The sequence below is a fragment of the Chenopodium album genome, chromosome 14 (assembly GCF_948465745.1).
Source record: "Chenopodium album chromosome 14, dcCheAlbu1.1, whole genome shotgun sequence".
In the NCBI taxonomy this organism is placed as follows: Eukaryota; Viridiplantae; Streptophyta; class Magnoliopsida; order Caryophyllales; family Amaranthaceae; genus Chenopodium; species Chenopodium album.
In genome coordinates this window covers 34,031,760-34,103,848 of record NC_137847.1, presented here as the reverse complement: position 1 = coordinate 34,103,848, position 72,089 = coordinate 34,031,760, and the positions used below count along the sequence as shown (strand labels likewise).

Sequence of the window (72,089 nt, the reverse complement as noted above, 5' to 3'; positions counted from 1 at the left end):
TTGGCTAGACAAAAGAAGATGACCACATTGACCAGTACCCGTATGACTCCTTCAAGTGTCTGAACTGTACTTGCACCACTTAGCTTTTATCCCAAATCAGATCAAATCAACAAATGATAAACCCAGTTTTAATGTGTTCGTGTAACATAAGTAATATAGAATCCTCCTGAAAGTAAACAAAACAAGCCCCTCAACTAACCAAGAAAAAAAAGGCAAGAGTACTGCAAAGATGCCCAAAACACTGCAGTAAAATGGTTTCACTCAGTTTTATTAATTATTATTTATGGGAATACATTTAGTCACATTGAGCCATGTACCACTTTTGCACATTCATATTACCCAAAAAAGTTAAATTGTTTTTACATAACTATAAAAGGCAAACAAGGTATTTGATGAATTTTATCTCAAGTAAACCCAAATACAAGGTCTGATGATGGCCGACTTTCAACATGTGTGGTCTACACAACCGCATAATGCCCTGACAATTGGGTGCCCGTGATATTAGACAATGGTTTTCATGAAAAAATAATATTTAAAAAATATTCATACATGATCATATACAAGCTTGCATACAGAATTATTTTGAACTCAGATATCTCTAAATCTATGGTACATTGGTACTGTTCTTAAACATCATAATGAGCAATTCAGTCCACTATCTTACAGAACCTAAATTATGCACCACAAACTTTTTATTTTTCTTTTAAAGACCCCATAATGTCTATGAAATTAGTAGATTATATAATTTGCAAAGTCAAATGGACTTCACAAAACTAGATGTTAATGTAGAGTCAAACGGACCTATAAACTAAAACCAAATGATCAAACAGACCAAACATTGAACCAAATAATCACTAGGTTGTGTATGAATCTCACAAACTCTCAAGAGTTATATCAAAAAACTTTAAAACTATAAATCTCAATCACTCACAAACAAAATAACATATAAGTCTCTTTTTATAAGCAATATAATTCTAGATAATCTAACAAAAAATTCTAAATCATGTAGAAAATAAATAGTCAAAAACTTAATTAGATTAGGAACCTAACAATAATTAAATACATCTTATTTTTTTCTTCAAGTAAACTCCAATTCTATTGCAACATTTAAGGGGTTAATAGTCAGATTCCTAATACAACATCTAAATACATGACTTATCTTAATGAAGTTGAATTCAAGCCCAATAGCTATTTTACACACCAAACATCTTTAGCTATCTTACCACTCTCACATCTACATATATCACAATTATCTCAAAAATGATGTTGACTTTAATTCTTGACCAATGCTACTTAAATAAAATAAAACAATAGACTTTTTACAATATAAAAAGTCAAGGATCAAGTTATTAAATTCAATTCCATAAATATTACTCCGTCCGTTCAAAAATTGGTTGAACAATTTCAGCTATAATTTGCCCCACAATATTTTGAACGCGCCCTTTTGGTATGATCATAGCAATTATCTATTATTTCTCACGTTTCTTTAAAGTTCACTAACTCCTTTTCAGGCCCACTTTTTCCGTTAGATTAACCATAGAAATACCCCACTAAATTTCATCAAATAGATTTTTCAGTTTAAATAATACTTGATAACCTAACAGCAACTATGATCAACTATGTGTAGTGATAAAAGTTTGAAATAATGTGAGACAGAGGAAATAAAAATTGAAAGATTTATAATAAAATATCTCTTCTTTTTTCTGGCATTTAAATATTATAAGTACAAAACCTCTAGAATTTTTAAACAACCCTGGTGTGATTAAGGTTTAAAAGATCAAGCCATTTGAGAAAACAACCTGTGCAGGCATGTCCTTAGTAGACATTGCACCACTAATAGCAGCTTCAGATGAGAGAACAAAAGCATCGATAGGATCATCCCCAGCATTTAGTCTCTGCATGTAATGACAGAACATTAGTTCAGCAGGGAAGGATCTAACTTTAATGGTTCAAAGAGAACACATTCAATAGAAACCCAACCTCTTGAAGTAATTCTGAAGCTGGAATAAGAGCATCTAATAGTGTGCGGTAGCCAGCACTCGCCCCTCCATACTTACTCACAGCAGCGATAGCAGCCTGAAGTGCCGACGCCCCTAATAAATAGCAGTTGTTAATGAACTCATATCTATGATTGACATATTTAAACAGATTTCAATCTTACATTCTTTAGATGTAACTCTGCCCTGGTTGGTAGACTTCAATTCAGCATATGCTGCCTTGAAGAGGATGTCATATCTGTTTCAAAAATAAAGCTCAAGTCTCAGTGCTTAGAGAGACCAAGAAAACAAAAAACAAACACGAACTTGTCGCATGTTATAAAGGGAAGCTAAGTAGAAGGGAAAACTACCATACATTATACCACTTGTCCCTCCCATGACCCTTCTGATAGAAGATCCAATCTCCTTTACAGTCTCTGTTACATCATTCAAAGGATAACTAGATAAAAATAAAAAATATATAAAAAGTCAGAATTTGCGAAAAATTCTTATAAACTATTCATGGTAAGAGTTTTTATTAATAACATGTTACATTCAAAAGAGAAAGGACCAAAGGCCCACTGAATTTTTGGAGGAAGTACGTAAATGATATGCATTGGCTTAAAGAACTACTAGGAATAAAGAGTTGATACAGTTACAAAAACAAAAAAAAAAAAAAAAAAAAAAAAAAAAGGAAAAGAGAAAAGAAAAACAAAACAAAAATAAGTCAATAAAAAATCACAACGCACTATCTTATACTGTTGCTACTCTGCTAGCACATAGAACTCCTATCAGCTATGAAACTCAGGCTAAGAAAAGTGTAAGAATCAATAATATAGCAAGAATCTGTGATTAAATATACTGGGGATAAGGCAGCATGAACCAAATTAGGATCTAGAATTATGCAGGGACATCATAGGACATCATCAAAGATTTATTTATTTATTTTAATCACTAGTTAAAATTGATCTATTAGTCAAGATTCAGAGAATCTGAAAATTTCTTCCAGGAATTTATGTCCTTTATTATAATATGTTTCTTTGCTTATTTTATATATGTACATTTTTATCAAATACTCAATCAAAATAAAATATAGATGAATAATTAAATTGACCAAATCAATATAACCATCTATTAATGCATTTAGAGAGAAAATTTGAACTAAAACGGCCACTTTACCAAATAAGAAAATAGACCTGTTCTATTGTTCTCAAAACCTATGATTACATTAAATGTAACTGAGCATTGACTGATGGATTTCACTTCCAATCTGAGGCCAACTTTCCCCTCATAAATTCTTTTAAACATATATCCTACCCTAGCCTACTGGTATATGAAAAGAAAAGAGAGAAACAAAAGATTGGTTAGAAAAAAACAGATAATAAACAAAAATAATACAACACTCTCCAAGGCTTCTTGTAATCCATTGCTTGCCTGAGCTTTCTGCTATCTAACACAAGTTTGTCGTATCACTTTTCCCACAAATAATACAACACAAGTTTGTCGTATCACTTTTCCCACAATCAGCTTAAGACTAACAACTAAATTGACAGCTATAATAACCCTCATAAGTAAATGACTTTTCTCACCGATACTTCTAAGCTAAGTACCAAAACATTGACAATCAAATGCTAAGCTCATTCTTGTTGTTTCAAAATCTTACATTCTTTTGAAATCAAGATGGGAATATATGGACTTCCTTTATCTTTTATTCTTATAAGGATCACTGCAATACTAAGCAAGCTTCACTTGAAAAATTCCCCTCCCCACACCCCCCCCCCCAACAACCCACCCACCCCCTCTTCCTATCCCCATGCATAGTTGGCTTTCCTCAACAATAAATCGTAGGGTAACAACACCAAGCATAGAAGTACAAATACCAACTATCATACTGCAGCTGATTAAATCTTCCATGATAAAGGGCATCAATGAATGCATAAAACAGCAAAAAGAAATGCGAAAAATAGCAGCAGGAAAATCAAATATGAATCACTTATAGCTTCGTAACACAAAAAAGATATTTCAAGCAAGTCAAAAGTAACTTACTATTTTTTCACGTCTTCTAAAATTGCAGAAGCTCCACGAAACATCTAGAACACTCAAGTTATTAGAACTGTGTGGTGTACATCTCATAGTTGCAAGCATGTAAGATACATAGAAATTAAGAAGGAAATACATACAGTAGATCCACAATCACCATCACCAACTTTACTATCCCATTCATTAAGAGCATCCCTCATGTTGATCAATTCACTGGCTGCAGCTTCAATAGCCACCTCAAGAGTATGACCATGTTCACTTAATTCTTGTGGCCGAGTAGAGAGCTGGTGAATCAATACCACAGTCAGCTTCATTAATAGATAAATTAAAATGAGTATTTGGAAATCATGGTACATAGCTTGCTAAAATACTTTCAGTTGATAGCACTGTATGAGCTAGTGCACACTAGTGATGAACTGACGACTGCAGTTAGTTTATAACATAAGTCCATGGTGGTCAAGAATGGAACTGCCAGAGGCTCAAAGAGATTGGTTTTGCTAGGTTAAGCAGCAGTATAAGAGCCAGTGTACAGCTTGTATAGAGAAAAAAGAACACGATCTACTTTTAAAGCTGTAAAAATTTCTACCAGGTGACGTATCAACTTTGGATTACAATAGAATTATAAAACTTCCAGGTCTATAAATGCAACTTATGATCAACGGTATAGCCATCAGAGCCTCCTAGAAATCTAAAAAACATGGATAAAGCTGCATATAAATGAGCATCAGGCCACCAAAACCTGGAGGTTAGTTTAAGAAATTGGAAAAATAATACTAAAATAAAATGGATCCCAGACAGGAAAATGTGAAGACACTGACCATAATATAATTATAGACTAGAAAAAGACCATTCAAATATGACAATGTTTAAACATCTCCCTTGCTACAAATCAAATAAAATATGGAAGAACTTAAGATACAGTTCCAAAAACTCGTATATTTTAAACAGCTTCTATGAATTCCTTCCTAGAACATGACAATTGTAATTTGCCAGAAAATGGAATATATTCAAACCAACACTGACAGGAGCGTCAAGGAGGGGCCTATATCCTCAGGCACTACTCAATTTCTTAAAGAAGCATGACATACCTCACTGCACTTTAATAATGGAGATTGTGGAACTGGGACAGGAATCTTTGCAGGTGGACGGTTACCTGAAAAATAACCACATGTAATCAACTACATGGAAAGGACCTGATTTATTGATTGCCAAATCAGCTAGTGGGTTTTGACAATGATTTCTAATCAAGTAGAAGAAAATTAACAAAAGATATATCTCTGTCTTTATCTTAAAGTTCGAACCACTTACCATCCACACCAACAGGCCAAGCTGGAGCCTTTGTTGGAGCATCTAGTCGTTGCAGAATTCCTTCATCAACCTTCATGACAGTAATTGACAATCCTGACAGCATTGAAAAAATCAACCACAAAAGAATTACCCAAATAAAATACTCCTTTGCTTCAATAGGACCCTACCTGCCATGTCAAGGGAAGTCATAAAAGAACCAGTATACACTCGATCAACAGCAAGTCCATGTTCCAACTGCAACCTAGGAACAGCTTTTCCTGCAGCGACCATCAGTTCCATCACAGGAGTGGCACCCAACCTGTGACATAAAGAACAGTTTCACAAAATGTAATGCAACAGCAACAAAAATAATATGATAACATCATCAATGCTTTCAAAACATTAAACGAGTGTTCCTGTCTCCGTGAAGTAGACCAAATCTAGAAAGCAATATGCAAGGGACTAGCTATCATAAATGTGACAAGCACAATGAGGTTCCACGTTAAACAAACCTCTCAGCAGATATCTCTATAATAGAGTTAATTAGGATAGTACTCATTTATTCACAGATTAATAAAAGAAGAATAAGTCACGCTAAAATTGTCTTAACAAGAAATGTATCAAATCATTATAACTTTTTAACAAATAAAATAAAATCCACACCACATGCCCCTAGTAGATCAGTAACATTGTCTGAAAGGTGGACATTCCCACGCTCCTCTTAACTAGTATTTTCGTGAAAATTCGTTCATTAAGATAGAAAGAACAAAGACTTATACATGGCATATCAAAATCTATCAATACCCAAATTTTTATTGAGATTGTAGATGACATATACAGCACAAACTGTTAAAACACTTCAAACCACCAAAGGCCCATGAACCTACCCGTTAATCATGAGGACTACATTATTTCCGCGTTCAATAGGCACGTAATTAGTTTCCTGCAATGAAAAGTCTATGATGAGGCAAGATACAATATGCAGGAAAAGTTACAATAAACAGACCCACCACAAGTTTGAAGCCAAATACCATATGAAGGTAATCATTTCATTGAGCTTCTACAGGGCTTCCCCAAAGTGATAGGTAAAGTGAAATAAAATGATAATAACTGAATTCCAAGACCAATGAACATGTTCTACACAAATTTATCAAACAATATCTTAAAACTACTAACAAAAGACTAATGCATCACCTTAGAAAGAAATCAGAAGCAAAGTGTCACTAGGATAAGTGGTTAAAAAAAGGGGAAAAATATACGTGTTCCCCGTTTTTTGAAGCTCCGTAAGGAAGAATCACTTAAAAATCCCACTTACAGGCATAAGAATTTTAGATAACCAGGCAGAGACAATTAAAAGAGAATGATAACATTTTTCTCAAAATCAAATGGACCACCCACATAGGCAAAAACACATCACACCCTACAAGATACTAGTCACTAGTCAGCTCTCCCACAACCCATTTGATGAAAGTTGCACATACTCAGGTTTTTTCTTTTCTTTTTTTAAGCTTTTTTTATATGTGATGAATGAAAATTGTGATTATATAATTCTCAGAAGAATGTGCTGTCCTCAGTAAACAGCAAAAAGTTACAAAGACCCAGTTTCTCTAAATCTCTGAAATTAAGTAACTCTCAATCTCTCATAGCCCAATAAGGTACTTCGTACATGATTGAGAGGACCAGAAAAGATATGCAAATCTTATTCCAATGTCCAACGAGAAATAACAAACTTAGATTTCTAATTTTGATCCATCTAATTAAGAAAAAAAAAAATTGATAATAAACAATTTAAGGTGAATTTTTCCAGTCAAGTAATTTTTAAAATTCCCCATCAGCCTTAGCAAACAGACACACAATAAGTAATTTTACCCTACACTTCCCAAATGCATCTGTGTATCCCAGCCAGATATTACAAATTCACCACTAAGACTGGTAGGACTTGATCTGAACTTTTTTGCTCATTCTTAAGTTATTCCCCAGACCTTATCCCCCGTCTATTACCTCAGCCTTCTAAGCAACCAAGGCAAGCTTTTCAAAACCAAACTCGTTGTACCACCAAATGCCAAAGGTTACAAAACAAATATGCAGCAGCTCCAAAACAGTGAAAGTGAAAACCCAGCACTCCCCATACACATCAACAAGCCTTCACCAGACATTACATTCCACCTAAGCATATCTAGCTAATGCCAAAGTCAAACAAAGCTCTCACCATAAGAGTAACTTTAGCCTTCCAAGTAAAAATGCAAATTGTGAAAGGGGGGAAATCCAGGGCATATTTTAGCAATGCAAGAATAATCTTAAAACAAAGCTTCTTCATGAATCACCCACTCACCTTCCAACAAAAAGATGGGACAGAACCTTGAAACAAGCTATGCACTCCAAAACTTAGAAAAATTCACCATGTACCCTAATTTATTTCTTCCGTTCTTTATTAGTTGACCCATTTCATTTTGGCGAGTATATTAAGGAAGGAAGTAAGATATATTTAAAAACTAAATTGCCCTCCACTTTACTCCCTCACATTATCATTACCCCACTGCTTTTTTTACTCCTGGACCAAATGTGGTCATCATCTTCATTGATTACTGGAGTTTCTTAATCTCTCTTCTTCTTTAACAAGAACACTCACTGCACTAAATTCCAGAAGTCGTATAGATTAAATATTCAAAATAAATAAAAAAATCTCAATCAACTAAATTAAACTATAAAGTTCACAGTTATAACATCAATAAAACATTGATTATAATTGTTAATATGAAAATCCATTTACGGAGGAGAGAGTCAAAAAAATATAAAGAAGCTCAAGACTTAACAATGGCTACCACTATTATTCAAGCAAATCCTTTGATTTTTTTTCTCAAATATTTCCATAATGCTTCAATTATTAATAACTGTATAAAATCGGAAACCTTTTTTCATGAATGATTTTTGGCTTCTTTATAATGAGTGGCGAAGGTGCAGATGAGATGGATATGTAAAAAAAAAAAAAATGAGAAATTCTTTCCATTAATTTGCATATAATTGAGGGCGATGATGTTTTATAATTTATACGGAGTAAATTTCAATCATAGTTGTTTGATAATTTTGGAGAGAGAAAAACCATAGGGAGTAATGAACTATGTAACTTGGACTTGAGTACCCATGTCCGACACGGATACGTGTCCAAGTGACCGACCCGGCTATTTATTGAAAAATTTCAATGATTTTGAACTAAAATGAAGTGTCCAAGTGTCCCACCCATGTCCGAGTGTCAAGAGTCCGACACAGGTACGTGAGGTGAAATGAAGAGTTCGAGTAACATAGGTAATGAATTGATGAAAGAAGCATAGAAGAGAAAGAGTGAGTATGGAGGAGAGGGGGAGGACTGTTTATTTCATTTGGGACAAAGGAGAGAGATGGGCACGAACCGTGTACGGAGGAGAGAGGATAGAGAAGTGTATATTATCAGGGATGAGAAAGAAGGGTATAATACCATCTCCAATGGTGAGACTTGCAGGAAGTTTTTTTAGGAGAGAGTATTTTTTGCAAAGGATACCAATAAGTTGGTATCTAAACATAGCAACTCCAAATGAAAGTTGCTAAGTTCAGATCTTCCACTTTGAGTCTCATTTGACAAAAAGTGTGGGCCCTTTATCAATATTATAATATATTTATAATTTATTTAAGTTTTATTTTTTTTTTGAAAAACTTATAATATGGACTTGGTGGGTCATAAATTGAAAGTGACATTAGTATACTTTACATAGTCACACCATTGGAAAATTAGACTTCACATGAGTTGTTAATTTGAGAAGTGGGTTGGGTATCACAATTGAAGGCAAAAAACAACTCATTTTGTATTTCAATACTCAAAGTTGAGTCTCACCAATGGAAATGTTCTAATTGTCATCTTACAATACAAAACTTACCCAAAAAGAAAACGTGTCAACTAAACAAAAATTTCCAAAAAAGAATACATGTCAACTAAAAAAACAGAGGTAGTATGTAATTCCCAAATTACACTCACACAATGACTCCATTTAACTCCCATTGAATTATTGTGAAATTTGTTTATAATCTATTGGATACCCCAATATTAACCATGTTTATGAATTTTATGCTCCTATACTACATCTCAATACCATTTATAAGTACTCTCTTTTTTTATTTTTTAATTTGTCCTATTTGCTTTTTACATAGTTTTCAAAGCAATATTATACTTTAATATAATAAAACATCATTCTAAAAAATCATAAAAAATACAAGATTAAAAGCCAAAAATAAAAATTAATCTAACAAGATCACACATATTTATATTTTGAAGTACTAAAAACTCAATTGAATATTACATTCCACTTGCATTGGAATCTCGAAGATAAAAATGAACTAAATTACTAAAAGAAAGAAAAAAAAAAAAAAAAAAAAAAAAAAAAAAAGAAAACAGAGGTCTTATTATGTTACTTTGACACAGCCATTTTTGGCTCATACTCGAGTCAACCCGATGCGACAAGGATCCAGGATTCCGTACCGGATCCGCAGAGAGAGGGAAAACTAAAGACGCCAATTGGCTTACCGATGCTTACTTATTCATATTGGATCAATTATATCAAGGAGGAGCAATAATTTAGGATTTCAAAATTGGTACGTTTGTTAAATGTAAAATACCGAACATAAATATACATTTTTGGCGCCAATCAAGGAAGCCACGCTGGTCTTATAATCTTCTCTGTTATGTTTTTTCCCCTCTTTTGAAACAATCTTCTCTCATTTTAAGATTGATGTACGTCTGCAAATGTTAGTTGACTTCTATTTCCTATTTTCCCATCCCCCATTCCCATCCCGTGTTAGGATAGGGTCCCCGTGTATTTAAATTTCAGTTTGTCGGGTCCGACACTCAGATCCACTCTGACACATGTACCCAAGTCCGAGTAACCCTGGTGGTGCCCATTTAAAAACAGAGGGTTATAGCCAAATAAGCTCTCACGTTATGATGCAAAATTTCACCCATAAAATTACAAAAAGCCAAGTTTAGCTAATCCTATAAAGATTCAACAAAAAGAAGAGAAACAAAAGGTTATCGAAATTCCATATTTTTTTTCTCCCTGTAGTTCCGTACTTAATCTGGCATTGACAAAGTAGTCAGAAATTAGAGGTCAGGAGCAATAATTGCATCATGTGTCACGACAATTCAACAAAAAAAATAAAATAAAATTAATAAAAAAAAGGAGGTTGATCACCCATGGGGCCATGGCCATAAGAAAGAGAGAATTGAAGCTTAAACATTTCCATTTGCAGAGACGTACCACTGATAATATTTGCATAAGAACATGAGCAACAACCACATCGACAGGTTGCAAATCAGCCACAGCAGCACCAGGTTCTCCATGCTGTAAAAACCATAAAACTAGCTTAGTGAGTATTCAAAATAGATAAGATTTCGTATTGCCTTACTTTTTACTAAATATTAAATTTGTATGAGACAAAAAGAATGATAAGCCAGCATATTGATAATATCAGCAATTCAGTACAAAATATTTTCAGCCAAAGGAGCCCGCCAAGACATAAGCACATAACAGTAACAACTAATAAACCTAAGCTTTCTGCTGTATATTTTTTTAATATTGTAGTCCACCAAGGAATAGGAAACATCATTAATAGCCAAGTAAGTATTTCCCATAGAGATGTCAATAACTTACCCAACCCAAGAACAACCCAATAAAAACTGAAGTGGACAAAGCATGTTTGGGCTATAGCTCAACAGCAAGAGAATTTATGGGGGAAATGGGTTAATTCTACCTGAGGACTCAAAATTGGTTGGATTATCAGCCTAGTAAAGATACAAGCTGGTACTGGAAGCAAATCTGTGCAATCAATCAAGGAGAAAAATGAAGAATGTAATGGACTGTCATAACAAGATCAGCAATATGTATGAAGTTTTCAGGCCTCATCTCCCAAGGTGCAGCTGTATAAAAAGGCTCTAGGCACACCAAAGCGTTTCGAAGTACCTTGGCTTGTTTGGGAGAAAGAGGTAGCTCATAAGCATAAGTTTATAGCTTGGCTTGCTGTTCAGAGCAGACTCAAAACAAGGGATAGAGTACTTAAAATTTGGGGCTGATAATGATGGGCATTGCCTATTATGTGAGGATAGTGAGGAAAACCATGAGCACTATTTTAAAAAAGGAAAAATGGAAAACAATAATCCCACCTTTGCCTTGTCTTCTGAAAACAATCCCACCTTCATTTAATTTAGAAATAATCCCACCTTTGACCCCCATCTTCTTTTAACGGTCCTTTTAACCTACAACCTGTTTTACAGGTTATTTTTATTTTTTTAAAATTTTTGTTTGCTCTTTTTTCTTTAATCTCTCTCCTCTCTAACCACACTGACACCACCACCTCCACTATTGACACCTTAGAACACCTCCCCACCCTCTTCTTCCTACCAGTGCCCACCATTCCCACCCCCAAAAAAACCCACGCCTAGTCAACCACAACAACCCCACGCATCCAATCCGCATCACACACCAACTCATCTCCTCACTAATATTCGTCACCCCTTTGCTACGACCACCACCAACAATGCTCCCTTGTGCAACCCACTACTCCTTCCTGGATGCATAAATACCAAGCAGCCCTAAGTTGCTGCTGCACTCTACTCATCCACTATCAAATCACTCAAAATTAAATTTATCATACAATTCATCCAAAATAAACTTTTTAGTTGTTGAGATAATTTAGAATAATTGAAGGAAAAAGCTCCAAAAATATATACGAAGTATAATTTTTTTTTTGATAATTAGGGTTAACTTGCTCGTGTTATGGGGGATGTTTTGGGATTTTAGTGCTGTTGGTTTGTTGTTGGCGTGAGACGAGGTGGTTTGATGGTGGTTGTCAATTTGTGGGGCAGCGTTGGTACGGTGTTTCTTTGGAAGAGGATGGTAGCTGGGAAGCCATAGAAGGAGGCGGGGAAAGGGAGAGGGCAAAAGGAGTTTTTTTTTTTTTAAAATAATTTTACCAATAAAAAAATCGACACGTGACATGTTACCCTCTCTAACAGGTTACCAACCCATCAAAACCGATCATGTTCTGTTAATAGAAGATTGATGTCAAAGGTGGGATTATTTTCGGAATATTCAAAGCTGGGATTGTTTTGAGAAGACCGGACAAAGGTGGGATTATTAGTTTCAATTTCCCGAAAGTATGAAAGTAGATGATGTGGTTTCAGAGCCAACTGAAGAGTTTGACAAGAGCTATCAGAGCTGCTAGAAGAATGAAATCAGGATTTCAGATGTCTTTTCAAAGCTTGAGGAATGTAGCATCCTTGGATTTAAGAATTTTGTCCTTGTATATCAAACCTAAATTTCTTTGTATGATTTCGAAGAAATGAAGTAGGGAAAAAAGGAGGTGGTTGGAATAGCTAAATGTTAAGCTTTTTGCTGTTTTAGGCTTTTGCCAGGGAAAGAAACACGAAATGACTCAAATAAGCTAGATCTCGCCTTCAATCTGCATGGACACACTATACCTTGCATAACTATTTCATAGTAGACCCAACCCGAGATCGGCCCACAGACCCGATTTGAAAGCTCTTCTTTTCAAATAAGAATATCAAAGAAGTAAGGTGCACACCATAATTAAGCCAAAACAAAGCACACATAGCCACGTAACAGCAGCACTACACAATTTCAAGTATTGGCTTACTATTCCTAGACCAAGCTCCATTTTTCCAGGGCCCAAACGGTCTGATGTGACTTGACCAGGAAGGGTGCACACAGATAATGCAACACCCATAGTTCCAACCATTTCAGATGCTCTTCTAGCTTCAGCTGTAACTTCAGTAAGGGAGCAACCATCAGCAGCTGCCGCTCCAGCAACCTACACCAGGTAGGTATCAAAACAAATAAAATAAAATAAAAGTTAATTTGGGTTTTCTAATCAGCGAAACCTGGCTATATAACGCCACGACAAAAATCACATCTTTCTCTCCGTGTTATCCATTATGTAATGGTGACTCGCCGTGCATTAGAACGTTTTTTTAATCCGTTACATCCATTCTTTTGTTTAAATTGACAAAAAAATATTTTAGTAATTATTTATATAGTCTATACATAATATTTTGTAATTTTTTGTTCGCAAATATGTTACACTTTTATATTGATAAATTAGGTTATAATATGTTCAAAGAAAACTTTGTCAATTTATATATGTAAACATAACTTAACCCAATGCTGTGAATTTTTTCACGCGTTTGCCGCGGTCCGTTTTATTATTTCTTCACAAGCCGTTTAAGCAAAAATGCATCCATTCTCCAAACACCTAATCACGTAAGGATATTAAAGAAGACATCCAATCTCAAGTATCTTATCATTCCTTTCTAAACAGAGCACCTATAAAATAGCAAAACATGCACATTGCCACATAGTTTGTGTACCTCACACCTTTTCCAAGTCCTCAATACTTCTCTTGAAAAAGATAAAAAGAAAGAGGGAAAAGCCAACTAATTCTACCTTAATAAAAAGCATCATCCAAAGTAAAAATAAATAATTTCATAATCTTTCATTGATGCAATAAATGGCCAACAATCCTGCAAATTCTCACACATAGAATTCTCCAAACTAGCAACCTAAGCAGAAACTTTGACTAGCTTCTAAATCTTAGCCTTCAATAAAGTCGGAGACAGGACAAGGCTGCAAATCAGGACAATATGTGCGTGGCTACAGAAAGAACGACAGTACTGGAATCAGAAGCCTGCCAAATTTTCTAAATTTAACATAGAATTTGCTAATTACAAGGCTGAAAAACAAACAATCTCTCCCTGGTAGAGGGGGTCCTTCTACCGGGGTTAGTTGGGCCCAGCCCCCTGCAAATGATTTTGATCTACTAGTTAATAAACTTAAATAACCATATTTTACTTATAAAATGTTGCTGCATAATTATTAATTTTGACCAAGTGTTAAGAGATTCAACTCTTAGCCCCTCTCATTTTAGGCCAAGACCCAACAATGCTCCCTGGTCTAGTTACTCCTAAGTCTTGCTATTTTCAGGTGTGCCACTATGGCAATATTTTGACTATTGGATCATACATTTCCTATCCCTGTTACATCCAGTCCATGCGACATAATTACTCTATGTTCAAAAATCCCTACACATCATAGCATATAAGTTCCATTCTTGTCATTTTCAATGTTGCATTCATGTTTAATGTCAATTTGACGGTTATACAGCATTATGAGCCTTATAAAAGTGGTAAAGAAGGTACTACTAGAGAATACAACAGAACCCTTATGGGTGTAAAAGTGACTCCCAACAAGTGCACAATCAGGAGAAACTCAGAAACAACCTTATGGACGAAAATAGTTCCCGCCAAACCTCGACGTCCAGCTATCCCTCTAGGAGGTAAAGCACAATCATCTCCTACAATGACCATCTACAAAGAAATAGTATAATCTATCAGATAATTCTTGTTAAAATATTACATATACAAGAAAAATTAGTCATATACCTCGACTTTGTAACCTTCAGATTTTGCTTGTTCAGCTGCCAAACCAAAATTAAGGCGATCCCCTGTGTAATTCTGTTATAAGAATATAATGTTAGATACTCACAATCAGACCTTTTAGGTGAAGATGTGTCCATCTAAGAGACAACCATACAACGGAGTGAATGAGGAAACATTAAATGTGGTGCTCATACTATTCGGCAACTAAATCAATGCAGGTTAGCAATATGTTATTTATCCACTCAAACTCAAGATCCTCCACCATTCTCAGTACTTCTTTCTTCTTCTTCTCCATAATAAACTATTTTACAGCCAAAACAAAAACATTGAGCCCTCTCGCTACCGTCAGATCAGCAGTCAGTTTCTGTCAGACCTAGCAAGCGTCATTACTACAACAAGGTAGGGAATAATCAAAGTTAGAAATCTTGCTTAACTTATTGTGATACAGTGCTCAAGATGCAAGCAACTCTTCCAATGATTTTTTTTTTCCAGAATGAGAAAATTTTTACCAATTAGACGTCGCAGAGATAGAGGTCTAGTACTCTACCATAATAGATAACAATCAATTACAGGCATACAGCATTGACCTTTTCTACATACATTAGCATTAGAGGTGGAAATCGTGCCAGGCTATGCCTGCTCGGGCTAGGATCGGACAGCCTAGCAGGTCGGGCTGGGCCGGGCCATCAAATTGCACACCTCAGCCCATGGCATGGCGGGCCAGCCCTTCAATTTTTTAAAAAAAATCGATATGTTGTTTAAATAACTTTATTATTTATATTATTTATATATTTAGTATTTAAAGTTCATTATATTATTATGGTTATTTTTATTATTTATGTTCTTTTTATTATCAATCCCTCCATGTTTTAATAAGTGTTACACTTTGACCGCCACATAGTTTTTAGATAATTTAATTGGCTAAAATAAAATAAGAAGTACATGGAATATTTGGAGTATTAAAAAATTGAAAAAGAAATATAGTAGGGTTTAAAATTTATTGAAAAGTAATGAATGTGAGGAAAAAAAAATAGTAATGAGTTTGGGTGGAGACCATGAGATGAGAGAGATGAAACATTAATATGTAGTTTTTTGTGAAAAAATAAATAAAAAATAAATAAAAAATAAAAAAAAAAAAGTGTAATACTTATTAAAAACACGACCGCATTTGGTTTATTTGCACAAGCTACTAACATAATGTTTAAGTTTTCGGGTAGTGAATCATCGTCTAGGAAAACACAAAGCGATGTTTTGGAGTTGCAACTGTACTTAAGTTACGACTTCATGAAAGGCATGGACGAAGAAGAAACACGGCCTCGACATCCTCGATTGGTGAAAAGCACAAAGCACAAAACATCCAATTTTGGCGGTAATGGCACATGATAATTTCGCTATACAAGTCTCCTCTTTTACCTCCGAAGAGCTTTTACTGTGTCAAAGGGTTTTAGACGATAGAAGAACAAGTCTAAATCCCGAAACACTTGAAATGTGTGCGTTCAAGGATTAGTTGGATGACGAAAATCGCTTGCAAGATCGTACTTATGCACAATACGACGACGCTGATGATAGAACGTCAAGAAGAAGAAGAAGAACGTACCCAATATAATAAAATAAGTTATTTATTAATTATTGTACGATTTTTATCATTATTCTTCCATTAGATTGGAATGTTGTTGATATTTTTAAGCGTTACTCTAGGGTTTGGACTTCAGTTTAATTAAACAATCTTTTAAGTAATAATAATATGAAATATGTATTCCGTAATTTTAATTAGTATACTATACTTAGATCCTTGTAAGTAGTACTCGTAAATTTTTTAAATCTATGCACGGCCCGCCACTACCCAGCCAGGCACAGCCCGCCCACCCTCTGCGGCGGCACAGCCCGGCACGATTTCCAGCTCTAGGTTGAGCCCTATAAATCTGTCTTATGTTTTGCCTTATACACTCGCACATAAAGAACTTACAGTTTATAATTTCTATCATTCCGGCCCAATCAAACCTGCTACATGCAGGATAGAGGGCTGATACCAGTCAATCAGTCATACTACAATACTCTTCTCCCTTTAAAACACCAAAGGTCACATTCTAAAATTGTAAGAGAGAATGGGCAAATAACATAAAAGCCCACTCCAAATACAGTGCTATGCATTACTACAAGAGAGCAATGTATAAAAAAGCTCAAGGCGCGCTGAAGCGATAAGGGTTATGCAGCGCCTCCATGCGCCTCTTTGAAGTGAGGCGCACTATAAAAACAGTTAAAAAATTTGGCATAAAATTGCTTCAGGTGGGCCTCATGTGCAGCTCAGGTGCGCCTCAGGCGCGTTTGGTGCGCCTTATTACAAACGCCAAGCCCAGGCCAAAAAAAAGTGCTTACCCCCTATTGCCTTGCGCCTCAACGCCTTATGCTCTCTTTTTCAAACACTGCAAGAGAGACAGTATCATACTCCTGATCATGCATGAACCAAGTTCATGGGAAACGAAAGAGATTCAGTCAGCCAACCCCACCCCAACACACATGCACACAAAAGTGGGGTAGAAGAAAGTCAAGAGTCTCAAGACAGAGAAATAGCATAATGGACCTGATTTTAGAAACAGTTTCAAATGACAATATAATTAATGGTAATTCAAATAATTGTTCAAATTACGATCATCAGTGATACCAAATGAACAATTGAATTCCCTGCAGCCTGCTTATGATGTCAGGTGACACCTTAGTAAGTGCCCCCTTGAACGGGCCTAATCTTCAGTAACGCCCCTACCTACCAGCTTTCTATTCAAGGGAAGTGGATGAATGGGATATTATTCTCAATCTCACATTTAAAATCAAAATCTTAGGCTACCTATACATCCCACGATAATAATTCAGCAAGCTGGAATGATGACAAGAAGTTTAAATACCTTGACAATTAGAAGGCATCCCTTGGGCCCAGTTACAGCTCGGATGCCCTGCAGAAAATTAAGGTATTCAACATGGTGGATATTGAGAAATAAGTAACAAACTTCTATAAATCTATATTTCTCTATGATTGCAGAAGAGAGAAAATATTTAGCTGGTGAACTACAAAACAGAAGTGAGCAAAGGTTATACTGCCAGAATTGAATCCACTGGAGGAGAGGCAAAAATATCCCCACATATAGCAGCAGTAAGCATTCCTTGACCCACAAATCCAGCATGAGCAGGCTCATGACCACTGCCACCTCCTAAAGGAAACATACATTTTAAAATAAATAGGAAAAAAACACCCCCCACAAGACTATAAGATAATAAGTTGTGCAACAAGACCAAAGTTTTTTGTTTATAAAAAAAAAAAAAAAAAAAAAAAAAAAGAATTGCATCTATATCAATATAATAAATAAATAAATAAACTTCATATCAGCCAAACCAATTCCCTGAAACTTTGGCCAGTAAGATGCCAGATGAGATAAGAAATACTCAGGCAGTTTGAAGAGGTATTCAATAGACTTTGAAGCCTTGTTCCTCAACGTGGTAAGAAGCACGCAATTGAAGGAAGTGTCCTTAATCAAGTATAATAGGATTAATTAAGAAATAATAATTTGTTTATTTTAGGGGTCGTAGTGTTTTGCTAGAAACCAACTACAGTATGTAAGTTTATTGTAAATGAGCTTAGTCCTAATTATAGCCGGATCCTAAAAGGTCACACATATAAACATGGGTTGGATCAAAAGCACGCTAAGCCTAATAGGGCTAAGTGGGAGGCAAAAGATTAGGGATTGACTTCCTATAACCTAATTTACGTTATATATTAGGGCTGGTTTTATGTATATGATAATGTTACATAACATTTGAGTAAGCAAGACAACCCTAATACTACTACTATACACGAACACGGCCACCCATACAAAGAAAGAAAATGACAATTTTCTTCCTCCTTCCGTACTAGCATATGTGGGGATCTATCTCGTGTTTGTGGACCAAGTAGAGGAATCACAATTGAGGTTCTTGATTTCCGAAGGAGGGTTATGCTAGGAATTAGAATCAAATCAGACAATCAAAGGCAAATAATAGAGAAATCGGTTAACCAAGATAGATTGTATTGATGATCAGTGAAATCCTCAATACTACTCCCTTCTTTTGAGAGGAGGAGATTCTCTCCCAAAGCTACTGCTCTCAACTTTTCTTAATGATCCTACTCCCTTTCCATCTCCTCTATTTAATACATTATTCCCCTGTAACAAACTATCAGTTTAGAATACCAAACTCCTCTCAGACTACTTAATTGCCTTTTTCCTAACAAACTTCAGTAACAGAATTATTCCACATCAGCTAGCAAGTTGCATCAAGTTGCTGCTACAGGTTTGGCCTTCCTTAGAGCATAAGTGATGTGAATATCAGGCTTGTTGCAGGTTATCAAAGGCTAGAAGTGATTACACGCAGCAAAGGTATATCTAACTCTATTATGTAATTTGTATTAATAATATCCATGAGATCCTTTTTAGATGTTTAGAAAGCGATCCTTAAATTCTGCTATCGCAGCTATTAAGCTCCTACAAAAATCACTCTTAACTCTTAAGACAGTGACAATCCAGTGACCTTACCGCTACGTCACTACCATTATTCCAGAAGGATGAAATTGAAAGTCTTACCAAATTGATGATGATTGTTGGGATAATACAACCTTTTACTACCCCCTTCTACTGTTACGTGAAAAAAAAAAATGGGCAGTTTTGTGTGGACTACAGTGCTTTGTACAAAGAGAAAGATAAGATAAGGTTGAAAAATGCTAGGGCAACTTTTTAGTTATTGCAATGTGTTCAAGCCTTATCTTAGGATTTTTGTGCTCGTATATAAGTATATTTTGACGACATCTTAAAGCCATGAAAGCTAGACCGCAGTCAGGCCAGTCACTATCTAAGAAAGAATGGCAGGGATTTATAGGCATAACAGGTTACTATCAGAAGGTTGTGCCCAATTGTACACGAATTGCTCTTTCATTGATTGAGCAATTGAAAAGGGCCTGATTTGGTTGGAGCACTGCAGCCACAAAGTCATTCGAATCTCTCAAACACGCCATGGTGGAGGCAACTGCTCTTGCCAAGCCTAATTACACAAAACTTTTTGTGTTGGAAATGAATGCTTCAAATTAAAGAGAATAAATTCAAGGAATAAAGAACATGAGTCAGAAAACATAAGTAGAGAATCTTTTATTCCTTCATTCATTTCATTCTTCCAAGAGATTGTACACCACAATTTGATTTGCTTGCATCTTCTAAAAATTTCTACCAGTTAACTACTTTTTTAGAGAAACTTCTAGCATTTAACTACCTTGTTTTCAACCACTTTATCACCATGCAACTAATTACCAAAGTACTCCATAATTTAGGCAAGAAAAAGCACCCTCTTGGGGAAGCCTACATGGCTCATCCCTGGCCATTTAGCAAAAAAGGCCTCTTAGGAGTAGGTGAAGGGTAAGGAATTCCCTACCTATTAAGTGCCCTTATTGGGGTTTGATCCCATAACCAAGTACCCACTAGATTAGGTTCTACTTCTTTTGCGACTTTTGTCTAAAAGTTCTTTTTATCTCCTTTTTGGCACATTTTTCAATGAACATTTATAAGTGTTAAAATATCCAAATACATGTTAGTAAAAATTATAAAAGTTTGATATGCTAACAGGTCACACTTTGGAAAGAATTAAAAAAATTCTTTTTAAGTGTCAATAATGTCTACATCCCAAATGATAACAACAAAAAGACATGGAGGGAGTACTTGGTAAATTAAATTATATATTTGTCATTACCTAAACAAAACTTGAAAACATTTTGATTTTTTATTTTTCCATGAGATGAATCAAATGCACAAGGACCGGATCAAACTGATAGGTTTGGGTGAGAAAACTCAACTTCAACATAAATAAAAGCAAAGACCGACTCTAATTTATTTGCTCTCATCTTCTCCATATCAAAATAAGCATGGCAGAGAGTATGACCAAGAATTTCCAGGTGTGATATTGCTCCCCTCCACCCCCACTTCCCCCATATTATTAATAAAATGAAGCTTAAAGATTGACTAATTATTTGAGAAATTGGGATCACTACATAAAATTTTAGCAAACAAACATCATTCGCACCTGATATAACAGACACATAATCGTAAGTTGAGCTTGACACATCAGCGCGCAAAACAACCTTTACCTATACAAACATAATAACAAAATGATATTATGATAAAAAGCCGAAAACCAGGGAAAAGTAATTGAATAAAGGATTAATTTGAATAAAGACCTCTGGAAAACCATCCAAATACTGCAATCCAGGGTAAGTTTCCACCAGTCCCTCGATGAATTCTGTCACCACGGCTGTGAGAAAAAAAAAATGTCAGCACTGTTTCAGTAAGAACCTACTCAACTCTTTCATAGAAGATGAATAGTAAAACCATGCCGAATCCTTAGTTAAGAGGGGTGTAATTAAGACAATGTGACAGCTAATAACGGATAGAGGAGATTAGTATTAATTCTTCAATGTACCATGGGACTCCTTAGTAGCCACTAAATTTTAAACCAACGTAATTGACTTAAGCCATCCCAAACAAATTGCATGAAACACAATCCCCACATTAGAGGACTAACGGATTTGGAAGCACTAACATTGCCAATCACCATAATATCCTAATAACGATACGACAACACGACAAAACACAGCCCCAACAAGGCACGGGTTATTTAAACTACAAAGTATGACATTCATTAATAGGTAAAAAGCATAACCATGTATCCAATAGGAATCAAAATTATATCCTAATAACGATAAGACAAAACACAGCCCCAACAAGGCACGGGTTATTTTAACTACAAAGTATGACATTCATTCATAATAGGTATAAAACATAACCATGTTTCGAATAGGAGTCGAAATACGCCCATTTGACAGTGCCAGCACTTTCAAAAGAGGAAGCTCCATATTCGATTATTTGACTATTATAGCCATTTAAAAATTATTTAAACAAAAAAAATTGATGTCAAAATAACAACTATCATCAAAAATAAGGTTTCAGTAACTGTTAACATATTAGCAGCTAATTGAACACAAAGTAACATGCAAACACTAATATATCTGGTTTGTTCATAATTTATCAACATTGTTGAAGTTTAACGATTCGCAAATTAATTGTAAGAATATAAGAAAATAGAACGAATTAAAATGTATATGAATAATTCGAGAAAATTGAATGGTTGCGAAAAACTGACCATTGGGATCATTGATGAGTTTCTTGCCTTGAAACGACATGTTAATGGCAAGTGAAGTTGATAAATTTCTAGCAATTAGAGAAGGAAGAAATCAATACGAGAAAATTTGGGAGAAATTGTTGAAAGAAATAAAAGAAATTTTGGCGAAACCTAGTTTCTGACTTTTGGTGGGAGAAACTGGAGAGAGAGAGATTTAATTCAAGTATTCAGCTTCAATAATTTATTTTTTTTTAAAACATATCGATCAATCAATAACTAATACTAAAGTAGCAATAGCTGGTATCATCTTTTTTTTAAAGTTGTACACGTGGCGTTATCTCATGAAAATATTTCCCACTTAAATGTTTTTTTTTTGAAACGAAATGCTAATTAATTTTAAATGGAATATAGCTATTATTTTGGTAATTAATTTAAAATAGGTACTTATTATTTTGGTAATTTATATCGATATTAGGCTGTTGGAGTCTTTATAGGAATTGTTAGCATAGTTAAGATGAATTAAAGTAAACTTATGAACATTTTGAACTCAAAAAAAATATGAAAACAAAATTTACAAAAATCCAAAGATAAATTACTGTGAAATCCGTGCATCGGCACGGGTGCTAACCTAGTTCATTAATAAAAAGTCATCCGTGATCTACAATGAAATTTACATACGTAGTACATAAAATTGAATCAAATTTGGGTTTCCTTCGTCAAAACTACGATTGTTGAAAAAATCTTGCAATGTAGTACATCTCTCGCACACATCGTTGGAATATACAGCTTTTTCGGAGAGATGGTGTAACAATTTATTATAGCCGTAAGGTTGATTTTCATCTGATTTGCTTGAACGCATTTGAAAACTTGACAACCGTTGCGATCCCGAACAAATCTTTAGCAATGAACTAACAATAGGGCAAAAGATGATTACCTTTTTGATAAACCCTAACACACAAACAAACCCTAGACATGAACAAACAACAACAACTTTAACAATTTCGGCCAACTTTTCCTAAGGAAAACTATAATTAAATTACAGCAACTTTTCTGGCCACGTCGTGTGGATGGGGTTAATTATTCAGGGTTTACGTGAAACAGAGGTAACTTGTAAGGGTTACTTATTCAGGGGTTACTTGTAGATAGTGATGGCAATGGATCCGTATTCGACTCAGATCCGTGGATTCATATCCGTTTTTCACAGATATGGATCTTGTAAAATTGCACCCGACAAATCCGGGTTGGATATGGATCTTGTATTAAAAAACAAAATTGGATACTAGTTTGACCCAAGTACTCATATCTGTTTAACTAACACTAGTTTGCAGGTATCGGCGTTACAAGAATGATTTAGGATCGTAGAACGTTCTGAATCATTCTCCGTCCCTATCGCTACTTTGACTTTTGTTTTCGAAACTTGCGTTTCTCCAACCTCAGTCAAAGTGGGGGCTTCTGTAGACACCCAAATGTGTCTCCCCAAAACCAAACCCAGTGATGAATACCTTTCACGTCTCTTGATTATTGAACGAAGTGAAAGTGTGAAAAGTCTAGTAATGTGGTTGTTTTTAATAAAAGTGCTTCTTTCTGTTTTCGAAAATATTCCTTTTCGTACCCTATTTATAAAAAACGTACAGTCCAGTTTAGTTTAGTCAATGATAATGGGTCCAATAATGGTGTAGTTGGATGGGGCTTGAAAAGCCCTTTCCAACGATATATTATAAGCCCAATTCCGGTGAATAATGAGGAAGTTATGGCTAAAATACTAAATTGGGCCCAAACCGGATTTTACCTACGGCCTAATGATCATGTGGAGGGTCCAAAGGTTTAATCATATTCCTAAACTAATTAGGATTAATTAGAAGCTTCTATGAGTTTCTACAAGATCTTAATTATCCATTTTGAAAAGATAAAATCAAAAATTTGAAATTGAATAAAACTTTCCTTTTTTAAGTCCTAATTCTATTCGAATTTAAAGATGTTCAAAGACAGTCAGCTATTATTTTCGTGCCTCAAAATCTTTATCCAAATCTTATATGGTTGGATAGATCTTGAAATTATCTTTCCAATGATAAATTATAATATTAATTCCGAGCTATAACGAAAAAGATATGAAAGGAATACGAAACTCTATCCAAATCTGATACCCTTCTACTATTTCGGCCATATCTTTTTATCTACAAAGGATTTTAATCTTATTTCAATTGGGTTGGAAAGTAGACTTCAAGAGCTTTCCAAGGACATATTATATGACTTATTTGAACTTCTGCATCAAAAGATATGATAAAAACAAAATTCGTAAAAAAAAATGTCCCAGTGCCAAACGACAGGTCTGTCGCCTGGCGCTAATACCTGTCGCCTGGTGACGAGCTTGTCGTCTGGCGCTGACTCACAACAGGAGGTATTTTATTCTGAATATGAATTGCTTTGATCCCGTGCTATTTTTCCTATAAATAGGGGTCATGTCTCCCCGTTTTTCATCATTCACCAATCATCTCTTTTTCTCTCTCTAAAGCTAGAAGCTTTCTCTATCCTTTTTCTAAACCTTCCTTCTCACAAAATTCCACATACACAAGTACTAGACACACCTAGCCAAGTTCGAAGTTGCCTTCGCCCTAGACGTGAAAACGTTTATAATTTCTGAGGGTTTGGTCCCAAATCTCTATTTCAATTATTTAATTTAATTATTTGATTTATTATTTTCCTTTAAGTTACTAACGTGTGTATTTTTTTATTAGAAAGAGGTACGAGGTATCCAAGTAAGTAGTTGCTTCTTTTGATATAGAGATCATGCTTAGATTATTTTGTTAATTTCTAGTATCATGTTAGGATGTTATATTGCTTCCTAGTATCATGTTTAGGATTAACTAATATTTCTTATATTATCATGAAGCTTCCTATTTCTTTCCTAATATCATGTTAGTATCATGTTAGGGATGAAGCTTTGATTTTTATTGTTTAGTGACATGCTATGGTTTGTTATTAATCTTATTAGTATCATGCTTAGGATCTTGCTATTATTATTAAGCTTTATTGAGATTGAGATTACTATGATGATTGTGATTATTATGTTGCTTGATATATATATATATATATATATATATATATATATATATATATATATATTATTGTTATTGTTTGATCACGCCTTCTCTTGTAGGTTTAAAGGGAATTTGTACTTGTAATCACGCTTAATAAGATAATTAATAATCTTGTTTAGGCTAATATGATTATAATTCAAGTGATCACCGATTGCATTAATATTCAACCAACGTAGACTAAACAGGTTTAGGATAAATCTATTGGTTGCATGTTAGTCAGAAAGCGCACATGAATACGAGAAGAATAAAGTAGAGGCCTATTATTAGGGCAGGTTCAATCTCTTTTAGGTTGGATTTGTACCTTCATCACCGAACTTCCAGTCATGGTTCCAGACCTATTGGAGTTAACGATCTCCTGGATTGTTAAGGGGTGTAACCTTCACCCTGTGAACGGTTTACAAGTTCCTAAAACTTGTTGGCGACTCTTTTACTCTAGTTTCCTTCCCTTTGGACGCCACCATGCTTAAGTGTATGATCATAGTGGGGCTCAAGTGTGGGATGCTTGAAATATTCCCTACAGTTTTTTCGCGACTTTGCCGGGGACGAATTTCTATTTTAATTCCTAAAATTTATTTTGGCAATTTAGAATGAGTGGATGAGACTCGAAAAGTTCTAAGTATTTCATGTGCGTAATTTTGATTAACATTGTGGCATATGCATAAAAAGGTCCGCATTGGAAAGACCATCTGAAATGCGTCAAAAAACATAGGATTTTTACACGTAGGAAATTAGGGAAATATCTTTCACAACTAAAGTCGAAATAATGTTACGAAAAAAACTGGAAAATTCATGAACAAAAAGCTGCCGAGGCATGTAGGAATTAGCGCTGAGAAAACAGCGTCAGCGCCAAACGATGGCGCTGTCTCCTGGTGACAAGCTTGTCGTCTGGCGATAGTGCCAGCATCCGGCGACAGACGCTATTGTCTCGCGCCGAATTCTTCCACTACCGCGCCAGAAATCTACCTTTTTGTTTCGACTAGTTTTCTAGTACTGTTTGCTCGGTTTTACTTCCTGATTGAGTTTTTCCCTTTTTTCTGAAACCCATATGTGTTTTACATATGGCCATAACCCTCTAGGAATTCATGCTCCATCTACCCAATCGAACGCTCCCGGCAACGAAGGGATCCGAGATTGTTGAATTCATCAAACCATGGAAGCGAGTTTAACTCTCGGGGTCCCATCCACACGCGCCAACCTTTCCAAAGGTAAGGCTTCCGCGCGGTGCATCCAGACTCATAATCATGGACCCTCTTTGACTAACCCATATCCCGAACTTTAGAGAACTAGAGCCATAGTTAGGTTGCAAACTCATTGCATCATATCGTGACTATATGACTACTTGTGCATTATTTGTTGTGCATATCTTATATGTGTTTTCCCCTAACCGTTTATTTGACTTGTGAATGAGTTAAATAAATTAATTAATGACTAAAGGACTTTGCTTAATTAATTGATTAATTAATTTGAGCTAATAAATATGTCTAAAATCGAGTCATAGTTCCTTTGAGTCAACCCGGATTTTTATTCCCGTCTACTGCACAAACGTCAACTTGTTTTGGTCATATCCAGAGTTATAGGAAGAGTTAATAGTTGTACAGCCCATGAATCTGTAGCCCCGAGTTTTATCTTTCATTTGCAATTGGTTTCGGCCAATTCAGAGTCACAGATCAAAAGTTATGACTAAAATACTACAGCCTGTCTAGTTTAGTGCACATACGTGAAGTCTTAGCTTAGTCCTTAATTAAGTCTAGTCACATAGTCTAGTCCCATGGTCATGACACGAGTCAAACATGTCACCTACACTCACTAGCCTTAGCACACACTTTGTGTAAATGTCACCATGACCATGTCTTAGGTTCATGCATGAGTCGTTCTTTCCGTCATTTGAGTTGGGGTACATTCTATTCCTAATTCTTTCATATCTTTCCATTCTCTACATGCTTTCTCCATATCACAACCTTCATTCTTCATACCTCCTTCCATCTACTGTATGTTGAATAGAGTTTGAGTCAAATAATTAACAAAAAGTATCCATAACTTCCCTCTTCACAGCACTTGGTCAAGAAGAGAAGGGAAATTAATCAAGGACAACACCTTTGTTCAAATACTACTTTTTAACAAACCAGTTAGTCGGAAAAGAAAAGCTAAGAAGATAATGGCGTCTCAAGAAGAAGTTAACGAACTTAGGAAAGACGTGGCCAACTTGACTGAATTGATGAAGAGTATAACTCTTCAAGTCAATGACCCTGTGAAGCAACAACAAATGGAGCTCATGCAAGAAAGCTTGGGCAAACTCTCCCATGATTATAGGTTCCAGGGCATTAGCTCACAAGGGGTCTCGGTCGACAGGGAGCTTCTTCCGCAGAAGTTCAACGCTAACGACATCCCTAAGTTCAAGCCAACAAACAATCCTTATTTTCACTTAAGGGCTTTTGAAACCATAATGAACATTAAGGGGACTGATAGGAAAGCCTTTCATTCTTTGTTTTCTTTATCTCTTGAAACCGTTTGTCAACAATGGTTCTTTTCCCTTGACAAAGAAAAAACCTCTACTTGGGACGGAATAGTAAACGCTTTCATTGATAGATATAAGTGCAACATCCAAGTCGACACAGACCATAGACAACTTGAGATGTTAAAGCAAAAAGAAAACGAAGGGTTCACCTCTTTCTTTAACAAGTGGAGGGAAATTTCCGCTAATATGGTTGAAGTTTCTACTGAAAAGGAGTCCGTAAGAATGGTTCATCAAGAACCTTCAAGACAAGTATTCAAAGCATTTGAAATATCAACATAATTTGAATACTTTCAAGGCCGTCTACGATATAGGTATTGAAATCGAAGATGACCTTGCAAAGCAAAGCTACTAACAATAATAACAACAGTGGCTGGAAAGGAAAGAAGAACAACAATCCTTCTTCTTTTGAAAACACCCACTCTAGTAACAATGTTAGTACCTTTGACCTCAGCGGTGTCTTAGCCATGGATAATCAAGGATCTAAAAGGAAACCCAAAAGAGAGTTCGCATCCATTGGAATGACTTATGATGCTGCTTTCGATCGTCTACATGATCGAGGATTAATCAAACCTATTGGCCCTACTGGAGATCCAACACCAGAAAGGCGATCTTCAAGATGGAATCCCAACTCTTATTGCAAGTACCATCAAGGAAAGGGTCATACCACGGATGAATGTTACAGATTTCAAAATCTCATTCAAGATCTCATAGAAGCAAACAAGATCCCATTGCCTCTAGATAGCAAGAAGACCGGGTGATAATCAAGCAAAAGACACGAGGCGAGCTTCAACGACAAGATTTCGTGACCTCTTTTTTCTTTTTTCTTTTATTCTTTCTTCCCCAAATAAGTCTAGCATAGGCACCTTTTATTATCCTTAGATCTTATTTTATATATTTTTCCTTTTTAATAAAATGAGCATTTCTTTTCTTGCATATGATCATTGCATTGCATTGCATTAAAAAAAAATCCATGTCGAACTAAGTACAAGGTATACTTATGATTCGAGGCACCCTTGTAGCCTATCATATCACTTTCACCCTTAAAAAATATAAATCCTTTCTTGACAAGCCACTTTGAGCCTCGTGTACTAATAGACCTTTCTTTTTTCAACCTACATCTACCTAGCCTAGGGATGGGATGGTGTGCAATTTATGCAATTTTCAAAGAATAAAAGCTTGAGTAATTTCAAAAAAAATTAAAATAAGCAAAAATGATAAAAGTGTACAAAAGGGCAAGTGTTCCAATGTCTTTGATATGAATATATCTTTGATAAGAACACGTCTCAGATTGCGTCTCTTATCGAGTGCTAGGTACCGTGTCTGAGAAACATGAATGCCAAGTGAGTGATAGACCGCATGATCGGGATTGCCCACAGTTATCCAAATAAAAAAATGATACAGCAAAAAAAAAAAAAAAAAGAGAGCAAAAAATAAAAAAGAAAAGAGTTCAAAAGTGAGGAAACCTCAAGCATACAAATACAAAGATTCAAAAGCAAGGTTGCACACCTTGGGGGCTAATCTAGGGTCTTGAGCCTTTATCCCTTCCTTCTTCCACCTTTAGCCTAACCACGTTACAACTCTTAAAGACTTCTTTGAGTATACACATACTTGTGCGAGGTTCGGCTAGAGCTAACGGATACGTAGACAACCTCACATCAAGGTGCGGCCGTATTAAAAATGCATTCATATTCACATTCATGCATGATCATATCAAGGGATTTCCTATGCTCATCCCTATCCATTTAGAAGCTAGACTTGGAGGCTTGATCCCTATATCATCAGCTTACCTCGTCTAAGAGTCACCATCATTTGACTCTTCTTGAAATAATATCTTTCCATACATTTAGCCTTTGCGGTCTAACTTTAGTGTCACTTTCACACACATCATAGATACATAGACAAATAATCCTACCTATAGGAACCCTTTGTCATGAAATCTTAACATGACGTTGAAGCACGTCTTGTCATATCAAGATCACTCATTATCATAATTGTTATTGCATCACAAAGTATGAAGTGCTTAGCCTCCGCGCCTAAGTTACCCAAATACTTTCATCATCGAGTCAACAATTGAGATAGCCTAGGATGTTATCCTTGCACTGTGAGATACAACATCGACGCATGCGTTTGACTAAACTTATTCACCATGAATCATCAAACACTTCACTTCTTCCCTTTTGTGTCTTTCGGTGAGTGAGTATTATTACAAAGATTATGAGCGTTTTCTTGACCTTAGGGGTAAAGATCTAAAAAACATAGTGCATGGTAATAATGTTGATTTAAAAGAATTTGCACGTTTTTATTTTGATAGACCACGCTCCGAATCTTTTCATGTCTATAGGAGAAGAGCTTTCCTCTTTTGCATGCTTAGCCAATATTTTCTTACTAATGGTAAAAGTAATGATGGGCAAGCAATTATAATATCTGTGCTAGAACAAATCGAATCTGGGAGAAATCCAATGCCATTAATCGTTGGAGAGACTATGCTTAGTCTTGATGAGTTGAAAAAGAATCCAGAAGCACCTCTTCGAGGCTCTCCAATTTTATTATAGGTAGAAAAATAATATTCTTAATTACAGAAATTAAAAATATATTTTTGTATAGCAATACTGATTATGTGCATTGGTTTTTACAGATGTGGCTCATGGAGAGACTAGAATTGATTAGTCCTCCTGATAATATTGACAAATATACCCCCAATTGCTTTGTTCGACGAAAGAAGCGTTTCTCCTTGAAGATGGGGCGCCATGAGTGGAGCAAAGTGTTTGCCTGTTGTGACTTCTCCATCAAATGGGTCATTCCCTGGTGGAAGCTTGAAAAGATGATTGGTTGTAATATTCGACCCTTTTGCCGTCTTCCTAGTTTGTCAAAATTGACCTTTTATTATCCCTATAGAGTAAAGAGACAATATGGGATTGCTCAAACCATTCCTACGGGAGATCATTGTCGCCCTTATGAATTCCCGGTTTTACAAGAAGTTGAACGTTTTGACGGGTATTGGTGTGCTAGGCCTTTATGGAAAGTGATTATCCAAAAGGCTCCACCTTCTTTGTCCAATGATGTGAAGCAATGGTTGACCGGTAGATCTCAAAAGGACCGAACCAAAATAGAGAAGACCAATGTGAAGACTTGCCTTGGTGACAAGAAAATGCCTACGAAGGAACGCCTAGGTGAAAGAGTTGAGTTTAAGACTCCTGTGACGCCTAAAAAGAAGAGTGCTAAAAAAGACAAAGGGAAAAGAAAGGTGGACTCTACGGAAAAGAAGGTTTGGGTAGAGAAGAAGCATGGAGTTTTAGCCGTGGGAGAGACTATCCATACTAAAATCGAATGTAGAGCCTCTAATGGATGTCTCTTGGCAAAAGTGATGGATGAAGAAGAAGCCTCTGACAAAAATTGGAAAAGGATGAAGAAAGAAAAGAAAGATTAGAGTATTGCTTTTCCTTCGATTTATTAGACATGTTAAGTTAATTTTAATTTTTTAAGCTTTATTTAAATTCCATCAATGATGTAATTCTTTTACTTATTAATGCAATTTTAGCTTTTTAATTAAATTAACTTTATATTTGTTCATTTAAAGTAATGAAAACAACTTAAAATATTTTTTCCAAAAAATTTCTTCAAGTACGGAAGTCGAAAAAATTTCCAGAATGCACCAAAGTTGTCCAGATATACGCAGAAAATTGGCGTCGCTCGTACGAGTCTGTCGCCAAAATTTTTGCCTTGTCGCCTGGCGACACGCTTGTCGTCTGGCGACAATTTTTTTTGTTTGTTTTTTTTTTGTTTTTTTTTGTCGATGCTGGGACGCGAAATGCTTGATAATTAAAGTGGCCGCACCCTTTAAAGGGTTGCCTACGTATCCTTTCTTAAGGAATCAGGCCAAACGTAGCTCTCTTGAGTGTCCTACTCAAGTAATTATGGGTAGTACTTCTTAAGTTGGTCAAGATTGGTCATATTTGAGAATTCATTGCCGTCCATGTCGGTTAACTGAGCCGCGACTCCTGACAGGATTGTTTTGACAATGTATGGTCCGGACCAATCGGGCCTGAATTTGCCTCTTGGATCCAACACATTCTTCTTTAGTGCTTTTAGTACCAAGTCTCCAACCTTGATGTTTCTTGCCTTGATTTTTTTGTTGAAGTGTCTAGCCATACGAGTTTGGTAGCATTGGGTATGATGTAGAGCTTCTAGTCGTTTTTCATCAAGTAGAATTAACTCTTCATACCGTGCTCTAGCCCATTCAACTTCATCGAGTTTACTTTCTAACGCAATGCGTAGAGAAGGTATTTCTAGTTCTACAAGGTGTACGACATCCATTCCATAGACTAAGGCGAATGGCGTGTTTCCTGTTGACGTTTGAATTGACGTGTGATAACCCCAAAGTGCAAAATGGAGTTTGTCAGGCCAATCCTTGTAATTTTCTGTCATTTTCTCGATGATAGTTTTTAAATTTTTGTTAGCTGCTTCAACTGCTCCATTTGCTTGAGGTCTATAAGGGGAAGAATGGTGATGTTGAATACCATACTTTTGTAACAATTCTTCACATTCGGCTTGAAAGTGAGTTCCATTGTCGGTTATCATCTCATGTGGGACTCCATATCGACAAATTATGTTCCTTTCGATAAAGAGTGCTACATGTTTTGCAGTGAGTTTAGCATATGATTTTGCTTCTACCCACTTTGTGAAGTAATCGATTGCTACCAAGATGTATTCGTGACCTCCTGTTCCAGGAGGTGTGATTTTTCCAATTATATCGATTCCCCATGTTGAGAATGGCCATGGTGAGGTGTAAGTGTAGAGAAGGGATGGAGGAATATGTTGCAAGTTTGCATAAATTTGGCACTTAGGGCATCTTTTTACATATTGATGACAATCCCTATTCATGGTAGTCCAATAATATCCTTCTCGCATTATCTTTTGGACTAGCATTTTGCCATTAACATGTGTTCCACATACTCCTTCGTGGACTATTCTCATAGTTCTTTGAGCGTCCTTCTTGCCTACACATAATAGGGCTCGACCTTTAGGTACCCTTTTGTGTAGCTCATCATTTATGAGTACGTATAGGGAAGCCAAAAGTCTCAAAGCTCGTTTTTCTCTTTTGTCAGCATGAGGAGGGTATTCTCCTTTGGTGACATAATTGAGTATGTCGACATACCATGGTTCTTCTTCTTCGTCTTCTTCTTGGATTGTTTCATCATCCTCTATGGCTTGAATATATGCTGGTTTGTGTCTTTTCTCTATCGTTAGAGGCATTTGCTCAATTTCCTTAGGAATCCTAACCATTGAGGCTAGTCTTGCCAAGGCATCGGCAAATTGGTTTTCTTCTCTAGGTAGATATGTATATTCCACCTTTTCCAATTGATCGGTGAGAGTTTCCAGATAGGTTTGGTAAGGGGCTAAGCTTTTTCTCCTTACTTTCCATCTTTTGGATATTTGGTTGATGATCAAGGAAGAATCTCCGAATATTCGAAGTTTCTTTACACCCAATGCTAAAGCTGTTTCGAGGCCTACCACGCATGCTTCGTACTCTGCAGCGTTGTTGGTAACGTCGAAATCTAACTTTATTGAGATTGGAACATGCTCTTCTTTAGGTGATACTAATAGGACTCCTACGCCACATCCCTTTTGGTTTGAGGCTCCATAGAAGTATAAAGTCCAAGTATCATCTTCCGTGACCATTAATTCTTCATCTGGAAATTCATTGTCGTGTATTGGTGTCGAATCTTCTATTGGAAAGTCTGCTAAGAAGTCCGAGACTAGAGATCCTTTAATAGCCTTTTGAGGCATGAACCTTACATCAAACTGGGCTAGGTTGACTATCCACCTTGAGATGCGTCCGTTAAGCGTGGATTTCTCGAATAAGTACCTGAGAGGATCCATTCGTGACACTACAAAGACTGTGTGAACAAGCATGTAATGTCTTAACTTGGTTGTGGCCCACACCAATGCGAGGCACAATTTCTCAAGTGGTGTATAGCGTGCTTCATATTCAAGCATCTTTTTGCTTAGGTAGTAGATGGAGTTTTCTTTTCCTTCTACTTCTTGTGCGAGCATAGCTCCCATTGTTTCTTTGGTGACTGTTAAGTACAACCTTAGAGGAATTCCTGGAAGCGCTGGGGTTAATACGGGGGGATTGGCGAGATAGGCTTTGATCTTCTCAAAGGCTTTTTGACACTCATCGTCCCATATTACTGGCACATTTTTCTTAAGCTTCTTGAATATTGGTTCACATATTGTTGTTAGCTTAGATATGAACCTACTTATATATTGCAACCGGCCAATAAATCCTCGAATTTGCTTCTCGGTTTTGGGCGGTGGCATTGACATGATTGCTTTGATCTTGGTTGGGTCTATCTCTATTCCTCTAGAGCTTATGACGTATCCCAAGAGTTTGCCTGAGGTTACTCCAAAAGTACACTTGGATGGATTCAACCTCATGTTGTATTTTCTTAGCCTCTCGAAGAATTTTCTTAAGGCCTCTTGATGTCCTGGACGATCTCTAGATTTCACAATCATGTCGTCCACGTATACTTCGACTTCTTTGTGCATCATGTCATGGAGTAGGGCAGTTGCTGCTCGTTGGTAAGTGGCACCCGCGTTTTTCAACCCGAATGGCATTACCGTGTAACAGTAAGTACCCCAAGGTGTTATGAATGTTATTTTCTCCATGTCTTACTCGGCCATGAGGATCTGATTGTACCCTGCGTATCCATCCATAAATGAGAGAAGTGCGTGATTCGCTGTATTATCTACCAAAATATCGATGTGTGGTAAAGGGAAGTCGTCCTTTGGACTTGACTTATTTAGATCTCGATAGTCGACACACATTCGAACCCTACCATCCTTTTTTGGAACTGGGACTACATTTGCAACCGTTTTGATGGTCCGATTTTAACTTCTCTTTTGATGGTTGGATCTTTTGAGATATCAACCGTTTCAGTGTCCTCAATTATTGGTGTTTTATTTTCAAGTGTTTCCATTTCTTTAATGATTTCTTTGTCATTTTCATCGTTAGTTAAGCAATACTCGTCATCTGGAGCTAAAGAGAAACACGAGGAATAAGGGGAAGAAGACATATTATTAAACTCAGAAATCATTACATCGAATAAAGAAATGTCCGTTGGGACTTGATTGCTAACTATCCTAGGAGTAGATGATAAAATAGAAGAATTAGAGGGAGGTGCTACAACTAGAGACTTAGAGGACTCGATAGGGGAAGACTCAGACTCAGACTCAGACTCAGACGATTCTTCAAACATTGGCCCTTGTCCTGTAGTTATTGAGATCTTCTTTCCGTTTGCAGTAGTCACTTTCACTGTCTTGCGCCATCCTCGCACTAAATCCTCTGCTGGAGTGATGAGCTTGGAGGGATCAAAGTTCTCGCTTTGTAGGACTGTTTGAATGAGTGAAGAGTTATCCTCTATGTATCTTGGCTCATTCTTTTCTTGCCCAAAGAGAAGTCCCATGACATTAAAATCAAAGCATGGGGGTGCTTTTTCTTTATGTATGGGAGTTGGAATCTCATCTAGAAAGCAATAATCTAGAAATATTTCGAACCCAGGTTGTCTTATGCCGTTTACAACGAACGGTTCTGGAAATTCATAACATGGATAATCTTCTCCCTCTCTTATGAATTGTCCATTTAAGCTAAGAGGGTATTGATCCATTGGGATTGCTTTCTTTTGTGCGCGAGCATTTCTATGTGCTTTTGATTTTTCCTGGGCTCGCTTTAGATATTCGAGAGTTGGTTCGAAACCAAGTCCGAAAGTATCTAATTTAGGGAGGCCAGGTAGTCCCATCTGTTTTGCTATCCCTTTCTTCTTTCCTAGGGTCATTCTAGGGAAGTCTCCTTGTTTTCTCAGGATAGCATTGGTTATCATGTTTGAGTGGAGGTCGTAGCGAAGAGGGGTCCTTTCATCTTCCTCGATCAAGGAGACCTCTTCATTAAAGCCCCACAGATCTTCGTCATTCTCATAGTGCTCCACATTGATTAGTGGGTTTTTTACTGTTTTGATCCTCATGGGTGAAGCATCGATTGTAATTGGTACTCCTCCAACTATGGCTTTCACTTGTTGGTGAAGAGATGAAGGGATGGCCTTGAGGTCATGAAGCCAAGGGCGTCCCAACAGTAAGTTGAACGAAGCCTTGATATCTACCACTTGGAATGTGGTGGCATGCTCAATTAATCCTGTCGTTATGTTCATGGTAATTGTGCCTAATGCTTGGCGACGTGAGTTATCGTAAGCTCTTATCCCTTGTGTTGATGGAGATAAATCTTCATCCCTTATCCCCAACGTCCTCGCAGTTCTAAGTGGGCAAACGTTAATTGCCGATCCATTATCTACAAGAGTCATGGGGACGTTCATTCTCTTGCAAATTACTATGAGGTTGAGAGCTTTGTTGTGTTTGTCACCTTCCGGCGGTAGATCTTTGTTGGAAAAAGTGATCAAATTAGTAGGACTTGGGAGATCACTTGTGAGGAAATTAGCCAACCTCTCAGGAGTAGTGTCCGATTCTATCCCTACTTTAGCTAAGGCATCCATGACTGCGATTCTATGTTCTCGGGATGTAGCTAGAAGTTTCCATACGTTCATTTCGACCTTAGTCTTTTTTAATTGTTTGACAACATCATTGTCTTCTATGATTGGTATGGAAACTTGCTGAGTAGTGGGAATAGGTTGTGTAGTAATGGGAGGTTGCATTCTCCCGGATCTTGTGAGGACATCTATTGGTGAATCCTCTTCATTCCAAATATCACCTACTGGATATATTGTCGAGAGTGGAGTTTCTTCGACGTCCTTAAGGTAGACATCCTCATCATCACTATCCCAAACACCATTAATGGTAGCATCTCGTTCTTGTGGGATTTGAACTAGCTTCTTGTTAACAATCAACCTTTGGACCAAGTCTTTGAACTTGAAACAATTTTCTATAGTATGTCCTCCCGATTGATGATATGGACAGTAGTACCTATCTGTCCTTTTTAGTGATTCAAATTGTCTCGGTTCGAGAGGTTGAATTTTACCATTCTCGGAGAGCATTTTGAACATGTTTGCATAAGAAGTTCCCATTGGAGTGTATGACCTATTACTCCTTTTGGGTGTGTCAACTACTTGGAGGGAGAATGATTTCTTCTCTTTAGGTGGAGGTCTTCTTTTGAGTAGCTCGTTTCATTCCTTTACTACCTCCATGGCCTCGCGTAATAATTCTCTTGCTTCCAACACAACCTAAATAAGGATACACACTTCTTGTTTTGTCGCAGGTTCTTGTCCACAAGGAAAATGATCCTCGACATCTTCGAAGATTTCCTCCTCTTCTTCAATACCTTCGACAGGTTTGATGAGGTTTGAGGGGTCAACCTGATTTTCCTCATCGGAAATAGCCAAGGAATCTGACAGTGGTGCGCTATTGATACTTGGCTTCTTGCTTGTAGGGGGCAAGGGAAGTTTGTTGTTATCAATTAAATCTCGGATTGCTTCCTTTAGCTTCCAACAATTTTCTGTGAGATGGCCCCTACCCTGATGATATTTGTAATGTGCATTGGGGTTCCAGCTAGCCGTTCTCTTCTCGACAGGTGGGTCTCCAAACGGTCCTATGGGAGTTATAAAACCTTTTGCATGTAAGCGATCGAATGCGGTGTCATAACTCATACCAATAGGAGTAAAGTTCCTCCTAAGTGGTTTCTTTTGTCCTTGATTATTTATGGCGAGGACTTCACTCAAATTAAAGGTGCAAACTTTATTTGAGTGGGTGGTTTTGGAAGAAGAAGGATTGTCATTCTTCTTGCCTTTCCAGCCACTATTAGAGGTACTGTTAGCAGCTTTCTGTTTAGCTAGGTCGTCTTCAATATTGATACCAATGTCATAGACGGCCTTAAAGGTGTGCAAGTTATTTTGGTATTTGAGATGCTTAGAATATTTTTCTTGGAGGTTCTTGATAAACATCCTCACAGATTCTTTCTCACTAGGCACCTCAACCATCTTTGCAAAAGTTTCCCTCCATTTATTAAAGAAAGAAGTAAAGCCTTCATTCTCTTTCTGCTTGAGTATTTCAAGTTCCCTATGATCAGTTTCAACTTGAATATTGCATTTATATCTATCAATGAAAGCGTTTACAATTGACTCCCAACTGGAGGTTTTCTCTTTATCGAGAGAGAAATACCATTGCTGACAAACGGTTTCTAAAGATAGAGAAAATACAGAATGAAAAGCTTTTTTGTCTATTCCCTTGATATTCATTACAGTTTCAAAATCTCTTAAATGAAAATAAGGGTTATCCATTGCTTTGAATTTCGGGATGTCGTTGGCATTGAACTTCTGCGGAAGAAGATCCTTATCCACCGAGACCCCTTGTGAGCTAATGCCTTGCAATCTATAGTCATTAGATAATCTGCTCAAGCTTTCCTGGATGAGCTCCATCTGTTGTTGTCTTGCAGGGTCATTGATTTGTAGAGTCAGACTCTTCAACATTTCAGCCATGTTAGCTACCTGTCCCCTGAGTTCGTTGACTTCTTCCTGACTTGCCATTGTCTTCTTAGCTTTCCTTCTTTGATTGATTGGCTTATCAAAAAGTGAGACTTGAACAAAAGTGTTGTCCTTGATTAGACGCCCTTCCTTTATTAACCATGCGCTGTAGATTAAACCATATTTGTTTAAATGACTTGACTCAAATTGATTTTGACTTTATGATTAAAAACAAAAATAGGGTGTATATAGTTTCTATAGGGTGTATATTTTTGGGAATGGGTTCAAACAAGTGGTTTAATTGGAGGATTAATATCCGACTTACCCCCCTAAAAAAAATGACGGAAAACACACATTCAAGACTCTCTAAACATGATCAAGGTGTGATATACATGTTAAGTGTGTGTTTTATAAGTGAGTGCAAGTGACATGCTTTGACTCTTGTGTATGACCATGGGACTAGGTGCCTAGACTCAATTAAGGACATAACAAATTGATTAAACTGATTAACAGACTGGTTAATAGACTCGTCGTGATGACTCGAGTAAAAATCTGGACTGTCGCCACAATTTAAAGCTTGTCGCCAGACGACAAACCTGTCGCCAGGCAACAAACAGTAAACTGCGGCGCCACAGCCCAAACTCCCGCGCCATTTCTGGAACATTAATCTGGGATTGTTTCCAGTAATTTTACTCTAAGGGGACATGCCTAAAGTCGTACTAAGTCAGATTAATTATTTCATTAGTCTTTAATTAGTCAAATTAATTAATTAATTCATTAATTAGACAAAGTCCTTTTTAGTCATTAATTGGTTTATTTAGACTTAAACACAAGTCAAACAAACGGTTAGCACATATAAAGTATGCACAAGCAAAGAATGCGCAAATAGTCAAGTAGTCACAACATGATGCAATGAGTTTGCAACCTAACCATGGCTCTAGTTCTCTAAAGTTCGGGATATGGGTTAGTCAAAAAGGGTCCATGGTTATGAGTCCGGATGCACCGCGCGGAAGCCTTACCTTTGGAAGGGTTGGCGCGAGTGGATGGGACCCCGCAAGTTAAAAACTTGCTTCCACGGTTTGGTGGATTCACAAACTCGGATGTACCCGTCGTTGTCAGGAGCGTTCGATTGGGTAGATGGAGCGTGAACCCCTAGAGGGTTATGTCCATATGTAGAACACATATGGGTTTCAGAAAAGTGAGAAAAACTCAATCAGGAAGTAGAATCGAGCCAACAGTGTTAGAAATGGTCAAAACAAGAAGGCAGAATTCTGGCTCGGTATTGGAAGAACTTGGCGCCAGACTACAGGGACTGTCGCCGCAAAAGTGCTCCTGTTGCCAAGCGACAGAGACAAGCCCTGTTTTCTAGCGCTAGTTCCTACATGCCTTAGCAGGTATCTACATTCTTAGAATTTTCCAGATTTCGCAGCTGACGTGGGGAAAACTAGGTCGTTAAACTAATCATCCCTACGGTCAAACAAATTTATAATCACTCAACTACCTAAATACAAGTATAGAGATAAGTCAAGGGTCGAACCACTAGGAACGGTTATGTTCAAACATTTCTAATTTACGCCTAAGCTAGGTCGAAGTCTAAGGTGAAAGGTAGTGCTATTCTACTTCCTAAACCAAGCAAACAAATGAAACACTAGGGAGTGGGGATCAACATGCATTCATGATAATCAAGCTAATTAGGGAGTCAAGCAATCCAAGCAATACAAAGACAAATAGTAGGAGCAATAAGGAGCATTCAACTAATCATCTTCATACTTTCTTACATAGATTTCTCTAGTGTTAAACAATAGGAAGAAACATAATCAAATACTCAACCAATTATGATCAAATCAATATCAAGTGGCCATGTCAATCAATTCAATCATGCAATCAATGCTAGCAATCATGGTTAGCTATTCCAATCAACTAAGCAATATGCAAACCTCTATGAATCAATTTAATCACAACACAAGAACTACTCAAATTCCCAAATCAACCTCAATTCATCAATCACACATGTTTACCCAAACCCTAGCAAGTAAACTACTCAAGAAACATCATCATCAAATCTACTATCAACTATAGAGAACAAGAATCAACAAAATATCAAGAACAATTACTCTAATCAAACATCAAATATCAAAATCAAACCAAACAAACATCAAATTAAACAAAGCAATTGAATGAGATAGAGTTTAGAAATGCTCATTGATAATTAAGAAGATCTCCAACACAATTGTCACACTTGCATCTTCAATCTCTCAATCACCATTGAAATTCTTCACTTTCTCTCTCTAAAACTACTCCTAAACTAGCCTAATCTAGAGAGAGAAGCTCTCAACCTAAGAGAGAGAAAACTATTCTAAAACTAAAGAATTACATGAATCATAAAGGAAACCAAAAACTATATAAACAAAAGGAGAAAAGAAGCTTAAAAATCGTAAAAGACCCGGAAACCCGCGCCCGCGGAGAAATCGGCCGCGCCCGCGGAGGGGAACAGACACCCCGATAGCCGCGCCCGCGGGGCCAAGGCCCGCGGCCTCGGGGAGCCCTTGGGACAACCGCGGGTGCTTACTGCCCAAATACGGCAGTTTTGGAGCAGCAGCAACCCCGCGCCCGCGGGTACTGTAGCCCGCGCCCGCGGCAGTTTTCTTGGGCCAACTTCAGAAGGCTGTAACTTCTGATCTAAGAATTGTATGAAGGCGTGAAACCTATCATTGGAAAGCTCTTCAAGTCTAGTTTCCAACCCAACTTGAATTACCCTAATCCGATCTGTAGAACTTGAGATATGACTAAAACAATGCACAAAGGTCCTATTTGATACTTTGCAATCCTTCGTTTTCCTTTATTTCAAACTCAAATTCAATTCCGAAAAGTGCATATTGATCCTAGTGGGTGCTATTTTCAATTCCCATGCATATAGCCCGCGACGTACCTACAAAACAAGACAAAGAAACGGAGAAGCAAGAGAAATAGCCGAGAAATGAATAAAATGATAAGAAAACCATTAAAAGCATGCATTTCTCTAAACTAACACAAAAACACGCGAATCGAGCATTATTCTCTAAAAACACGACATAAAAGACTATAAAGGAGCATAGAAATATAAAGAAAACATAGCCTAAAGGTGCCATAAATGGCACGGATCAAATTCCCCCAAGCTAAACTTTTGCTCGTCCTCGAGCAAAACAAAATCCAACCCAAGGGAAAAATGATGACATTATTCAAGCAAAGAAAGAAACGAGAAAACTAGAGAAGATGGGAATATACACTAACTCACTTTCGTAGGTATCACGGTCAATTTTAGCAACTAAAGACAAGCCATTTAAACCCCTAGATCGCCCTAGAGGACGAGTGATGCTCTCGTAAGGGTATCCTAAGAGTTTACCCATAACTCTCATAATAATACAAACAAGGCAAAGCATGAAAAAGAAAACAAAATACATGAAAAGCAAACAAATGTTCATGAGAGGACTTTTGCAAATGTACAAGCACAAGTGAATGCAAATCTTTCTAAACAAGTAAGGGAGTGCACGCTATAAGATACCTAAGGTTGATTGAAACATAAATATGCTAAGCATAGGAACTAGTTATCACACTCCACTTTCATCCCAAACGGTCTTACCGCGTTCCCCCTACTAATCTCATATCTCCCCTTAGTGAGCATCTCATAGATTCCGCGAAGGAACCGGAAAAAAAAAACTCAAAATTTTAGGCTACTCGACATCTTGACTTCGCATCCCCTTTCCTTAGGCAATGACCCATGATTCCCTCCCCCGAATAGTGACTCAACTTTCTAGGTCGAAAGGTCTTTCCCCAAGGTTGTAACGTAAGGCATAAAGGGGTAAAGGTAGGCTAAAATTTAAAATTTGGCGGTTTTCCTAAAAAGTGAAGCAAAAGGGTGATCAATCCTTAACAACACGATCAAGAAATCACCAAACAAATTAAAAGCAACACCCCCAAGCTTATTTGAAGCTATACTCACAAGAAATACATACAAAAAGCGTAAACGCTTCTCCCCCAAGCTTAAATGAAGCATTGTCCTCAATGCTTAGAAGGAGAAAAGAATACATCAAAATATTTTTGAATTTTCACTTTTTTTCAATTTTTTTTCTTTTTTTTTTTTACTTAAACTTGCAATGTCCTCGCCTTTTTGCTAAATTCGGACGGATTTTCTATAATGCAATTTATTAGTCCATGCTTTTTATGATTAAGGACGGCTTTTACTCAAACACTTGCCATTATTCACAAAGAAAACTTAACACAATCTTGCACTCATAAAAACCAAACATCCAACTTATCCACCACAAACTCCATCATACATGATCAATTTGCTTCACAAAAAAACAAGAATAGAAAGAAAATGAAACAAAAGGCCAAAAAACTAAAGATGTGGCTTGAAAAGAAGGAAATAGGTTCAAATGATTGCAAGAAGGAAAATGGAAACCCAAAAACAAATATGAATCAAACTAACCTAAAAAAGAAAAATACCACCCCGAAAAAGGTGCCTTTGTCCTCCCTAGATAGCTCGGTCTCGGGTTTAAGAATCATACATCAAGCTTTATAGATTAGGCTTGCAAAGTCAAGGACACCATGCCGCTCATGCAAGAATATGATGAAAGCTTGAACAAATATAAATCTCACATGGTTGTAGCAAAAACTCACTAAGGTTGTCAAATCGAAGATAGGGAGCAACTACCAAACATGCCACAAACAAGTAGAATCCGGCTTCATGATCCCCCTAGTTCTAGACAACTACCTTAGCATGCTTTATCCTAGAATCAACCAAACGTAATCTCAAACCGTGCACACCACTACGATTTAGGAAGAAAAGCATTCAATTATGCAAGTCCAAATGTTATTATGTCCAAAGCAAGAACAAAACAAAACACATTGCAAATTTTCCTTGATAGAAACAAAAATCTTTTTAGAGTTTTTCAAAATATAAGAACATGGAAAAGCATATACAAAGGTGCATAGCATATATGAATCAACATCCCACCAAACATGATAGAATACCCTCCCCCCAAGCTTGAATGAGACATTACACTCAAACATAAAACATATAATCCATGGGAGGGGAACACAAGGAGATCAATCCAACAAACCATCATATGTCCAACAAGTCATCATCCACTAGAGAAAGAGCAAGGAAGGATATTACCGGATATTAGGTAGGTGTAAATACCCGCAAATGACCCAATTTTACCCTTTCAAGGCTAACAACCTCTAGTGTTGCATTTGCCTTCCTTATGCTAGCAAAAATAGGAGTCAACCTTCCTTGATTCTTAATCCGTATTGAAGCACCAAAGTATATCAAGTCATGTACCTAGCAAAAGGCAGACAAACATTTCCATGAGATAAAGTCTATTCTAAAAATAAAAGAAAATGAAAGCAATAAAACACGGGTTACTTCCCGAGAAAGGCTTGCTTAGGGTCCAAGCTTGACCGCTCTAGAAAATAATAATTCAACGCACGCAAGAGCTTGTCAAATGCACTACTACACATTTCATATGATAGTAAGTATGCACATGACAAAATAAAGGCATGCAACAAGCTTAGTGCACACCTATGGAATTGAGAAGAAGTATGCCAAGAAGAAGGAGAGAAGGGAAAAACAAGAATATAAGAAAAAGGAAGAGAAATTAAAGAAAAAGAAGAAGGCATACTCCTCCCAACAAAATATTTTTGGTTGGAAATCCCACCATCATCCTCAAAAGTCATCAAATGAGGCACTTGGGGGACTAAAGGCTTTTCAAGAGGAGGGGATATGAGAAAAGAAGGTAATGACATGGGATAGGAGGGAGCAAGATCAAGCTTTCTTGAAAATGAGGTGTAATGTGAAGGAATAGGAATTGGTTGCTCACTTACACCACTAACCATAGAAATACAAGCTCTCTCATCCAATGAACTCACATCCAAAGGGCTCTCCTCCAACTCATCATCATTTAAATTAAGCTCATTCTCAATCACATCCTCCTCATTAACTTCACACCCTAAATGAGCTCTCAAAAGCCGCAAATCATCATCAAGGTTCAAAGGAAGCTCATCAAAGGGTTGAGGGTCAAACTTGGGAGGTAGCTCAAAATAAACATGAGAAGTACAATCTCCCTTTAAAAAGGCCTTACCATTCTCAATGGTGGAAAATGTAGAAGAGAAAGGTTCATCAAAGTTGAAAGAGGAAGGCAATTGTTTAACATTAGAGATAGGAGTTGGAGACTCAACTTCACCAAACACTTCACTCCCATCTTCATAATCATAAAAAGTAGGCTCTACCTCCTCAAACTTATCATATGGAACCTCTTCTTCATCAAAATCATCTAAGCTCAAGGCCTCACCCTCAAAGCAACCATGGTCATCATGCAAAGGAGATGGGGTGGAAGAAGGTTGGTTTCCAAGATTAAGGTATGGAAGAATGAAATCACAATCAAGGGAGGTGGGTGGGAGAATTGACTCACTAATTGGTTTGTCAACACTTAAAACCTCTTGGTCCTCATCACCCTGAAACATCCAATCTCCCATAGAGACTACTTCATCCTCCTCATCCTTACTCTCTTTCCTAACAACTTCTTCACGCTTCAAAAATTGCAATGTCCCATCCTTCATAACTTGAATTACCATTTCCTTAATATTAAGAGAAGCCAAAAATTTTAGTTTCTCTTCAACTCCCTCTAAAGGCTCAATGGAACAATATTCAAATTTAGAAGGAGGTTCAAAATGCAAACTCTTTTTAGGAACGTCCATCTCTACACCCTTTTCCTCACTCATAGGTTCTCTAAGATCCTCCTTGCATACTTTGGAGCTCTCAAAACAATCATCGTCATCATCTTCCATATCTACCAATGTGGTAGAAACTTCGTTTACATTCAATATTGATGACAATTGACTCTCCATCTCCTCATTCTTTCTAAAAACAACCTCATTACTCTCTTCCAACTTTTTCAACATTTCCATTTGGCTTCTTACAATCTCCAAATATCTCATCTCGTTTGGTTCCAAATTAGAATTCATCTCCAATTTTCTCAAAGAACCACCAATTTGATTATAAGAAGACTCAAAGGTAGGATCTAAAGATTGGAAAGATGAAGAGCATTGAGGAGCATCATGGGGGAAAGAATTATGTTCAAGCATGCAAGGATCAACATTAGAGATATGAGTGGCATCATCAAATTGGGGAATGGGGGCACAAGTAGGCATGCAAGATTCATCATTCATGGAACATGGACCATAACAATCATCAATGGAAACATTTGAATAACCATGACCACGATCATAACTATCTCTAGCAAACCATACATAAAAGTCCCAAGCATCATCGATTGACAATGCCCGAAATCTACCATTAAACATGCTTTCAACAATGTCTCTAGTTTGCTCATTCAAATTATGATAACAAATCTCGCAAGCCTCCCAAATATCCCAACCATGGTAACTAATGAAGTTCTCTAATCTATTAAAGTACACCCAAAATGGCTCATCCTCTAATTGAGGAAACGAGAAATTTTCCATTTTATACAAAACAAGAAAAAATCAAATAAAAGAAAAGTATACACAAAGACCTAGACTCAAGCAATTAAAAACACTCAAACATAGACACCGTTCCCCGACAACGGCGCCATTTTGACGTGGGGAAAACTAGGTCGTTAAACTAATCATCCCTACGGTCAAACAAATTTATAATCACTCAACTACCTAAATACAAGTATAAAGGTAAGTCAAGGGTCGAACCACTAGCAACGGTTATGTTCAAGTATTTCTAATTTACGCCTAAGCTAGGTCGAAGTCTAAGGTGAAAGGTAGTGCTATTCTACTTCCTAAACCAAGCAAACAAATGAAACACTAGGGAGTGGGGATCAACATGCATTCATGATAATCAAGCTAATTAGGGAGTCAAGCAATCCAAGAAATGCAGAGACAAATAGTAGGAGCAATTAGGAGCATTCAACTAATCATCTTCATACTTTCTTACATTTGATTTCTCTAGTGTTAAACAATAGGAAGAAACATAATCAAATACTCAACAAATTATGATCAAATCAATATCAAGTGGCCATGCCAATTAATTCAATCATGCAATCAATGCTAGCAATCATGGTTAGCTATTCCAATCAACTAAGCAATATGCAAACCTCTATGAATCAATTTAATCACAACACAAGAACTACTCAAATTCCCAAATCAACCTCAATTCATCAATCACACATGTTTACCCAAACCCTAGCAAGTAAACTACTCAAGAAACATCATCATCAAATCTACTATCAACTATAGAGAACAGAAATCAACAAAATATCAAGAACAATTACTCTAATCAAACATCAAATATCAAAATCAAACCAAACAAACATCAAATTAAACAAAGCAATTGAATGAGATAGAGTTTAGAAATTCTCATTGATAATTAAGAAGATCTCCAACACAATTGTCACACTTGCATCTTCAATCTCTCAATCACCATTGAAATTCTTCACTTTCTCTCTCTAAAACTACTCCTAAACTAGCCTAATCTAGAGAGAGAAGCTCTCAACCTAAGAGAGAGAAAACTATTCTAAAACTAAAGAATTACATGAATCAAGAATAAAGGAAACCAAAAACTATATAAACAAAAGGAGAAAAGAAGCTTAAAAATCGTAAAAGACCCGGAAACCCGCGCCCGCGGAGAAATCGGCCGCGCCCGGGGCCAAGGCCCGCGCCCTCGGGGAGCCCTTGGGACAACCGCGGGTGCTTACTGCCCAAATACGGCAGTTTTGGAGCAGCAGCAACCCCGCGCCCGCGGGTACTGTAGCCCGCGCCCGCGGCAGTTTTCTTGGGCCAACTTCAGAAGGCTGTAACTTCCGATCTAAGAATCTTATGAAGGCGTGCGACCTATAATTGGAAATCTCTTCAAGTCTAGTTTCCAACCCAACTTGAATCACCCTAATCCGATCTGTAGAACTTGAGATATGACTAAAACAATGCACAAAGGTCCTATTTGATACTTTGCAATCCTTCGTTTTCCTTTGTTTCAAACTCAAATTCAATTCCGAAAAGTGCATATTGATCCTAGTGGGTGCTATTTTCAATTCCCATGCATATAGCCCACGACGTACCTACAAAACAAGACAAAGAAACGGAGAAGCAAAAAAAATAGCCGAGAAATGAATAAAATGATAAGAAAATCATTAAAAGCATGCATTTCTCTAAACTAACACAAAAACACGCGAATCGAGAATTATTCTCTAAAAACACGACATAAAAGACTATAAAGGAGCATAGAAATATAAAGAAAACATAGCCTAAAGGTGCCATAAATGGCACGGATCAGCAGCGTTATTTCAATTCTAGTTGTGAAAGATATTTCTCAAATTTCCTACGTGTAAAAATCCTATGTTTTTGACTCATTTCGAATGGTCTATCCAATGAGGACCTTTTTTATGCATATGACAATAATGCTAATCAAAATTACGCACATGAAATACTTAGAACTTTTCGAGTCTCATCCTCTCATTCTAAATCATTGCCGAAATAAATTTCAGGAATTAAAATAGAAATCCTCCCCAGTGGAGTCGCCAAAAACTGTAGGGAATATTTTAAGCCATTAATCCCAAGCTTGAACCCCACTGTGATCATACACTTAAGCATGGTGACGTCCAAAGGGAAGGAAGTTAGAGCAAAAGAGTCACCAACAAGTTTTAGGAACTTGTAAACCGTTCACAAGGTGAAGATTACACCCCTTAACGATCCAGGAGATCGTCAACTCCAAAAGGTCTTGAACCAAATAGGGTTCGGGAATGAAGGTACAAATCCAACCTAAAAGAGATTGAACCTGCCCTAATAATAGGCCTCTACTTCATTCTTCTCGTATTCATGTGCGCTTTCTGACTAACATGCAATCAACAGATTAACCCTAAACCTGTTTATCTATGTTGGTTGAATTTAATGCACAAGCAAAACTATTATTGGTGATCACTTGAATTATAATCATATTAGCCTAAACAAGATTATTAATTATCTTATTAAGCGTGATTACAAGTACAAATTCCCATTAAACATGCATAAAAGGTGTGATCAAGCAATAACAATAATATATATCAAGCAACATAATACCATCATAAAAATAATAATTATAATCATGTTAAAGCATAATAATAATAGCAAGATCCTAGGCATGATACTAACAAGATTAATAACACACCCTAGCATGTCACTAAACAATAAAAATCAAAGCCTTAGCCCTAACATGGTACTAACATGATATTGATATGATATTAGAAAGCATAGGAAGCACCCTAAACATGATACTAGGAATTAAACGAATTTAAACATGCTTTCTACAAGAATAGAGCAATAAGATTACATACTTTGATGCCTCGTACCTCTTTCTAATAACAAAATACACGCGTTAGTAACTTCAAGGAAAATATAAAATCAAACAATCAAATTAAATAATTGAAATAGAGATTAGGGACCAAACCCTCAGAAATTATAACCTTTCACGTCTAGGGCGAATGCAACTTCGAATTTGGCTAGGTGTGTCTAGATCTCGTGAATGCGGAATTTTGTAAGAGCTAGAGAGATGGGAGCATAGAGAGAATAGATGAATGTAGATTGAAGATGATGAAAATTGGTTGATTGTGGATCCTAGTTATAAGAAAACAGTCCGGAAATAAGTAGAATTTGATAAGGAATAAAACTCCACGTTGTCGCTACAAAACCGACCTTGTCGCCAGGCGACAGGGTCTGTCGCGTGGCGACAAAGCCTGTCGCGTGGCAACAGGCCTGTTGTTTGACGATAGCCTGGATTTCTACGCGCTTTCAACGCGAAGTCCACATATGAATCAAAATCGATTTGTAAAGTCCGTATGAAACTGAAATCGTATTTTCCATAAAATAATATTTTACTTCAAATAAAACTTTATCAAAATATAATTATTAATTCTAATTCTATTAGGATTAAAAAGAACCTTCTAGAGAATTCTATAAGACTATAATTAATTCTAATAACTTTAGGAATAACAATTAACATTGGGCCCTCCCTAAATCATTGGGCCGCATGTAAAGATCAAATCGGGCCCAGTTTAGTGTTTTGGCCACAACTTCCTCATTATTCATCGAAATTGGGCTTATAATATATCGTTGGAAAGCTCTTTGCAAGCCCCATCCAACTACACTATTATTGGACCCTTGCCGTGGAACAAACTAAACTAGATTGACTGTTTTCATAAAATAGAGTTGTTTTCGAAAACAGAAAGAAAGAATTTTAATAAAAACCAACCGCAACACTTGACCTTTCACCTCGTTCGATAATCATTCGACGCAAAAGGTATTCATTACTGGGTTTGGTTTTGGGGAAACACATTTGGGTGTCTACATCTACATACAAGACTAAGAAAACTATGCTGATCCTAGTGGACTTCTTGTATACACAAGGTTCCTCTTCATTTTTGACAAAACCAAACTGTTTGATTGCTTTATCAAAACGAAGGTTCCAACTCCTTGATGCTTGTTTCAATCCATAAATGGATTTCTGAAGCTTGCATACCTTTCCAGGATTGTCTGGATCTTCAAAACCCTCAGGTTGTGTCATATACACTTCCTCCATCAAGAACCCATTCAAGAAGGCGGTTTTGACATCCATTTGCCAAATTTCGTAATAAAAAAATGCAGCAATCGCTAGAAGAATCCGAATGGACTTAAGCATTGATATTGGAGAAAAGGTACATCATAGTCAATACCATGAATTTGTCTGTACCATTTCGCAACCAGTCTTGCTTTATAGATGTAGGCATTTCCATCCTTCTCTGTTTTTATCTTGTAAACCCACTTGCAACCAATAGGTTTTACCCCATTAGGCAAGTCCACCCACACAGCATTTTCAGATATCGATTCCATTTCGGATTTCATGGCCTCAAGCCATTCATTTGAGTTGGGGCTCGCTAAAGCTTGCTTGTAGGTTGTAGGTTCCTCATTCTCCAATAAGAAGATTTCAGAATCCTCAGTTAACAGAACTTCAACAAACTGTTTGTTTCTGATTCTAGCAGACCTACGTGGGGTAGGAGCAACAATAGAAATGTTCTCTTCAACTCTTTGAAGATTTTTGCAAGAATTAGATTCAAGTGGGACGATAGGAGTCTCGCTAGTTGAATTAGCTTGCTCCGACACATGATATGCGCCCTCGCCTCTGATGTGGTGTTATCCACATCCATTTGTTGCTTGTCTCGAATTTCTTCGAGAACTACTTTACTCCCACTTGGCTTTCTAAAGAGGAATTCCTTTTCTAGAAAGATACCATCGCGAGCAACAAACACTTTGTTATCTTCGCGATTGTAGAAGTAATACCCTCTTGTCTCTTTGGGGTAACCCATAAAGAAACACTTGTCTGATTTAGGGTGTAGTTTGTCGCCTTGTAAACGTTTTACATAGGCTTCACATCCCCAAATCTTGAGAAAAACAAACTTGGAACTCTTCCATTCCATATCTCATATGGAGTCTTTTCAACTGCTTTGGACGGGCTTCTGTTCAGTACTCTGGCAGCTGCTTCTAGTGCATATTTCCAGAATGATATGTGAAGATCAGTAAAGCTCATCATGGACCGAACCATGTCCAGTAAGGTCCTATTTCTCCTTTCTGACACCTCATTTAACTGTGGCGTCTTTGGAGGGGTTAACTGTGAAAGTATTCCACAGTTAATCAGATGTTCATCAAATTCTTGGGTTTAAATATTCACCACCATGATCAGATCGTAATGCTTTAATTGTTCTCCCAAGTTGGTTTTGTACCTCATTCTGGAATTCTTTGAACTTTTCAAAGGCTTCCAACTTCTGCTTCATTAAGTAAACATAACCAAATCTACTTAAATCATCAGTAAAAGTAATGAAGTATCTATATTGACCCCTAGCTTTTGAACTCATTGGTCCACACACATCCGTATGTATGAGTCCCAAACGGTCACTTGCTCTTTCACCTACACCCGTAAAGGGTGACTTAGTCATTTGATGAGTGACATTTATGGCACTCATTTGGTCCCTTTTTGGATGAATTCTATTTCATTTTATCACTCTTTTCTTTAGTTTTCCTTAGTTTTATTCTCGTTTTCTTCATTTTTATGCTTTTTGTAGTTAGTTTCTCTATTTTATGCATTTTCTAGTTTACTTATTATTTTTCTCTTTTACTTGCTTTTTATCATTTGTTTGTAGGTTTTGATTGATTGTCCAAGAATTCCCAAGCCTCCTCTCTATGATCTTTCATTGTTTTCATGCCTAAAGCTTGTGCAAGAAGTTACAAGTCTAAGGTGGATCCAAGGGGCATGCTTCAAGGCCTTGTATATGCCTTTCTCATGGCTTATACTCTTCAAGAAAGTTTCTGCCTACCTTGTCCTCCATCATCATCATCTAGGATGTGTGCACCACTTGAGCTAGGACAAAGAGAAGAAGGGGGAAAGACCCAGCTAGGTGCGGGCGCACCAATCTGGGTGTGTTCCCGTCCGCGCCACTCTCTCTCCTCCAAGCGCCCGCACCGATGTGGGTCTGTTTTTGGGTGTCAATACCGACCTCCTCTTTGTATATATAATTATTTATTTCTATTATTGAGAGAGAGATTTTAGAGATTAGAATTTTAGAGAGAGAAACTCAAGGATTGAAGAGAGAGAAACTCATGGTTTTTGGTGATTGTTCAAGAATTCTTCATTGTAATTGATCTTTAGATCAATGTTTTGTAAGGATCTTCTTCTTGATTTCAATACAAGTTTGATTCTAGTTGATTTCATTTGTTTTCCATGTTATTGTTGATTGATTGAAGTTTGTTTGATGATTGATTGAAGTTTTATTGATTTTTTTGATTGATTGTTGATTTGATCTTTGATTTCAATTATGTTGATGATGAAATTGATGATTAGTGTAGTTTTGATCTTGATTTCCATGGCTAGTGAGTAGTTTTCTAGCTAGGGAAATGGTGAAGCATGTTTGAGTGATGGATTAGAGTAATTTGGGGATAATTGATGGAGTTGATGATATGATTAAATTTGGTTGATAATTCATGTGCATGTGTGTGATTGATTGAAGTTTGGCCATCTTTGATTATTGCACTAGATTGCATTGTGAGCTTGCTATGATACGGACCATTGATTAGTAACTTGCAATTTCACGATTGAGGTGCTTTGTGACGTTCCCTAGGTAGTGTTTAGCGTAGTTGACGCTAGTTAGACCTCTAGGTGAACTAGCTTGGTATGCTCTTTTGGATACATGATTGATCTTCCTTCATATCACTTGACTTAGTCGGTTTGACCTCCCAAATTACCATTTTCCATAACAATTACATGTGGATCCATTGCCCTAGTGTCTTGTAGATTGATTTCATACAAGTTCTTGCATCATTTAGCTCTAGCTCTAGTTTCCTTCCTAAACCCCTTTATTTGACTTCGGAATAGCTTGACTTAGGCATTGTGCATTCGACCTCCATTCCCTTGGGTTTGACCTTGACTTGCCACTACACTTAATAGGGGTTTGTTGAGTTACAAATTTTGTTTGATTGGGTGGGGTGGTAGCCCAACGACCTACCGTTCCTCATCCCATCAAAATGGCGCCGTTGCCGGGGAATGGTGCTTTGAGTGCATGTTGTTGTTGAGTCTATTTCACTTTATTTGCAAAATACAAAAATATTTTACACTTTAGGCTACACTTGTAGCCGTGCTACTTATATCTTCTTTGAGTTTTGTATGCATAGGTCCCGAGATCGTTCATTTGTTCCCTTTGATCCGGAGATTGAAAGAACTCTCTCAAGGAGGAGAGTAGCAAACAAGACATTGGATTATAGTTCCTCAAGCGAAGAAGAGATTGAACAAGAGCAAGTCATGGGAGAACAACCAAGAGTTGCCTTGAAAGAATTGGGAGTGCCCGGTGCATATAGGTTCGAGAGCGGCATAGCTCCACCTACAACACTGGCAAACGATTTTGAAATTAGGCCGGCAATGATCACCCTAATTGAGAGGAGACAATATAGTGGGGCAAAGAACGAGAGCCCATTGAACCATCTTAAGGAGTTTGAAAAATATTGTAACACAATCAAGGTTAATGGAGTGTCTCAAGAATTTATCCGCCTTAAGTTGTTCCCTATCTCCCTCATAGGAAGGTCTTTGGAATGGCTGGACAAAGAGGTGAAGCCCAATTCATTGAGAACGTGGGATGATGTCACTAAAGCTTTCTTGTCCCGTTTCTATCCTCAAAAGAAAATGGCGGAGGCAAGGGCTTTAATTCAAGGGTTCAAGCAAAAGCCAAATGAGAGTCTTTATGAAGCATGGGAAAGATTCAAGGAGTACCAAAGAGAATGTCCTCACCACGGAATTCCAACATATCAATTGATCCAAATCTTCTATGGTGGTTTGAGTCCTCAAGGCAAGGCATGTCTTGATGGAGGGTCCGGTGGTCCAATCATGAACAAAACCGAAGAAGAAGTTGTGGACATAATAGAGGATGTGGTGACTTACTATAGAGATTGGCAAGATGGGGAAAGAGATTCTTCAAGCAAGCAATCTTCGTTGTACTCGGTGGACCATCTCAATGCCATCAACAATCTTTCCTCTCAAATGACAAACTTGGGAAAGGAGATGACGGCAATCAAGGCCAAGTTGGAAAGTGTTTCTTCCTCTTCTCAAGCTTCAAATCTTCCCTCCCAAATTAAGGGGAGAGGTACTTCTTCTAACTCTCAAACTCCTTCTACTTCACATAATATGCCTATAGGATGTTTGTTTTGTGATGTATGTGGATCATATGATCATGATTCTAGCAATTGCAACAATGAATGTGTTGATGAATTTGACAACAATGAGTGTGAGCATGTGAATTTTGTGTCAAACAACAATGTCCAAAGGTTTGATAATCAAAGAGGCCAATGGAATAGGAATTACCAAAACCAAGGCAATTTTGACAACTATAATCATGGTAGTGGTTATAGGAACCAAGGGAATCAAGGTTCTCGTGGTAACCATAACCAAGGTTATAGTGGCCAAAATCAAAGCCAAAATTATGGTAATCAAAACCAAGGTTATGGAAATCATAACCAAGGTAATGGTAACCATAATCAAGGTGGTGGTAACCATAATCAAGGTTATGGTCAAAATCAAAATAGGGGTAATTGGAGCAATCAAGGAAGGGGAAATTTTCAAAACAATGCTCAAAGAGGTCCCCCTCCCGGATTTGTTTCAAAGACTCAAGGTGAAAATTCCTATTCACAACCTTCTTCTCCTAGGACCACTTTGGAGTAATTGATTGATAATCAAACCAAGATCATTAACACCTATACGGCGGTTAGTGATAAGAAATTCAATGAGATGATGACTCACAATAAGATGCTTGAGACTCAAATAACCCAATTAGCAAGCACTATTAAGGATTATGCTAGTCCTTCATCTTTGCCTTCCCAAGGTGTTGAACCAAAGAAACCCGTGTACTCTATTGCCACTAGTGGAGGAAATGACTTTAGTGAGGGAGTTTCTTGTTCAAAAGAGGGAGAAGATGAGAGTGGTGCTATGGAGAATGAAGATGAGAGGGTTGAGTCTAAGGAAATTTATTGTGAGGTTGAGGAAAAACAAGAAAGTGTTGTTGAAAAGATGAGTAAGGTAGAGAGATTTCCCGATCTACCATACCCCCAAAAATACTTGAGATTCAAAATGGATGAGCAATTTGGGAAGTTCCTTGAAGTTCTTAAGGAAGTCCATGATTCCACACCTTCTACCGAGCCAATTCCCGATATGCCTAAGTACTCCAAGTTTCTTAAGGAGATACTAGAGGAGAAGGAAAATTTTGATGAGGGTAGTTCGGTGGAAGGAGGGAAGTGTTTTAGTGCTCTTGTCCATGGTGAGCTTCCGGAGAAAATGGAAGATCCGGGGAATTTTTCAATCCCTTGCCAAATCAAAAAGATGGTTTTTGAGAGTGCTTTGTGTGACCTAGGGGCTAGTGTGAGTATTATGCCCTTTTCGGTTTTCAAGAGGCTTGATCTAGGTGAGCTTCAACCATCTAATATAACACTTCAATTGGCCGATCGCTCTATTAAGCTTCCTAAGGGGAGAATTGATGATGTCCCTCTAAAGATTGGAGAGTTTGTCTTTCCCGTGGATTTTGTTGTTTTGGAGATTGAGGAAGATGAGCATATTCCAATCATTCTAGGGAGACCTTTCTTAGCCACCTCGGGAGCCTTAATAGATGTGAAGGGAGGCCGAATCACTTTGAGATGTGGAAAATTAGAAGAAAGTTTTAAGTTGAAGCCAATGCATGAGTCCTTATCTTGTGTGCAAGATATAGCATGTGCTAGTCTTTCTTGTTCCATTAATGATGTGTGCATGGTTGATTCTTCTACTAACAATACTTTTGAGATTGTTGATGATGTTTGTGCAAGTTTTGATGATGTTAGTGAAGAAGAAATTGTAATTCCAAAGCTAAGGGATGAGAAAGAAATTGAGATTCCAAATTGGTTCAAGCTTAATTCTCAAGATGAAGAGATAGCTTCCATGGTTAAGGATGTTGAAGTCAAGCCGAAGAAAAAGGCCCGTGACTCGAAGAAATCAAGAAAAAGAAAGAAATTGAGAAAAGAGAAGGAAGAATTTGAAAAGAATTTTGTGAAGGTTTCATTAAGCAATGATGAGAAGTTGCTCAAAATTGAAGAAGGTTTTGCTCCATCGACTACCTTGAAGAAGGTGGTGTTCTTTGACCCTCCATGATTTGGAGGAAGGGTCGAGCTTAGGACCTTAAGCAAGAGCTTCCCGGGAGGCAACCCAGAGTTTCTAACTTTTCTTTTTGATTTTTAAATTTTCTTATTTTTGGTTTCTTTTATTACTTTGTCTTTTCTTTCACTTTTCTACTTGATTGGATTTTTAGGATAACTTTTGCGGGATTGGAATTCTACAAGAATGCATGGTGAATGGAAGGTGTTCGTGGCACAAACTATATTTTGTTCGATTCTAATCGAAATTTGAGGTAAAAAGGGTAAGAATTTTAGAGAGGTAAGATAGGAAATCCATGTTTTAAAAGTTGGAGGAATTTGATACTTAGTGAATTTTTGTGGTGAGCATATGAATTTTCAACTTTGAGGTCTTTGAAAATGATTTTAGCTACTGCCTATGTTGTTCCTCATCACCATCATGATTCATGTGCACACCCAAATAGGCAGTAAGTATCAAAAATATGAGAAAAAAAGAAGATTTGGAGACGCACAGGGGTGTGCGGCCGCACACGAGGCTTGTGCGGGCGCACACCAGTTTTGTGCGGCCGCACATAGCTGGACGTGCAATATATCTTCTTCCTCCTCCTTCTTCCCTGCATTTCATCACTTCCCCTTATCTTCCTCACGCATAACCCTCCTCCAAACCCTCTTGTGCGCACCTCTAACCCCCTTATTCACCATCAAAAATCTCTCAAATCCTCATTAAAATCACTCCATTTTCACTCAAAATCACTCACAAACCTTCCTACACTCAAAATTCCTCACAAATTGACCCAAATTTCACTCACTCTATCTCCTACTCTTGTTGGCCGAAAATTGGGGCTTTTGTAAGGAGTCGAAATTGCTTGCTCTAAGTTGGTTAATCTTGCTTCTTTTATGGTATAATCACTAATCCTTGCTTTAATTTTGCCAATATATCATAATTTTGCATAGATTGAAAAATTGTATGAGCATGAATAGTGTAGTATTGGTTTTGTGATTTTTGATGCTTGATCTTGATATTGGTTGTGATTTGGTGATGTTTATTAATTGATTTTGCATAACATTGTATTGTTTGTTGATTTTGTAGTGATTCTCATCATTTTTGGTTGATATCTTGTGAGTTGGATTTTTGGAATATGGGTAGTATGTTGTGATTGTTGGTATTGGTCTTGTGGTTGTTCTTGAATTGTTGAAAGGAGTTTTTCTTGGATTATTGGTGTTGTTGATTGGTTTGGAATTGGTTTTGATTAGAAGGAGGTGTGAAATTGGAGTTTGGTGATTTTGGTAGTAAGTGGTGAATTTGGGTGTGGTATTCTTGGTTCATTTGTTTTGCTCATTGTTCATTGTTGGTGACCTTTCTCAAACTCTCAAACATGTCTAAATACTTCAAGAAACTCACCAAGAAAAGAAAAACCGATGTTAGCATCGATGAGCCTCGCCCAAGTACCTCCTCAAGGCCGAGTACATCTTCTAGGCCAAGTACTTCCAACCCCTCTTCCTCTCAAACACGACCTCTAACCTCTCTACCCAAAAAGAAAAATTTCACCGACAAACAAAAGACCCTCTACCAACAGTTGAAGGAAGAGAGAACCCTCAAACAAACCCGCCATTATTTCCAGCCTGACATGGTAAAATTGGGGATTGATGATGATGTGCGGTCGTTGCTCTTAAACCTTCGGTTGGGTTCTTTCATCACCGATGCCTATCGCACCTACAAGGAGCCTACATTGGAATTCTTGGCTACCTTGGAGCTTGTACCCGTAGGAGGGGTATATCGGGTGCGATTCCAATTGTTCAACCATATCTTCGATCATTCCTTGGAAGAGTTCAACGCGGCATTGGACTTTGATCCCCATGGGGATATTTTGAACGTTGAACCCTATATCTTCCCGGAGTACGATCACAACTCATGGTGGGAAGACATCTCGGGTGGTAACGAGTTTATCACCAACAAGGCTAAGATTTCATCGGTGTACCAACCTTGCCTTAGGGTTGTGCACCGTCTGTTGGGCTATGTGGTGTTCCCTAAACAAGAGTTGGGGAAATTGAGCAAGTTGGAGCTCAAGGTCTTGTGGTTGTCTACCCGCCGGAGTATGTGGGCCGGTTGAACTTGGGGTATATCTTTGCCCAATATTGTGTGGACCTTCGTGGCCGGAGTTCGGGAGAGATCCCATGCGGGGGCATGGTGACTAGGCTCTTAACTCACCTTCGCCTTGATGCATATCTCCCATTTTGTAAGGAGATTGGGGATAGCACCTCCATCTACCTTGACATGCAACAATTGGGTCAAATCCAATTCATCTCCAAGGGCTATAGTGAAGGGAGATATGAATGGCTAAGGGGCAATGAGCATTGGTGCTATTTGCCTAACCCCGGCTTGACTTCTTTGGCCCGGATCGCCAACAATGTGTGGCATGTCCCCAAGTCCTTTCGGCGTCCTAACTTCGACTCCGATGAGGATGAGGAAGATGATGAAGAAGAACAACAACAACAACAATTTCCACAACAACAAGCTCCTCAAGAACAAGAACAAGGGCAACATGCTTATGCCAATGCCGATTTGAGGGCTCTTAGTGAGCAAATGAGTGGATTGAAAATCCACGTGGATGGCATGTATGATCAAGACTTTGGGGCTACCTATGAACAACTAAGAGGTATTCAAGAAATGCATCAAGGTATGTTTGCTCAACAACAACAAATTTATGATGCGGAAGTTAACCGTGGGAACATTACTACCCCGGTTAACTATCCGTATTTCCCGCCCCAACAAGGTCCTCTACCTTCGTATGGGCATCCATATTGGTCGGGGCCTTCCAACCCCGATACCGAGCGTCGCTACTATCCGGATGAGCACGGTAACTATGATTACAAGGCTCCGGGTAGTAGTGACTATAGGGGTGATCCTAACTACCCCCATGTCCATCCCAACCACCCCTTCGAACTCACTTTGCCCGATAAATTCACCCCTCTTGCTTCTTGGCAACAAGATCTTTTCAAGGGGCATTATGGGTGGCCCGAGGGGTACACCGGAGGATGGGAGCCTTACCCTCATCCCTTCAATGACCCCGAGCGCAACAAGGACCCCAATGGGGCCGGGCCGAGTGGTAGTGGTGGTGGTGATGGTAGTAGTTATTAGTTCCCTTTTGCTTTTCGTGCTTTTTGCCTCCATCCCTTACATTTTTTATGCATGTTTTGTTTTTCTTGGGATGTTGAGATGTATTTTTATCTAGCTTGGGGGAACTAATAATTTGCTCGGTGACCAATTTTGTTGTTGTGTACATACCTTAGTTGTTTGCATGCTTATTTTTATTCCTCTTGTTTGATTTCCTCATTTTCTTGATCTCTAGGCTACCTTCCTTGTAGCTAGCTTGCTTGCCCTATTTGTTTGGATGCTTGTTGTTTGTGATAATGCTTTGCTTGAGATGTTGTTGTTGTTGATCCCTAATATCCAAATCCCTTCAATCCAAAACCCTTTGATCCAAATCCCTTGAATCCAAATCTTGTAGTTTAGTGTAGTTCTTTAGTTAGTTTAGACTTTCTTGCTTTCCTAGTTTCATTTCTTTTATTCTTTCTATTCTTTGATTAGTTTAGCTTTTATTTCCTTTGGTTGTATATACTTTTTGTTTAGATTAGTTTCCTTTAATTTGTTGTTTTCTTTTCTTTGTTTTGAAGTTACTAACCATTTTCTTTGTTCATAGTTTGTTTTATTTCTTTTTCTCACTTGGTTCCTTGAAGAGCTTTTGGATATGGAATGCAACGAGGTGGTTTCTACTTGCTTCGTTTATTTTTGCTAAGCTTGGAAGCCCGGTGAGACCTTTCTTATTTTTCTTTTTATTTTCCTTGGTTGCATAGAATAGGATTAGTTTAGGGGAAGTTGAATGGTTCGAAGATGAATGCTTGTTAACACGTAATGTGTTTGGGATCGATGACGTTGATGTCGATCGATCGATCACTTGTTTGTCGATTGGGATTTTTATGTGTTTAACTTGCTTTCTAGTCCATTGCATGTTATTTCTCCTATATTTCCTTTTCTATGTCTCCATTTCTTTTCTTTTATTTTACTTTTTCTTTTACTTTCCTTTATTTTTTCTTTTCATTTTTGATATGATTTTGAGGCTTTATTTTTCACTTTTCTTATGAAATGAACTTTGTACATTGGACTTGTCTTTTGCATGATTTTCTTCCTAGGTTGTAAAGGTATGCACGGTTTGAGACTATGTTCGGTTGACTCTAGGATAGGTGTATGCTAGGGTAGTTGGTTTGAACTAGGAGGATCATGAAGCCGGATTCTACTTGTTTGTGGCATGTTGGTAGTTGCTCCCTATAGTCAATTTGACACCATTAGTGAGTTTTTGCCACATCCTTGTGAGGTTACTTGTTTTTCAAGCCTTCAACATTTCTTGTATGAGCGGCGTGGATCCTTGACTATGCAAACCTAATCTAATAAAGCTTGATGTATGATTCTCAAACCCGAGACCGAACTATCTAGGAAGGACAAAGGCACATTTTTCGGGGTGGTGTTTTTCATTTTTGTTATATTTTGTTATTTTCTTTATTTTTGGGTTTACATTTGCCTTCTTGCAACCATTTGAGCCTTATCCCTTCTTTCCAAGCCACATCTTTAGTCATTTGACCTTTTGTTTCATTTTCTACTTTTCTTGGTTTATGTGAAGCAATATGATCATTTGAGATGGTGTTTGTGGTGGATAAGTTGGAATTTTAGTTTTTATGAATGCAAGTTTGTGATATCATCAAATATTTGTGAAAAAGCTGTCCGAATTAAGAAAAAGGCAAGGACATTGCATATTCATAAAGAATAACAAAAAAAAAAAAAAAACAAGAAAAATTGAAAAAGTGAAAAATTCAAAACTATTTTGATGTATTCTTTTCTCCTTCTAAGCATTGAGGACAATGCTTCATTTTAGCTTGGGGGAGAAGCGTGTACGCTTTTTGTATATGTTTTTGTGAGTATAGCTTCAAGTAAGCTTGGGGGTGTTGTTTTTGTTTGGTAATTTCTTGATTGTGGTGTTAAGGATTGATCACCCTTTTGCTTCACTTTTTAGGAAAATCACCAAATTTTAAATTTTAGCCTACCTTCACCCTTTATGCCTTACGTTACAACCTTTGGGAAAGACCTTTCGACCTAGATAGTTGAGTCACTATTCGGGGGAGGGCATCATGGGTCATTGCCTAAGGAAAGGGGATGCATAGTCAAGATTGTCGAGTAGCCTAAAAATAATTCTTTTTCCGGTTCCTTTGAGGAATCATTGGGACACTCACTAAGGGGAGATTTGAGACTAGTGGGGAGAACGCGGTAAGATTGTTTGGGATGAATGTGGATTGTGATGACTAGTTCCTATGCCTAGCATACCCTATGTTTCAATCAACCTTAGATATCTTGAAAAGTGCATACCTTAACTACTTGAGAAAGATTGTCATTCATTTGCATTATAGTCTTTATGTTAGTTCATTTCGCAAAGGTTTGTTTTCATTTTATTTTCCTTCCTTTTTATGGTTTGCCTCATTGATGTTTGGTGGAGAGTTATGGGTCAAATTCTTAGGATACCCTTACGAGACCTCACTCGTCCTCATAGGCGACTTTGGGGTTTAAAGGGCTTGTTGTAGCTAAAAGCAACCGTGATTCCTACGACAGTGAGTCTTAGTGTATATTCTTATCTTGAGTTTTTTTCTTTTTCTTTTTCAAATAAAATTTTCATCCTTTATCTTTCTTGCTTTGTTTTGCTCGAGGACGAGCAAAAGTTTAGCTTGGGGGAATTTGATGAATGACACTCATTTGGTCCCTTTTTGGATGAATTCTATTTCATTTTGTCACTCTTTTCTTTAGTTTTCCTTAGTTTTATTCTTGTTTTCTTCATTTTTATGCTTTTTGTAGTTAGTTCTCTATTTTATGCATTTTCTAGTTTACTTGTTATTTTTCTCTTTTACTTGCTTTTTATCATTTGTTTGTAGGTGGTGATTGATTGTCCAAGAATTCCCGAGCCTCCTCTCTATGATCTTTCATTGTTTTCATGCCTAAAGCTTGTGCAAGAAGTTTCAAGTCTAAGGTGGATCCAAGGGGTATGCTTCAAGGCCTTGTATATGCCTTTCTCATGGCTTATACTCTTCAAGAAATTCAAGAAAGTTTCTGCCTACCTTGTCCTCCATCATCATCATCTAGGATGTGTGCACCACTTGAGCTAGGACAAAGAGAAGAAGGGGGAAAGACCCAGCTAGGTGCGGGCGCACCTAGGGAGTGTGCGGCCGCACACCTGGTGCGTGCGGGCGCACCAATCTGGGTGTGTTCCCGTGCGCGCCACTCTCTCTCCTCCAAGCGCCCGCACCGACGTGGGTCTGTTTTTGGGCGTCAATACCGACCTCCTCTTTGTATATATAGTTATTTCTTTCTATTATTGAGAGAGAGCTTTTAGAGATTAGAATTTTAGAGAGAGAAACTCAAGGATTGAAGAGAGAGAAACTCATGGTTTTTGGTGATTGTTCAAGAATTCTTCATTGTAATTGATCTTTAGATCAAAGTTTTGTAAGGATCTTCTTCTTGATTTCAGTACAAGTTTGATTCTAGTTGATTTCATTTGTTTTCCATGTTATTGTTGATTGATTGAAGTTTGTTTGATGATTGATTGAAGTTTTATTGATTTTTTTGATTGATTGTTGATTTGATCTTTGATTTCAATTATGTTGATGATGAAATTGATGATTAGTGTAGTTTTGATCTTGATTTCCATGGCTAGTGAGTAGTTTTCTAGCTAGGGAAATGGTGAAGCATGTTTGAGTGATGGATTAGTGTAATTTGGGGATAATTGATGGAGTTGATGATATGATTAAATTTGGTTGATAATTCACGTGCATGTGTGTGATTGATTGAAGTTTGGCCATCTTTGATTATTGCACTAGATTGCATTGTGAGCTTGCTATGATACGGACCATTGATTAGTAACTTGCAATTTCACGATTGAGGTGCTTTGTGACGTTCCCTAGGTAGTGTTTAGCGTAGTTGACGCTAGTTAGACCTCTAGGTGAACTAGCTTGGTATGCTCTTTTGGATACATGATTGATCTTCCTTCATATCACTTGACTTAGTCGGTTTGACCTCCCAAATTACCATTTTCCATAACAATTACATGTGTATCCATTGCCCTATTGTCTTTTAGATTGATTTCATACAAGTTCTTGCATCATTTAGCTCTAGCTCTAGTTTCCTTCCTAAACCCCTTTATTTGACTTCGGAATAGCTTAACTTAGGCATTGTTCATTCGACCTCCATTCCCTTGGGTTCGACCTTGACTTACCACTACACTTAATAGGTGGTAGCCCAACGACCTACCGTTCCTCATCCCATCATCATTTTACCAAGCAAGCATGACTCACAATTTTCAAATGGTTCATAATCAAATGTTGAAAGGAGTCCATCCTTACGTAATTTCTGGATGTGCTTTTGGTTAATATGTCCAAGCCTACAATGCCATTGGTTAGTTGGGTTTGATCCATCTGTTCTTTGCTTTTTATGATCTATGTTGTAGACATGAGTTGTATAATCTAAGACATACAAACCATTAATTAATTTAGCGTTAGCATATATCATATTCTCTTTAGAAATAAAACAACATTTGTCTCTTATTTCAAAACAAAAACCTTCAGTATCTAAAACAGGAATTGAAATAATGTTTTTGGTAATAGTTGGAACATAATAACATTTATTAAGCACCAAAATAAGACCAGATGGAAGTCTCAAATGATAGTTTCCAATAGCAAGTGCAACAACTTTTGCTCCATTTCCTACTCGAAGTGTGACTTCCCCTTTTTCTAACGTCTTACTCCCTCTAAGGCCCTGCATGTTATTAACAATGTGAGCACCACAACCGGTATCGAATACCCAAGTTGAAGAAGAGGTAAGATTAATTTCTACAACAAAAACATCAAGTAACTCCTTACCTTCTGTTTTCACTGTTGTATAATGGGGACACCCTGGTGTATGGCGAAGCCAATCACCACAATAGAAGCATTCGCTTTGTCTCCTTTTCAGGTACTCCTCAACATGGTTGAGTAAAAGGTTGACTAATGTCACAATCGAGCCCTCATCATTATGAGTGAGCCTTACTATATCAAAACCATCGTGGAGTGAGAACAAGATTATGTCATGCGCGGAGTCATCATCAAACGGTTTCCCAAGGACGTCCATCTGATTGAATAAATCAATCAGTTCATTGACATGGGTCCTTACTGACTGACCAGGCATGAGTTTCTTAGCCATTATCTTACAATGAACATTGTAAGCCTCATACCTTATGCTGTCAGTCCAGGAGTAGTAAATCTGAGGGATCGAATTAACGACCTCTCTTACATTGTAGTCGTTGAAGTTTCCTCCTCCACTTCCTAAAGCCCCAATGCCACTTCGACAGATGGCATGAAGACATTCACACAAGTTGGTTAACTCATATTGCCTGAACCATCTTTTTCCAACAATTTGGAATAGATTTTAAAATGAGATTCCTTACTTTCTCTGCATCCGAAACAATTTTTGCATGCCTTTCAAGATCATAACCTTCAGTATACTTGCCCTCAACAGGTATATATAAATGAGATTCAAGCTTTTGGCTTATGAGAACATTTGTCAACTCGTTCTCCCATTCCCTGAAGTTTATGAGATTCAGCCTTAAATTTAATTTCCTTGGCAAAATAGTGTTATCATTATAGTTATTCATCTACAAACAAAAACAAAACGAGGCAAAGTTCATTAATTATGTTTAATAATTTTAAAGTACCATAAACGATTTAAATTGGTAACTTTAAAGAATTTATTCAATATTAAAATGATCCCTATTGAATTAAATGATTCCAAGACCCTTTATTTGTGTAATAGTTGACCGGACTGAGGCCCTACCATCAAGCATTACATTTTCAAGGTGAGTAAACTCTTTACTGATTACAACTCTTTGTAACTCTTGGTTGAATAATTAACCATCACATGTTAATTATTACACTTAGTTTCAAGGTTCTAAACGCTTTAGGTAACCTTGTTGAGTATAACCAATTAAATGTGTAGAACGTGATCTACCCCAAATTACCTACGATAACAAGTGACACTCTACTGAGGCCGACCCATCACTCATGATCTAAGGATTGTTGGGTATTCAATTGGAAAAGCAACCTCAATATTACTGGGACCTAGATTCAATTATGTTGTGATTATTTAATGAACTCTAACGCATCATCAATCAACATAAAATAAATCTAACATGCATAATCTACTAATGCATAAATAAAACATGACATAGTATGGCCCCTTAATCCTAAGAAAACTAATAAAGCAGAAAAATGCTCCCACTTGAATCTTCATGGATCTCATCCATCTTATTCCTTTGGGCCTCCACTCCATTGGCTTCTTGGATCAACTGCAACCTATAATATTATTCTATTCTATCTACTACTTAAATAAAATAAAATAAAATTACAAAAATACTTAACGGTACGAAGACCGTATTTAGATTACAAAATACGAAACGATGCGCAGATCGTATTTAGAATCTATGGGCCATACTAGTCTATATATAGCAATAAATAATATCACATATTATAAAGTTCCACATAATAAACCACTCATCATGCTTTCCTAAACTACAACATCGAATGATCATAATTAAGGAAACATGGCACAAAATATCTCATATTTTTAATTAATTAATTACTGCAATTAGATAATATCATATATTATTTCTAACTAATCATAAAATATCATATATTTTATTTAAGGTAAGAGATAGAATCAAATCATATTTTAATTATGGTAGATAAATCATATTTATTTTCCATGATTATCCAAATAGAATCTTTTGCTCCATAATTATCCAAACTTAACAAAATTAACCACTTTAACTTTGTTAATTATCTTTTTGAAAATCAAAAATTATTCTTTTAATTCTAATTTTGAAATCTGATTTTTATTAAAATAAATAATTTTTGTTTTGAAATTCGTGCATCAGCCACCGTGGTGTGGCCAGCCGAAGCCGGCCACGATGGCCGTACACCGTGAGGTGTACGCTGCTCTGCAGCGGTGCACAGCAGCAGCAGCGGTGCCGCGCAGCCCTTGCACGGTGCTGCTGTTGCTGCCCTGCCTGACCCGCCTGCTGCCCCGCCCCGCCCTTCCTCCCGACCTCATGCAGCGGCAGCCACCGTGGCTGCGCCACCTAGCCGCTGTTACCGCTGCTTTAAAACCTCCTTTTTTTATTGATTTTAATTTAAATAAAACAAAACATATTTTGTTAACAATAAATTAATCTTAATGTGGTCCAATTAATTTCAAAATTAAATCATATTCAATCTTGAAATTAGGGTTCTTCATGAAATTAATCCCCAATTTAATTTAACTCTTAAATTAAATAATTTGATCATGAAAAATTCATAATTTAGCATGAAATCAAATAGATCAAATTCATTAAACACAAAGCAATCAAATTAATTAAAAAACCAAAACACAAATTTCACAAATTAGGGTTTAGGGTTTCGAATATTTCAAAATTAGGGTTAGGAGGGTTCGAATATTAGAGTGATTAGGGGCAAAAATCGGATCTCTTTATGGCTAATATGGAGCAAATTAAACAACTTTTAATGATTCTATATTGTTAAATGACATTTAAAATAATAATTGACCCATAATTAAATTATTCTCCCTCCTAATTGAATTAAAATTGTGGATTATCAAAGAATTAATATTCAATACATGTACATGCATAGGCTAACTGATACCACTGTAGGAGTTTATAGGTACGAATGCGGAAAACATGAATCATATTCATATAGCACCTAATCCCAAGATCATGCATAACACATAAAGAATTAGAATTAATACCTTTGTGGAGTGATTCCACGCGTGATCGAACAAGAACAGGGGAGATAAAGAACCTCAAACGTGATTCCTCTACTTAGTCCACGGGCACGGATTAAGACCTCCACTAATGCTAGTTAGTTGCAATTGAACCCTTTAATTGACCTTCTAAGTAGAAGAACAAGCAACGAACCAACCACGAACCACCACGAACCACCACACACGCCACTAGGAGTGGCCGGCCGTGAGTCCAAGGGGAAGGAGAGAGAGAGCCGTGGGTTAGAGAGAGAGTGTGAGGGTTTTTGGGATTTCTGGTTGCTTGATTCACAATGAACTGTTAATTGTTCTGTCAATTGTTTTCTCATACAACCCTAGGCATGGATCTTATTTATAGATCTCATCTCTAAATAAGAGTCCATGACAAAGCCCAAAACCTAACTCTAATCTAACTATGCTAGCCTAATCCAATTCATGATTACTTACTTGCTCATGAATCCCATTAATGGGCCTCTAACTTGCTTAACTCAATACCCTTGTGTGTGACCTCATAGGATCCATTCTAGCGAGCTTTGTACTATTTGACTAGCCCAAAGATCATTGATCATAGTCTAGCAACAGATAATGACGACCTAAAAGAACGAACTTATTATCTCCATAATAGTGATCCTTGATATATCTAGTAATTGCACTTATTGAAGACATAACTCCTTCACCACAACTAGTATTCCTATCCGATTAAGAGGCCTAATTACTAGGATAGCGGTTAAGATGGCCGGTTTTAGTGAGACTAGGGCCCAAGGTTTCACTAACTATGGGGGGGGGGGGTACCTACATGACCACTAGGCATTTAGAGGACTTGGGTTGGGTACGGTTGGATAGCCAAAAAATCCCCCATTGGTGTGTTAGGGTAGGAACAGAGCAACCATTGCCTATCTTTCCCCTGCCTAACCCCGATTTGACCGCCTTTCCCCCTAGGCAAGAGTCTTACACCTATGCTTCTTTAGTTGCCCATGCCTAGGGGCATGCACCTCCACCCCAGCTTGAGCCTATGGTAGTGCCATCACCACCTCATATGCCCCCCCTCCCCCTAGGCAAGACTCAGAGACCATATGGGATCTACAGAGCATAGGGCAGACCTTAGGCCGTATTGAGGGGTCTTATGGGGAGATTAGACAGATAGTTGGTTCTATAGACCAATGTTTGGGCTACATTGAGAGGAACTAGGGTAAGGCTTTATACCCTATGTTTGATGACTATGCTCGTCGGGGTGCTATTCCCGACGATGCTCTCTACCCTGACTGGTTTCAGGCACCACCCCAGGGATACGTCGATCCTACCTCCCATGGTAGACTACTTGACCTTTCATGGATATGGCCAGGACATTCCTTTTGGGGGCCTCCGGGGGGGGGGGGGGGACTTATAACCCTAACTATTTTGGTGGTAGTTCTTCTGGTGGTGCAGGTGGTAGCAGCGGAGGATTCGGCTCCATGGATGAGGATGATGAGGATTAGCCATGCTGGATAGTTCCCGAGCCAATGAGGACATTTTTTTATCTTGGCTTGGGGGAGATTTTTGGATGATGGTATATTTCTTCTTCTCTTTCTCTTATTTATGGTGTGTTTTAGTATAGATTTATTTCTTTCTAGTGTAGTTTTATTGCTTTCAGAAAAATGAAAAAAATACAAAAAAATTGAAAAATAAAAAAATACAAAAATACGTTCCAATGAATTGTAAATCATGCTTCCCTATGCCCCATACTTGAAAATTATTTTGATTCTTGGTATATGATGATGAGCATTGTGGATAGGTTAGCCATGATTTGATATTTGATTGCTTGGATGCCTTAATATGCGTCAATTTTGTCCAACTACTTGTGAATATAGTGCTTGACTAGTTGATTTAGTTAGGAATTATGTGTTAGTTCCTGGTATGTCAATGAATTTGAGTATTGGTTTGCAACTTTGAGTAATGTTTTGTTCTTGATCGTGCTTTATTTTTGATGTTCTTGAAAGTTGAATTTTCTTCAAAAAATAAAGTGTGATGATATGAAAAAAAAGAAGAGAAGTTCAATAAAAAAAGTGAAAAAAGTGAACTTCCAAAGGAAAAAAAGAGCAAAAAGAAAAAAATTGTTATATGTTCAAATGTTCTAAGTTTTACATTGTTATATTTTTAGGAGTGAAATTGTAACCTTTAACTTCCAAAGGAAAAAAAAGAGCAAAAAAAATTGAGTTTCAATGAGAAAAAAAAAATCAAGTTTGAAAGTTGAAGGTTGTTTATTCACTCATGTTTTACATTGTATATATTTTTAGGAGTGAAATTGTAAGTGTTGGGAATTGTTGTTATGATTGGAGTTGTATTTGGTGAATTTTTGTATATTTGAGTTGTGTTGGAGATGGTTTGGTCATTATTTATTTTTGGCCTTGGTTTTTTTAGGATTTGGCTCCCTTAAGCATGGCTTTACTCTTACATTTTCCCAAATTTGTCCTACCTTTTACCCTAGCCTTACATTACAAGCTTTAAAGACCTTCCGACCATTATGCATAGAGTTGTGTGAATGTGAAATTAGTTGATTATCAATGCGAAGAATGACTTGAAATATTCCGAGTTGACTATTAGGTTGAGTGCATGTTTTCTTAAACACACGAGAGTGTGAGTTGGGAGGCATTGTTCACATAAAGGGGTTGGGATGGAGAGCGATCGAGTACATCTTTTACTCGCCACCTAAATGAGAGTTGAGTGTGTGAGCACTAGTCTTGAATTCTATATGCTCTTCTGGTTTGCTCTATTTGACAATTGTTAGGGAGGATGAGTGATTGGATGGATGAGATTGGTTGATGTTGATGCATGCTTGTTAGATTTGCCTTGAATTGGTTGTTCTTGATTTTGATTATTTGGGGTGAGGCATGTTTTATGTATTCATTGATGAGCTCTTTGCTTAGGAATAAACAAAGGTTTGGCTTGGGGGAGTTTGATATGTCTATTTTATATAGTGTTTTACCCCCGTCCCTTGGTCATAATTTGTGGTGTTTTTGGCTCTTTAGAGCCACTTTTATTACTAATTGGTGTTTTCTAGTGTTTTCGTAGTTTTGGTTGAGTTTTGTAGGGAATTGCACATTTGGAGCATTTTCCCGGGATTTTATGGAGCAACTACGAGCATTGGAGGAGCATGACCACTTCTCTTAGCCCAAGGCCGGTTAGAGTCATCGAACCGGTGATTAAGGGCTCGACATATAAGATATCGAGGCGTTGGACCGAGTATTAAAGCCCTAAAAGAGGAAATCCAGATTGGGCCGAAGAATCGGAGCCCAATCAAGAGTCCAAGAAGTGCCCAAGTGGCCTTGCCCGGCTCAAGGGTCTCCGCCCGAAGGCACGCCTGGCCGGGCGGGGCGAAAGAAGGAAGGGTGTTGCTTCGCCTGAGCTCGCGCCCGACCGGACGCAAGAGATGCTTCAAGGTTCAAAAAGGCGCGCCCGACCGGCCGCATGTTTTGGAGGAGTGATTTTCGACGATTTTACTTAGTTTCTAATTAGGATTTTTAGGAGCTTTGTATAAATACGTTTTAGTGTTTTTGGTACAATTAACCTCTTCTCTTAGCTTTCTCTCTCTACTTAGTTTTAGATTAAACTTCTCTCTTGTATTCTCTCTCTACAACTCTACAACTTTGTTCTTAATTCAGTCCATTATTTTCGTTAATTTTGGTAACGATTTCTTCTTCATTATTTTCGGTATTTAATTTCCTTATTTCATCATGACTTGTTTAATTTCTTTGATTAGTTTAGATTGAATTATGTGTGTGTAGTTTTCTTTCTAAGGTTATGGGGATCCATAAATAATATGAAGGGGTAATTTATTGTTGTTGATTATCAAAGGTAGATTAATTTCCTATAGATTGATTTAATGCTATGCAATTAGACTTGCGCAGGTTTAATATGTATGAGTTTAGCAATATTTATTCGAGATTCGAGATATGAGAATTGATGTTTAGGCTTAGTTTTAATAGGCAGGTTAATTTATAAATGGTTAAGTCAAGATTCAAGAGATGAGATTTAATATCGGTAGATTAATTCTGTGATTGTAATACGTAGCGAAAGCCCTTTATGATCTGATTAATTGATGCATTAATGATTGATTGTTATGTTTTACCCTGGAGTATTATTTATTAGTGAACCTATGCCCTAGGTCTTTAATTCATTGATTTCTCTCTACCTTTAATATTAGTAGTTTAGTTTCCATTCGATAATAATAATATGTTACTTAATAATTTAGATTGCTTTAATTAATTAGGAATAGAAAGACTTGTTTCCCTGTGGATTCGACCCTACTTTCCTATCTACTTTAATTAGAGAATCTAGGTAATACTTTTGATTAGGCGATATGACTTTAGCCTGTCAAACAGCATGCAACAACAAAATCAGTTACCCCAGAGACGTGTACTCGACGGTGCAAGATACACGTTTATAACCCTTTTATCTGTTTAACTAACGCTAGTTTGCAGGTATCGGCGTTACAAGAATGATTTAGGATCACAAAACGTTTTGAATCATTCTCCGTCCCTTTCGCTACTTTGACTTTTGTTTTCGAAACCTACGTTTCTCCAAACTTAGTCAAAGGGGGGCTTTTGAAAACACCTGATTGTGTCTCCCCAAAAACTAAACCCAATGATGAATATCGATCTTTCACGTCATTAATTAAAAATACTTCTTTCTGTTTTCGAAAATATCTCTTTTCTTACTCTATTTATGGAAAATGTCCAGTCTAGTTTAGTTTGGTCCATGATATAGGTCCAATAATAGTGTAGTTGGATTGGGCTCGAAAAGAGCTTTCCAACGATATATTATAAGCCCAATTCCGATGAATAATGATGAAGTTATGGCCAAAATACTAAATTGGGCCTGAAATGAGTTTTATATACGGCCTAATGATCAAGTGGATGGCCCATTAATTATTATTCCTAAAGTCATTAGGATTGATTTTAATTTTTTAGAATAATCTAGAAGGTTATCTTTAGCTCTAGTGGGATTAGGATTAATAATTATATCTTTTAAGAAAAATAAAGAGTTTTATTAGGAATAAAACAAGTGTTTTAAAGGATTAAATCTGATTTTTAAAGGATAAATGCGGATGTTAATTTGTCTAATTTAATTAGATTAAGGACTCCGTACGGTTTTAAATTAACGCGTTCACCATCGCAAAACGACAGCTCCATCGCGCCGCGATGGAGGGCACGATGGAGCCATCGCATCGCGATGGGCATTGTCGCGCCGCAATGGAAGCATTTTTACTCCAAATCGAATTCGGTTTTTTTCTGATCGTTTAAAGACTATTTTCTCTATAAATAGGGTCTTTATTCCCCATTTTCACAGGGACAAAGAATCAACAATCATCTATTCTTTCTCTTCTCTCTGTTAAGTTAGTAGCTTATTCTTTCTGCCTCTTTCTAACCCTAGCTTTTTTACAAACACAATACCGCATTCACGAGTTCTAGACACACCTAGCCAAGCTCGAAATTGCCTTCGCCCTAGACGTGAAAGGTTGATAATTTCTA

The 72,089-nt window shown here is 37.2% G+C and overlaps 1 protein-coding gene and 1 non-coding gene across 2 annotated transcripts in view; both read right to left on the bottom strand.

Annotated features, from left to right (window-relative positions):
• The window catches only part of LOC145579154 (putative 3,4-dihydroxy-2-butanone kinase), a 24,025-nt gene extending 1,848 nt beyond the window's left edge, over positions 1-22,177 (bottom strand). Inside the window, exons 1-19 of the mRNA XM_081636419.1 lie at positions 21,985-22,177; positions 21,023-21,096; positions 20,869-20,932; positions 17,869-17,981; positions 17,679-17,726; positions 14,782-14,853; positions 14,620-14,706; positions 12,981-13,154; positions 10,586-10,669; positions 6,191-6,246; positions 5,492-5,622; positions 5,325-5,417; positions 5,105-5,169; positions 4,157-4,300; positions 4,023-4,066; positions 2,353-2,436; positions 2,162-2,235; positions 1,981-2,093; positions 1,800-1,895 (exon numbers count right to left, since the gene is read on the bottom strand). Of these exons, the coding sequence (XP_081492545.1) occupies positions 1,800-1,895; positions 1,981-2,093; positions 2,162-2,235; positions 2,353-2,436; positions 4,023-4,066; positions 4,157-4,300; positions 5,105-5,169; positions 5,325-5,417; positions 5,492-5,622; positions 6,191-6,246; positions 10,586-10,669; positions 12,981-13,154; positions 14,620-14,706; positions 14,782-14,853; positions 17,679-17,726; positions 17,869-17,981; positions 20,869-20,932; positions 21,023-21,096; positions 21,985-22,024 (1,656 nt within the window). The 5' untranslated portion in view covers positions 22,025-22,177. The remainder of the gene's footprint in view (positions 1-1,799; positions 1,896-1,980; positions 2,094-2,161; positions 2,236-2,352; positions 2,437-4,022; positions 4,067-4,156; positions 4,301-5,104; positions 5,170-5,324; positions 5,418-5,491; positions 5,623-6,190; positions 6,247-10,585; positions 10,670-12,980; positions 13,155-14,619; positions 14,707-14,781; positions 14,854-17,678; positions 17,727-17,868; positions 17,982-20,868; positions 20,933-21,022; positions 21,097-21,984) is intronic.
• Positions 22,178-53,245: 31,068 nt separating this feature from the next.
• Positions 53,246-53,351, bottom strand: LOC145580382 (small nucleolar RNA R71). The gene has a single exon (XR_014099439.1). It is a non-coding gene; the product is annotated as a small nucleolar RNA R71 (small nucleolar RNA).
• Between the last annotated feature and the right edge of the window lie 18,738 nt (positions 53,352-72,089).